The 61,229-nt window shown below is 38.7% G+C and overlaps 4 protein-coding genes across 5 annotated transcripts; 1 reads left to right on the top strand and 3 right to left on the bottom strand.

Annotated features, from left to right (window-relative positions):
* The first annotated feature begins 2,688 nt into the window (after positions 1–2,688).
* Positions 2,689–10,795, top strand: slc25a37 (solute carrier family 25 member 37). Its single transcript, XM_044368712.1, has 4 exons — positions 2,689–3,003; positions 6,577–6,805; positions 7,137–7,193; positions 7,687–10,795. Exons 1-4 carry the CDS (start codon positions 2,845–2,847, stop codon positions 8,214–8,216), a joined length of 975 nt encoding a protein of 324 aa, XP_044224647.1. The 5' UTR covers positions 2,689–2,844; the 3' UTR covers positions 8,217–10,795.
* Positions 10,796–19,139: 8,344 nt separating this feature from the next.
* nkx3-1 (NK3 homeobox 1) lies at positions 19,140–19,998 on the bottom strand. Its single transcript, XM_044338123.1, has 2 exons — positions 19,806–19,998; positions 19,140–19,540 (listed from the first exon to the last, which is right to left on the bottom strand). The coding sequence occupies exons 1-2, from the start codon at positions 19,996–19,998 to the stop codon at positions 19,140–19,142; spliced, it is 594 nt and encodes a 197-aa protein (XP_044194058.1).
* A 6,467-nt stretch (positions 19,999–26,465) lies between these two features.
* On the bottom strand, positions 26,466–28,078 carry nkx2.7 (NK2 transcription factor related 7). The gene is made up of 2 exons (XM_044338042.1): positions 27,818–28,078; positions 26,466–27,009 (listed from the first exon to the last, which is right to left on the bottom strand). Exons 1-2 carry the CDS (start codon positions 28,056–28,058, stop codon positions 26,474–26,476), a joined length of 777 nt encoding a protein of 258 aa, XP_044193977.1. The 5' UTR covers positions 28,059–28,078; the 3' UTR covers positions 26,466–26,473.
* Positions 28,079–41,273: 13,195 nt separating this feature from the next.
* Positions 41,274–47,097, bottom strand: stc1 (stanniocalcin 1). Of its 2 annotated transcripts, none has more exons than XM_044336755.1 (4): positions 46,795–47,097; positions 44,834–44,976; positions 44,485–44,696; positions 41,274–43,782 (listed from the first exon to the last, which is right to left on the bottom strand). In XM_044336755.1, the coding sequence occupies exons 1-4, from the start codon at positions 46,973–46,975 to the stop codon at positions 43,482–43,484; spliced, it is 837 nt and encodes a 278-aa protein (XP_044192690.1). In that variant the 5' UTR covers positions 46,976–47,097; the 3' UTR covers positions 41,274–43,481. The 2 variants fall into 2 exon arrangements, with proteins under 2 accessions (XP_044192690.1, XP_044192692.1); XM_044336757.1 differs by having other exon boundaries at positions 44,834–44,973.
* Positions 47,098–61,229: the final 14,132 nt, after the last annotated feature.

Here is a 61,229-nt window from a genome sequence, read left to right as displayed (position 1 = left end):
CTGCCTGTCCTGGTTTTCACGTGTAGATTCACTTGTGTATTTATGACAAATATGCAGTAAATAGTGGTCAGCTGATTATTGATGATTATATAAACCAACGAAAGCACATCAAGTAGAAACAGCAACTCCGAGTGCTCTGTGTGAGGGCGGTGTTTAATACTTGATGTACTCTGCATGTGGGACACAACAGACCATCCTGTGTGGTCTCTCCACTAGGTGGTATTAGTAGCCTTCATTCATTGAATTGATTGTCCATTATAAATCCAGATATTGTTGCGTTTAGGGATTGGAACTTGAATTGGAAGATATATATATATATGTAGATATTATAAACATGCTCACCTCTCCTTTTAATACAAAAAGTTTGATTATAACTGAAATAATTGCTTGTTGTGGCACAACTTAGACTGAATATCATGGTCTATTTCACAGCCAAATGGCAGAATATGATCCTTGGACATAACGTTAAAGGACAGCATTTTAATAATTATACCTTTTACTTTGTCAAATATTGTTTGGTTAAGTGGTGTGTCGTACACTTTGCCTCTGTACCAGTACAATGTTTAGGCAGCTCTGATTTTAGTTTCCTCACTGAACATGTAAATACAAGTTGTAATGACACGGCTCAAACAAGTTGCTCCGTAAGACTTCACGCTTATATGCTGAGTCACTGACATATCACATTGCTACGCTGACACACCTACAGTGACACCGCAGTGTGCTTGAGGTGTAGAGCTTATGTTTCAGCCAATGGTGAGTGACACAGGATAGTTAAAAGTTCAAGTCCCAGTCATTTGCCTATGTAGATAATTAATGCTGTGTTTATTACTTTGATTATGTTATTCTATCAATGTAATAAACGCAGCGGATCAAATATTGTAAGCAGAAGGTAAATAGTAAATAGGAAGAAATAAGTGGATACATTTCTGGGTGAGAGCAGATCAACAGAGAAGCACTGAGTCTGGTGTGTGTTTAGGTTCTCGGTTAATCAGATGATACCCTGAACACAAAATGAAACCCAAATAGATCTCAAGGTGAAATTTAAACATCTGGCCTGCAACAAGAGACAACATGACAGTGCCAAAAACATATTATGAATTATTAAGAATAAGAGATGTGATGGAAAAATGCAGAGACATTTAGTCTAATTAAGATGATCGGTCTCTTGGAGGCTCCTAGAACTAATTTAATTGAATAAGTAATTAATTAGAACCTGTATGGTGGTAGTATCTAATGAACATGTGCACATACTTCATATTCAGGAGCTGAAACTGAAGCATGGATGTGATGCACCTCTTTATCAAGAGACTTCTGTATTGGCTCCAGGCTGTTTCAAATGACTATTCACATGATGTGAAGAAGGGACGATGTTTGCCGACCAGTATATTGAAACAAGGTTTGTGTAAACTAAAAGCTTAAAACGTATGTCTTTATGTTGTTTAAGGGTCTGATACAATTTTTTTTAAAAAACAGATTTTTAATTTAGACAGTAAGACCTTACAGTGCACCGCAATGTGGTTTTGATCTGTGGTTCCTCTGTGGTTTGTTAAAATAATTATCTTGATGAACTTTCTTGCAAATTATTTACAAACCCCAATAAACCAAAAGAGGTGCCAGCAAAAGCCCAAGTCTAAGCACCTGTCACTGGAACATTTTACCACTGCTACCACAGAAGCAGCTGAATGTTTTTCCATTGATTTGAAACTTAGTATGATAAAAGTACAAAACTTAAAGATTATAAGCTAAAGAACCTCGGTTCAGACGGCACTGACTGCTACAAAAAACATGCACATTACAAGTATAACACCATGTCTATAAAAGCTGTGTATAGACAAATAAATAAGTAATAAAACAATTATTTAAAAGTAATCATTCTGTCCTGTGTGTCTTTGTGTGTGTGTGTGTGTGTGTGTGTGTGTGTGTTTGTGTGTGTGTGTGTGTGTGTGTGTGTGTGTGTGTGTGTGTGTGTGTGTGTGTGTGTATGTGCAGTCCTTTTACTTTTCAAGATTCAAGATTTCTTTACTGTCATTTCTCAGTGCTCACATACTGTATATTGAAATGAAATTCTGTTTCTCTCAGACCAAAAACAGAGCATTTGCAGAATAAACGATTTAAACAAACTTCTACAAATATAAGATTACTAAAAATATACTTAACAAATATATTAAGAAAGTTTCAGAAACTCACAGGAATTATATAAATACACACATACTTAAATCTTAAATCAAATAAATCGATTAAACAAATTTAGTATTGCTACTTTTGCTGAAACAGCCTCTGAAATAGGATCTGAATATTCTTTCCACCACTGTGTAAAATCATATTAAACGAGGAGAAACTAAAAAATAGACATATGACCTTTTATGAAAATGAAAAGCTGCATGATCCCTCCCTGTATTCTCTACAGTATCAATGAACAGATGCTGTCAGATAAATGGACCAAACCTACTTATCTATTCAGCCCGGACTGTGCGATTACACTTTTTGTCAAACCCATTCAAAAAGTATGAAAAGATACAGAGACAGGCGGGGATGCACGAAAACTGTAACAGGCGGCAGGACTCTGAAGTGTCAGAAGGAATCCACCACGGAAACTTTTCATTGGCCGCCTGAAATCGAGAGCCCGCCCTATCTCCCAGTATCTGGGATGTGATTGGCTCATATTCGTAAAGAGGTACATACGTCACATGGGCGCTGGGACTCCCAGTAAAGTGTAGTGGTGATGTTGTGGTGATCCACGCTGCCGACACCTCTCTTCAGCGTTATCTCGTGCAAGTACACCGGCCTGGGAGAGCTCACCACGCATGGAGTTTGAGCTCGACCCGTGTGGTGGCAACACTGGAGATGTCGCAGATCAACGGCAAAGACAATGAGCCTTTCAACAGTGACGGCAGTGACTACGAGAGCTTGCCACCTCATGTCTCAGTGATGACCCACATGACAGCAGGAGCCGTTGCTGGCATACTGGAGCACACGGTGATGTACCCGGTGGACTCTGTCAAGGTAACGCACCCAGAGGGCAGCTCGGCACTAAATCACACTTGTTTTTGCCACCAGGGCTCATTCATTAAACTAGCTTACAATTCACTGCTAACTCTGCAGACGACCTGGCTATCGCTTGCTAACAAACGTTAGCTGTAAAATGTTCAAGCTGCCTATCATTAGTTAGCTTCGGTGTTAGCTCATTTAACAGCACGGCAGTCTGCTTCCTTTAGGTACATTGAGCAAACTAGTTAAACAGGCTAGCACACATTAAATCTGAAGTAAAAAACCCGGTTAGCTTAACTAAGCAGTCAGTATTATCACTTTTTTCGTTTTCGTCTTGATATAACTATTAACTTTGCTAACATACTGTAGCTCGTTGAACGAGTGTAACCTTAATTGACTCAAAGTCATTAGCAAGGGTAGTGCAAAGTTATGAGCATTTTAATCATGAGCTCATTTTGCTTTGTGTGTAAAGCAGTTTTTTCCTGAGAGTGTCAGGATGTTTTTCGCTCAGTGGAGCAAAACCACTAATCCTTGCTTTGCCTATTACTGAAGCAGGGTTACGTTGAGTGAAGGTCAAGTACCTGGATTAGTCATAAAATATGTCAAACTGTCTTGAAATGCAAAACTCTACTTATCAACACAACCCTTATTTTAACGCTTCAAAGGCAAATGATAAAGTTAATGACGCTTTATGTTGTTGTTAAACTTCTGTGTAGATACAAAGTAGACTTCTATGTATTGACGAACAACATGATGAAACTGTGACCTTTTTGGGGATCTTAGTTTGGTTGTCTGTTTGCAGGAGAGAAACCACAAATGCAACACATATTATAGAGAACCTCTTTCTTACGTCACAAAAGAAATGTTTTGGGCTGCAACGCTATCCTTGAATCTATCCATTATTATATTAATTCATCGTTTAGTCTGTTCAACATCAGAAAATTGTGGGGAAAAAAGGCCCATCACAATTTCCCAGAGCCCCTGATGACATCTTCAAATTGTTTGTTTGGCTGACCAAAAGTATATAATCCAGAGATACCCCATTAAAATTTACATCCTCTCCACATTTGAGAAGCTTGAATCAGAAAATGTTTCTCATTTTTTTCATTACATAACTTACAATACAATACAATGAACTTAACAAATTAGTTTTCTGTCAATTGACTAAACTAATACAATATATAAATGTTATGTGGTGGTTACTTACAGGGAAGAAAATAATGTATATCATGTAAAATCATTATTGTCTTCTGATTTCAGTTACATTCACATTAATAAGAAAGATGATTAAGTCGGTCGGATCTGACTTTTTGAATGATTGCCAGTCATGGCTTTTTAGCTTTGGGCAAATCTGAACAAGTGAAGGTCAAAACTGGTTTTACGTCTAAGTTTGTAATTAAATCTCAAATGACTGAGATGAGGCTCTGATAAATGACTGACTTGCTTAAATGCAGTGGCAGTCACAGAGGTTCACAGGTGATGATACACTTCTATCATCTGTCATTGCATGAGTTCACTCTAATGAGTAACATCCTAGTTTATTTATTTATTTTTTTAAGTCGCAGTTCTCTAAATGTAAATTCTGGCCTGTGTTAAGCTCGTTAAATCCTGGCATGTGTCTGCAAGGCAAATTGCTAACTGTTAGTTCGATTGTGAACTTTGCCCCCTGCAATCCTCTCTCTTCTGCTCAGCTATTGTTTTCCAACAATGTAGTGTTGTCTTGGTAATTTGGCTTGCTGCACAACCCCTAACAATAATCATGATGTGGCACAGACAACTTTAATTAACATACTGCAATGAAAATGTCAGCACATCCTCTTTTCTACAGCGTGATGCTCTGGACATCTTGAGAAATTAACTCATGGGCCTTTATTACACAAATCATTGTTAACATTTCCTCTTGAGGTTTTTTTTTTAAGTTTTCACAAGCACCATGGACCTGTAGGTGCCCCTTCAGTTTGATCCGTCAGTGTCTGGTTCCCCAGAATCAGTTTTGAAATTCCAGTGAGTTTAAAGTGATGAAAGAAGTCATTGTTCCTGTTTTATAAATGTTATATTACGTTTTCCTTTTCCAGATGGAGTCTTTAGTGCAAAGTAAAAAAAAAAAAGAATTGTACAGTTAGTGAAACATTTAACCACAAGTGTGTGTTTGATGAGGGAATGAATTGGTGTCTCTAATCAGCTTCAGATGAGATGAGCAGAATTTGTTTGTCTCAATGAGGATTGGTGTGTTTGTTTTGTATTTCAAAGTTCATTAGATTGTGGTAACAGTCCTCTGAAGATATAGAAGGAGACACCAGGGGTGAGCCTGTGCTAATAGTAGGAGGGGGATCTTATCGGTATTGTGCACACTTGAAATCAGCCTCATGCAGTGAGGGGTGTGTGTCTGAAACTGCTCTTCCATAGTACTGATTAGTGAACCGCCCAGAACTATCAAAGCTGAAATACTACAAATGATAGGACACAGTCATCTAATCTGCATGCTTGTGCTACAGTCAGTCCTGAGACTACTGGACTTTGTTTTTCACTGTACTTCAACTCTTGTCTCCACAGTTTCTCATAGTCTTATGTTAGGTTGGCAGCTAATATAAATCTTTCACATCATAAAATGTAACCCAACTGGATTAAGTAAGGGCTATACCAATGTACCAAAGACCAAACAAGCAATGTTGGCTTTTTTAAAACAATTTAAGCCTTTCCCCAAACTTAGCCAAATTTTAGTTGCCTAACCTTTATTGTAACTTGACCATTTGTTCATTACAATGATTTATTTTATTGTTGTTTGCATGTTCTGGCCTTTGGTTACTAGAGAAGTGCCGATGTTGTGTCTTAAGTGCACAAGATATCTTTTATCGTCAGGTATTCAGAAAGTTATCACTTAAAAAAACAGTCCCAGTGGAAATGTAGTAGGTTTCTTTGTCCTCAGCATAATTCACCATTCAGGTTATCTATAGAATAAACTAATATCATTGAACAGTTTAATCTACTGAGGACTTGATTGATAAAGTAGGCTCAAATATAAAATCACACTTTTGCCTCTGTCTTCAACAAAACAATGTAGTTTGTGAAGCATAAATTCAGACACAGAAACTCAACCATTCTACCAAGTTTTGTGTGCCCAAAGTTCCCAAATCTGAATCAAACGGAAATGTAATTGATACTTTATTGTTAACGTGAAGGAAGGAAACGCATGGGAACATGCTGAGGAAGATAGACTTGGCCTATCTCCTGGGCCAGCTCCAGATCTCCTCGCAAATAAAAACATGCTTTGTGCTGTCCGGATAACTTGGCATGGTGGAGTAAAACAAAGAGCTGCCTCCCACACCAGCCTTGGGAGAGACACACATCACTCAGACAGGACCTCGCCGCTGCCAAGAGCGCTTACTGTCAGAACAATGTGTCAGCATCACAGGGAACAATACATCAAGAAATCATGATTTGGCCTGCACCAGGTGCCCACTTTAAACCACTCACAGTCACGCATTCATGCTGAACAGTGACTTTAAAAGCTGGATAACTGTTATCAAATCTACCCCAAGTGGAGTAAATTATAAGAAATGACCTTAATATGTGCCTTTATTTTTCCAGACAAGGATGCAGAGTCTGCAGCCGGACCCGAATGCTCAGTACAGAGGTGTGATTGAAGCTCTGAAAAGGATTATCCAGACTGAGGGGTTCTTCAGACCGCTGAGAGGCCTCAACATCACCATGATCGGCGCGGGTCCCGCTCATGCGCTCTACTTTGCCTGCTACGAACGGGTCAAACGCTCCCTAAGTGACGTCATTCAGAGCGGAGGCAACAGCCATTTAGCCAATGGTACGAGTTTCCACGTCTCAACCACAAATCACTTGATTGTCACACTAGGCTAAGAAGTGCAGCCTGGAGGAGTGTAGTTAGGATAAGCCATGTTAATGCCATATCCTGTTTACAATAGCTAGGATAAAGCCAGATCCCAGACATGAATAATCCAAACATGCTATCTGGGATTTCTTGGTACAAATTAGAGTTTTCTTGCATGTAGACACCATGTTATGACTGGTGTATAAAAAAAAAAGTTAATTCACACAACCTCAGTCAAGATAAGGCTGATTCTGGTAACAAATTCAATTGATTACACAGTTAACAAAATCTTTTTGTTTTTTTACAGGTATGGCAGGTAGTGTGGCCACTGTTCTCCATGATGCAGTCATGAACCCAGCTGAAGGTAAGAAAAACAAATGACAAAATCAGATTTTATTTATTTTTTATTATTTTATTTTATTTTTTGGCCAAAGAAGCCCTTTGTCTTTAATTTTCTGAGATGGTTCTTCCTACATTTACTCATAGCTACCATTATATTAATTATGCTCTTGTACTGTACTGACCAGTGGTGTGATAATTAATTAATTTTGTTATAAGAATTAGAAAAACTTCAGCATTACTCAAAAATTGGTTTTTTTTGCCTTCTTTTGTTTAATTTATATTAAACTGTATTTTTGTTATATTTCTGTTATTATTCTATTTACAAATACTTCTACTGTTTTATTATTATTTCTATTAATTCACTTTATACTGGAAATAATAAAACATATAAAACATAAGTTTATAAAAATATATACATTGTTGGGGGCATGTTGAGTCATTTTCTTTACATGCAGTGTATAAAATGTATGTAATAAAACATACTAACGCTGTTCCTGTTTTCTTGCATGGTTCAGTGGTGAAGCAGAGGATGCAAATGTATAACTCGCCATATCGGGGGCTTTTGGACTGCGTTCGGACAGTGACGCGCACCGAGGGCATCGGGGCCTTCTACCGCAGCTACAGCACACAGCTGACCATGAACATCCCCTTCCAGGCCGTTCACTTCATCACCTACGAGCTGATGCAGGAACAGTTAAACCCCCACAGACTTTATCACCCCGGCACCCACATAGTGTCAGGAGCAGCAGCAGGAGCAGTTTCCGCAGCCATCACCACTCCACTTGACGTTTGTAAAACTCTGCTTAACACGCAGGAGAACGTTGCACTCAACTCCATGAACATCAGTGGCCATTTATCAGGAATGGCGAATGCCTTCAGGACAGTGTACCGGCTCGGCGGCTTTGGAGCCTTCTTCAAAGGGATCCAAGCTCGGGTTATATACCAGATGCCCTCCACCGCCATTGCCTGGTCAGTGTACGAGTTTTTCAAGTACTTCCTGACAAAGCAGCAGATGGAACAAGAGCAAAGACCCGGCTCCCTGTAATGGAAACCTCACCTGATGAAAGAAGGCTCCAACTTGAGGCAGCGTAGGCTCACTGTGTGCTGTTTGAGGAAATAACATCTGTCATTATCTCAAAGGGAAGTCACCGTGGTGGAGGTGCGACAGAGAATGGCACTCCTTATTGTTCACTTAGGTCAATCTATGTGGGTTTTCAAGTTAGGATGATGTTGCACAACCAGGATATGCGACAGAGATGGCTATTCTTAAAGGACAGATAACATGTAGAATAGCTGAACAGTAGTCTTTTTCCTCCTCCACCCCACAAACACATCAACCACAACTATCCAGTATCTTTTCTACATGTGGTGACCTTATAATTAAGTTGTCTTGAATGATGTTTATAGTTCTTAATATTGGAACTTTTTATTTATTTGGTTAGCTTTCTGAGGCTTGTATTTTATGGATGCGGAAGAAACACAATGCTGTTTGCTTGTTTTATTTCACTGTGTATTTATAAAGAACTATTTCGACACATTCCTTACTTTCACTCCACGGCGAAAGGAACAGTTGCGCCTTCCAAGTGCCTCATAAATATTAAAGGCTGCTTCACCTTTGTCTCTTTTGCACTGTGACTTTCGACAGAGCAAATCCTTATTATCATATTTTTGTTTGGTCCAAGCTGTATCCAAAAAGCTTCTTAAGATTCTGTGATGGGATTAAATATGATAGTTGGTCTTCATGTTATAACTGGTCAAATTTGTCAAATCTATGCACACAAAAGTGGTGATTTGCAAAATTTTCAGTTAGTATCCCTGTCACCAATTGCTCAAATGCCAGTCTGCAGCAATTCTGTCTTTTTTCTTCTTTTTTTTTGTTACTGCTTTAAGTGCAAAACACCCTTGTTTTCTTGAGAGAACTGCAGTCTCTCTCAGTATTAAGGTTTTTAGGCCGTAACGGTCCAGTCATTTGCCTTGTTGAAGTGCAGCACTACCACGCTGTCGAATCACGCACAATAATTGTCTCATTTAAAGAACCTTACCTGTCGCAGAAAGAAGGCAGCTTGTTTATATGTGTTCACACAAACATGAATACATATTTTGTGGGTGACTCTTTCTGAGAAACTCCATCACACAGATTTGAGTGTTTCTCCAGTAAGGCTGTTATTTTGGATGGTGGCCTTGTCTCAACCTTTACATACATTTGTACTGGTGTGATGTTTCGCTTTTGAGTGACGTATTTTAACTACAGTATGTGTGTCATATTGACCTTGAACCTAAAGGTTGTAGATTGTATATAAAATATTTTCAGAGTGTAAGATTTGCTGATACAGCGCAGACTTTTCGTGATCCATCATATTGTTAGTTTTGTTTGGAAACCGTCTTTGTTACCATGAGACCGTGAGTATAAAACCTAATCAAATCAGCTGGTGAGCAGGCAAAGCTATTTCTTTTTTTCCGCTCATCCTGTTGTACTTACACATTTCCTGTGTGCTCACTGCTCTCTTTAGCGTCTTGACTATTTTCCACTCGGTAGTCAAGACATTCCTTCAGATATTGATGTAATCCAGCAGGCAGCCAGATTTATTTGTTTTTAATTACAGAGTTTTTCTTCCTCTGGCAAAGTTCAGAGAGTTCGTCAGACTCCAGCGGTCTCACAAACCCTTTAGAAGCAGATTCATTATTCTTGTACAGTAGGGTAATTGTTAATATACCAAAGACATGCATTGTATTATTCTATGCATCTTACTTTGAACCTGTAATGATGTGTGTGCCTGCCTGCTGTGAATTGTCATTTTTTCCCCTTACAGTTTCCATTCAGTATAGCCTTACATTCTCTCTATTCTCATTTAGGTCTAGAAGCTTATTTTCTATGTTTGGACTGTGTTGAAAGTCTTTCTGCCTCAGCATTGTTTAAAAGGTGAAACATCCTGCAAAAACGTCTCATCGACTACTAAAATACTTGAGCAAAGGCAGTAAAAGTGGAAGTTTTATGTTGTAAGTTTTCACTATATTTGGAAACGTTAAAGATTGCATTTTGATCTAATTTTTATTGTTCAATCTGTCTTTTTAGACTATATAAAATATTTATATAAGCTATAGTTGCACATGCAATGTAGATTTCACATGAATGGATGAAAAGTTTTGTCTGCTTGAATATAATCGTGGCAACTTTAATCAGCATGGATTCACACAAATTAGTTAATCATGTTGTAAAAAAGTAAAATGAAGCCAGTAAGACTTGATTTTTTTTTTTTTTTTTTGCAGTATACTTGCCTATAACCCTCCTTTTGAGGTGTCAATTCATAATTCTCAAACCATGTTGTGTCCAAGTACTTTTTTATCATGTTGTAGTAGTGTTATGATTGTGCTCATTTTCTAGTACATGCTTACATTTTAAAGGAGATAGCAGAGCTGATATACTATGTGGGGAATTTCCCAAATGTAAATATTTTAATGCTATGTACGCACAAATGATTGAAATGGGAGTTGGGATGATTTTCGCTGAGTGCCATCTCCAGACGAGGAGTGCTTGGCAGTCGCACCATGCAAATATGAAATAATTGTGATGATGCTGCTACAGTAATGTAACACTGGAGCTGAAATAAACATGCAAGTGAGAAAGGCTGTGTTTTTGTTTCTGAACTAAATCAATATTTGCTGTCCTCAGTCAGAGCCTTTTAAGAATTTGGGGAAAATGCTTGTTTGGGTTGACTCTGAACCAACAAGAATATCATTTGGTTCAAAGAATACATTTTCTATGGTAGATCAGTAACAGTTGCAGCAGGATCATAAAAAAAACACCACCACTGCTAAAGTGGCTGAAAAGAAATGAAGGATTGGTTGATGAAACAAGCTCAAGGAAAATATTCATACTGTATACTTTCATTATGATTGCTGAAAGTAAAAGTTTCACTCTAGTCCTGCACACTGTGGATGAGGCTGTCATCATCACTTCAGTGATCAAATACATTATATATACAGTAATTAGTGTGTATATATATATATATATATATATATATATATATATATATATATATATATATATATATATATATATATATGTAGTCTGTGGGAAGGTAAGTTTTTTTTTTAATGCTGTGAGCACTGCAACCAATTCCACTCACCTCCATTGTGTTGATGTGGAAGCAGAAATCAGCACCAATAACACCAGTAGTGGTATTATGAGAAAATATGTTTATTCATTTAGGTGAACTGACCCTTTAAGGTATATATTTTGCTGTAGTTATAGTGCCACTAGAGGGCAGTATAGCACCATTTAAAGACTCATCATGGACAAAGAGAAAGTCCTCAAAGGCAGGGATGAGTTGGACATACTGATACATGATAATGTCAGTGTTTGAAGTGCTACTGGCAAGTCTTGAACTCGGATTTAAAATGATTTTGGAGGTAATCACTTTGCCACGACTAATAGTTCAGTGGAGACAATCATAAGAATAGAATAGAATAGAATAAAATGCCTTTATTGTCATTGCACATCGTCGTACAATGAAATTTGCTGTGCAGCTCCTGAAAATGGTTCACACATTCATCCATACATACACACCCCGTCCATGCAGGCAAGTAGCAACAAAGCAGACAAAAGCAAATTAAAAAGAATATATAAAATGATGAAAATAAATATGAGATACTTATCTTAAGTTGTATTGCACTAAAAATATTTTCTGCACATCAGACTTTGAAGTCAGTGTGTTGATTTTGTAGTGTATTCCTATTTTTCAAATTGTGCTTCTAGTGTAGCAGGTCCTCCATTAACATTGCTTCTCCATTAACATCTCATTTTTTGTGATTTAATGCGGAAAATCACTGAATTAATGAATTTCTTTTACCTGGACTTATCTCAAGTGTCCCTTGTATACTGCATCTGTATCCAAGACAAATAACAGAAAGCACAAACTGCCCCTTAAAAGTTATCAAAGAGCTGAATCAACTCTCACTATCGGTACTTGAATGCAGCAGGAATTCTTGTAACTTTCCCCAAAAAGATGGAAAAAACTGCTGTTATTACATTCCCAATTCTTCTTTGATTCTACATGGACATAACGTTTCAACCACAAATGTGGTCTTCTTCACATAAGGATGAGGGTGTGAACACATCTGCATATGATGACAAGTCACACATCATTATCTGTAATATGGAAAACTGAATATCACATCAACACTGTGTTAAAAGCAGGATTAGATGCATAAACATTTACACAATAAAGAAGTTAAATAAAGACTATTCGTAAAATTGCTGTGCAAAATTTGTGGATTTATGCTTGTGAGCTAACATACAAAAACAACATCTAAGGGAAAGAAAAGTAATACAAAAAGTGTGCACTGGCCTCACTGATGTCATATTGTTCCCAGTAATTCGTGTGGTAATTATAGAATGTAATTAATTATATTGTTTACATGCAGGTAAATACAATATGTCCAGTGATGTGTAATGACAGAGACCAAGACTGATCTGATGTTTTTATCAAGATGCAGACAGTGCATAGCGTTATTCAGAACCAACATGACTCAGGACACGTACACTTGTGCTGTAACGTTGTTGTCCCCGCACGTGTTTAGATTTCGCCCTTGTCCATGAGCGAGTTGTTTATCTGAAGAGTATGAACGCCCCCCTCAGCCCATGTCCTCTGTCCTTGTCATGCTTTTGTCTAATCACCCTAATCTGCAGTAAACTGTCTCACTACTTTATGTCTTTATCCCAAAGATAAGAGCACTGGAAAATCACAACTGGCTCTTCTATCTCTGTCTGCAGCTCTCCCAATTTCTTTACCTTTCTTTCAACCTCTCTCTCTCTTTCTCTCTCTCTCTCTCTCTCTCTCTCTCTCTCTCTCTCTCACACACACACACACACACACACACACACACACACACACACACACACATAGGTTTACTTAAGTCACTTTTGGGGTATTTGCATAGACTTACATTAATTTCCTGGAGACTTACTCTAACTCTAACCATAACCACTACTTGCCTAACCCTAACCCTTACCCTAACCTTAACCACTGACCCAAAAAAGTGTTTTACCAGTTGGGGACACAGCTTTTGTCCCCAATTGCACAAGTTGTCCCCAATCAACTGGTCTGGTGTGTGTCCCTGAAAATGACTTAAGTCATACCCACACACTCACACACAGTTGTGTTTCCATCACTTCAGAGGACATTACAGGGGTGCAACGGATCACAAAATTCATGGTTTGGATTGTATCATGGATTTGAGTCACGGATCGGATCATCACAAAACTTTGTATTCCATATATTCTGTAAAACACTTACAGCATGGAACTTTTGCCCATGGTCTTAAATGAAAACAACATTCAAAATATTCCAAGCTCAATTGTTAAATTGCAATATGAAGCATGATACCTTCTTCCTTTAAACATGGTAGTGAATGAAACAACAGCCTGTGTCCACATCATAAAAACTTCATGACTTACAAACATGAACACGCGTCTTGTCCTGCAGCTTAGTTTGTTGAACGAGTCACCAAATAAACATTCACCTGTGAAAAGTGCATCGCTAACGTCAGTTAGCAGCTACGTAGCTAATTAGCTGCTCAGCTGCAGCACATTGAACAGCATGTAAACATACCTGCAGATGTCACTACGGACAGTTAGTTGCTGGTTTGGTCGTTGCTCTTCAAAATCCATGTTAGCAACGCGCTGTCTGTCCATGACTTGTTTATTTTAAATGAGATATTAAATTTTGCAATTAATCTGCAGTTCACATGCGTGCCAAACCTTGGAGGGTGATCCGTATGGATCACGGATCAACTATGATCCGTTGCACCCATAATTGACAAACCCTAACCCAAACCTAACCCCTAACCCTTCATTTCCTGAAGACTTATCCTAACCTTAACCATAACCACCACGTCTCTAACCCTAACCCTAACCTTAACATAACCCTAAACTAACCTTAACTTTAAACCAAGTCTTCACCCTAAAATTAACGACTTACATTAAGGGGACATGCTTCTTGTTACCATAAGGGAGGCGAGTCCCCACAACATAAGGAATACCTGGTCCACACAACCACACCCACACACACACTGTTCGCAGCCACACAATCAATGCTAACCATCGGATGAGTTGGATGCAGCAGTGTATCTGCTGAGGGGTTGCTCTGTGGATCTGCTCTACTGGTACCGTAACATGAGGGATCTAGTTACACTATCCGAGGAAGTTTATGAGTGTTCCAATGTGAAAAGATCAGGGCTGTTTTAAACTCCTTATCAACTCCAACAAATTTGTCAGACAGTCACGGCATATTGGAGCACCGACAAAGGCCGTCTTTGTGGTCGGGTTTGGTTTTTCTCCTCATCGGTTTAGAGGATCTGCTTGTTTTTCAAAGCCTCATTGGCCACCTTGAAGAGCACCACGACGGCTCCACGACAACACTGTTCAATCAGATTCCTGAAAGTACAGAAAATTAAGATAAACTCTTGAGAACAGAGACTTAACACTGAGCATTTCTTTGAATTTACTTTATTTTCATATCCCAGAAAATCTTCATGTAGCCATGTACTTAAGGGCAAACTCCATGATTCAAATACCCTACACAAGAGGAGATAAAGTAATGATGTTGTAAACTCATCCTCACTGCTTTTCATCATTAACTTGCCAAATCCAGTTAATCCAGGTGGTTCAGGGAGAGATTTAGAGACATTCCCTGAGACTGAAGAGCAGACACAGACAAGAGGATGTTGTTTTTAGTCCTCTGTTTGTGAATCAATGTACCGTGTCTCTTTGAGCCCTGAGGAAGTGCAGGTATTACAATGGCAAGTGTAATAATAATAGCTCTTCTAACCTTCAGCTTCACTCTTCAACAAGCTCCTTTATCTGATGAACATGTCCATATGCGGCCCGGCAGCTGAGAGACACAGAGAGATACTGTCAGATTTTCAATGCCGTCAAAACAGATGCTATCTGCCCCTCTTCATGTCTAATTACCTGTTTACTCCAAGCGCTTTGAATGAATGGTGCAACCGCTGGCATGGCATTGTTGATAAGAACTCACTTTAGTTTAAGGAAATCATTAAGATTTACATTTCATTTCATATTTTTAGCTTGTACATTTGAAGATATGCTCAAAATTTGTATGCTCAACTTTTTGTGTATTTTACAAAGTATATTTAATATTTAAACTTCCCACTTGTTGCTGCATACATTAGTTTAAAATTGCTCATAAGAACATCTTTTGTAACTAACATGCTGTTTGAAAGAGGTGGTTAAATATGACAGTTACAAAAAAAACCCTTAGAAACATTAAAGTAAGTAATTAGTAATTAAAAGAAAAAGATTATGATAATCTTGGGACACTTGTTTCCCATGTACAAGACACGGTCACTAATGAGGGCAGTGACTTCACAAAGTCAGACAGGTTACTGGCGTGAGAGCTCTCAAGTCTGCCTCCCTATCGATGCCATCAGTCCTCTGCTCACACTTATGTTACTACAAACTTGACCTTCTTAACTATGTAAAGCCCTAAATCCTGCATGCCATCTTATCAGCGCTGTAAAGAGAGACACAGCACTGCTTCAGCCTGACATGCCAACCTGCATATAGCTATACAAACCCTTCGAAGGGCCACAGTGTTTAGCTTTCATTTAAATAGTTGAAAGTTGAGAAAAAGATTTTTGCTCTTTTGCCGTACTAAAGGTTTTGAGGTATAATTTCTAATTTATTCTAGAAAAGTCTAAATGTTTTGACTTCTCATCTATTAGGAGTGAATTATTGTACGTTTTTTGTTGTTAAAAAAGATCCATATCCCACCCTGCTCTTTTGGATTTTAAAGAGGATCCAAATACATGCTGAATTAGTGAAAAAGTCAGTTTGGGTTTTGTTTCTCAAATCTGAAAGTTCTTAGGCCAAAAACATTGGAAGTTGGGTCAGCCACTGAAGCTGTAATGCATGTGTCATAACCACAAGTTTACATGTTTTCATCCTCATTAAGTAGTCATGAATGGAGTCTCCTCTGGTTGAAGGTCTTATAATCGTTTTCCCATGAATGTATGTGTCCACAGTCTTACACGGTGGTAAAAGAACTGACATACAGCTACTCATGTAAGTCTGGAAACATGCACATTTTATCTTCATCTTTCCTCCCTGCTAAATAAACTTAGGTCTAATACTTTGTGTGTCAGTCTTGCAAAGAGAAAAAGTGTCCTAATTGTTTATATTTGGATTCTGGAGGTGGCAATACTTTGACTTTGTGGTAGGGTTTAACACTTGGGGATGCATCCTGCAGTGGAGATACAGCATATCAGTGGTAGTTATCTCAGAAAACCCCTCCATTCAGAATACAAACAGAGCAGATTTTCTGGGTAGCAGGTACATTCTGGGTAGAGAAGATCTTACCTGTAGCGGCAGCGCCCAGATAAATCTGAAGGCCTTTAAATTGAAGTCAGAGCAGTGAGATGTGATGGCTGTGGCGGATCAGCTGTCAGCTGACAAAGCACAGTGTGGCTTACTGTTACGTATCCTGCCAGACCTCATTCATGATTTCATTTCTTTTTATTGTTTGCAAACAGCATGTTTCATTCAACCTCAAAAACCAGACCATGTATGTAGATTGTTAAGAGGTGGTTGTCACTTGTGTGGCTACTAAACTATATCACACACTCTTCAATCAGTATTTAGGTTTTCACATACAGCGAACAGTAGGCTTAATATTTAGAAAAATGTATTTTACTTGAAATATTGAAGAATATTACTCAGGAGATTCACACAATCACGCTCAGAAGGCAATCAGAGCTAATTGAACTTGAAGATTCAGCTTTATAATAAAGGAGACAGTGAACTCACCTGCTGACAAGAGGCCATGTGATAATGAAAGATGACATCTGCATTCAAGACATGGATCATATCAATACACTCAGAGATAATAAACTGCATTCCATGTCCACGTGTGTGATACTTGTGGCAAAGCACAAAGCTGGCGCACACCTGCATGAGGTTAACATATGTTATTAAAGCTAAAGGCCAAATGCTCCTGCTATAGACCCAGATTTACATTATATGTACACGTTCCATAGACAAAAGTAGAAAGCATACTGTTTTTGTTTCATGTAAAACTAAGCTTGACTAAACTTGATTACACTGGAAAGTTGTAAGTTGCAGTGCATTTAAAACTGTCTGCAGAAACACTTTTATTGCAATAGATTTTTCTGTGTTGACATCGACATTTTTTTTTCTAGATCTAGTGTTTCTAATCTCTGAAACTAGTGAATCTTATATTCAGAATTGAGGGGAAAAAAACGTAATTTTATACATATCTTATACATATAAGTCTAGTTTAATTTCACCCCTATTTCACTGTTTGAATTCTAATAACATTAGTGATAACTATAACTGAAGTTATTATTTGCATGGCTAAAGCAATGGGATTTACAAACAATACAATGTTTGGGATGAGGTTTTAGCATGTAACTTACATTATATTCAAAGTTCCAGAGATTGAAGTATACAATCATGTAATTTAAATAATGAAAAATTAACTAAATGTTTCTCTATGTGGGATTCTCTCTCATGTTTTCCACACATTGTGTTTTACAATGGAAGCTATTTAAAGTAGTTATCTCAAGGTCTAAAGAAATATGTCCCAAAGTAAAATATATCTTGTTTACATACATTTATTTTTTTGTATTATTTATAAGTTGAGTGTTTTCTTTACTGAAAGCCAAAACAATAACTACAAGGTTAGATGGCATATCCGCTTCTTATTCTAAACAAACCTCTTACTTTTCTACATTTTGTATGTCCCGGAGTCAAAATCTGTCAACAAACAGGTTTTGTTGACACATTTGTCACTGTCACACACAGGAAAAGATCCACACGATGCGTTCCCGGCTTATGCCATGGTGGCACAAGAGAAACAGACATCTTCTGATTATACTAACACAACACGCATGGTCTGCCTTTGATTTAAAATAAGATGCACTTTAAACTACTTTTTAGAGCTTTTACCGTCAAGACAAATGAAATAGTTGTTCTCATGTGTTCCTACAATACAGCACACTGCTTTTTTATTGTACACTTTACATTTTAAACTAGAATCCCTCAAAATGTCTCAGATGATAAATTGCAGTTTAGTTGTATACAGTCCCTTTGCGTGATGTCACCTAAAGGAATCTGAAGAGCCGTTTATCTCTGTGTAATCAGGGTTGAGGCTCTTTAAAGGAATCAAGTCTCATTCTTCGACCCTCATTTACAATATCATGCTGATCTCAGTCACGCTTATCCTCTCATGTAGTTTTACTGCATTATCAGAGTCAGAGAGTTATCCACACAGTTAGTTTAAATCTTTCCGGTATGATAGTTGGGTTCTTTCTTTTTACCAAACTGTCTGTTTCCCAATATACTGCAACTAATTGTACACAGTTTATACATTCAAATAATATTTTAACTAACTTAACAATCAGAGTTTTCACACTTTCTTTGCATTTTCCTGTAATAAAGCTTCCATAACAAACAGAACCATGTTAAAATACATGTTAAAATTGTCAAGGTTTGCTAAAATTGTGCTTAAACTTTGAGTAAATGGGTCAAGCTCAACTTGTACTATAGCTGAGGTATTCCTAAAAACTGTACATGATGTATTTTCTGCAAATTTTGTAACACAGAACTTCAAAGAAAAGCAAAATGTATGTATGTATGAATTAATCAGCAATGCCACAACTGAGTTCATTTCAAATGGTTCATTGTGCAAACCCATGTCATATCCATTACCACAAGATTTGAATCACTTTGTATGAGATCATTTTTCTTAAAACATGAAAAAATACAAGATGATGTTATGACAAAAACAATCAAATGGTACACTGGAACTGGAAATCAATGTAAAAAAAACATAGAATCAAGTATGATAGTGAACACACGCCTAAATATCAGGGACACTAAAAATAGGTTTTATGATAACAAATCATAGCTCCATATATAATTTTTGTTTCACCATAACGTTGGCCCCCAGGGGCCACCATAGTCCCACAGGTAGGGTCGGTATTGATAGGCTTTATAGAAGGAGGTGATCAGTGATGATCGGACCAAATCATCCCTCAGACTCAGTCCCTCTGCTTTGTACACATCCTTACAGAACTCTGGTGTTTGCTGCTTTCTTTTTGTTTTATACCTCCGGTTCTGAAACCAGATCTTCACCTGGGTCTCGGTCAGTCTTAAAGTGCTTGCCAGGTGAGCCCTCTCTGGGGCTGACAGGTACTTCTGGTGGTTAAATTTCTTCTCCAGTTCAAGCACTTGCAGGTGTGTAAATGCTGCCCGGGAACGCTTCTGTTTCCCTGAGGACGTAAAACCGCTGGACTCTGAGGTGCTGGGACAGGATGTGCCTGACGACTCTGTGAATAAGAAGATGTGATTGGGTCATTGAGAGGGAAAATAAGTTTTTAACAGTCACAGTTTATAAATTTTCCTCTTTAAATCTACATCTTAAATCACACTATTACAACTTCTCATGATGCAAGCCTTTATCACATCTTCAAAAAACTTTTTTTTTTCTGAAAATCAAAGTCAAATACACAGAGTTTAGCTGAGTTTTCTATCAACTGAAAGCCACGCCTTCCATTGAGAGACATACAGTATGTATAGACTGCAGAAGCTCACCTGTCTGCGCTCCAAATGTTGACTCCAGCGGGCTGAGTTGCTCAGACAACTTTTCTGATTCCTCTTCCCACTCTGAAAATCTTTCCATCTTCTGTGAGCAGCACTTCCCATTAAATCTCGCGCTGTCCTTAACAGAGAGGATGTCCTCTATGAGGAAGGAAGTCAGAGGTTTGACTGTATCAGACATTTCCATCCAGTAATCCACAAATCGGACGCCTCTCAGTGCCAGAGGGCTGCAGTGGCCGACGTGGTGCAGCAATGTGTCTCCTCACACACACACACAGTCTGAATTTATACAAGTGCAGGGCGGGTTCACTGACAAGTGGAGGAGGCGGGACCACTAGCTGCGTTACTTTCATTTGTTCACCTTCTTAGGTCTTCATGGAAATTCCTAACATCAAATCTTTTGAAAAATATGTGTAAATAATATACTTTTTAATATTTTTTCCTCGAAATCCTTCTATGCATATAACATATTTTTGTAAAATACACAATTTATATGTTTTTTAATTGTGTATGCCTGTGCAATATGCTTATGGGCCCTTTTTATACAGATTTTACACACTCAGTTACCAGTTTATTAGAAACTAACTAAAACTATACTACTATACAGTGTAAAACTACTTCCCTGCAACATATCCTGCTTTTATTAAACTTACAATGTTCAGTTATTGTGATACTGTTTCAGAGAGCTGTTGATTCATCTTTATGGTTATTTAAGAGGCTGCAGTTTGTGTTGCTGTATTGTTTTATACTGACAGACAAAATATCAGAAACGTTGACTCCAGCGGGCTGAGTTGCTCAGACAACTTTTCTGATTCCTCTTCCCAATATAATGTGATGCAATTCAACAGCACCACAAACTACAAATAAACTTAAAGCTGAGTGCATTTACACCACAATTTCTGTATATTGTAGTTTAAAATCCCATATATTGTGTATGTTGTGTATGATGTATAGTGCATATCTAGGCTGAATAAGATATATACAAAACACGGGGTAGTAAACTAATGTAAAAAGCAATATGTTCACATTGAAAGTATGTTTATTGTACTTTGAACAGCATTCTAATTTTATTTGCATATCTGGCAAAACAACAAGTCCCCCAAGAAACACTAAAAACAAACACATCACACCAGATAGAAATGTTAATGCATTATAAAGTGGATAATCTCACTCATATTGTATATCAACAGCAGTTAGATGGACTCTTGAGCTCCATGCCCCCCTCAGCTCAGTGCAGTTACCCGGTTGTCTGCGCCTGCAAGGGGAGACTGCTGTGTCTGCTGGGAGAGGGGGAGGGTCAGAGTGGGTGGTCATACCTACTGCAGTACTAATGATTTGGACACATTTAGGCCGGCTCCTGAGCGGACACAGTCATTGTTCAGAGGCTGTTTATTTGTTGTTCCCTGTGGTTCAGCCTGACCTTTCTCCAGAGAATGAGACATTTACTAGCAGTGTATATGTCCCTCTGGGAGTTCATGCTTCATTTGGAAATGCGTGAATGTGGGGATGATAAACACGATCGTCTCCATGCCCCCTGCCCCTGCTGACTCCTCCAGCTTCTCTGCATCAACCACACACCAAGCAGTCACCAACACCTTAAAAACATATTGATCAGTGGATGCTTTATCATGGCTCTAATTCAATTAAAGTATCTGTCCAGTTAAAGTGCTGTCTACTTTGTGTGAAAGGTGCAATATAAGTTTAAACACTTATTTCCTAAACTTCCTATCAACTGGGGCAGCTAAGATGTACTTCCAGTGAATGGTTCCCTCCCACATCACCTATTGTCTGATAATATGGTCAAAAACACACCCTACAGCCTTAAAACCACTGTAATTATTATACAAACATGCACTGAAGACTTTAGACACGAAGCCATTCACCATTTCAACATTGCCATATTCTGAAGAAGTATGATCTTCTCTGCTGGGAAAACCTGATCAAATATAAAAATGTCCTCCTAATTTATAAGATTATACATGGTTTAGTTCCTCCTTAGCTCCTCTGTCTGGTTTCATCAACTTCAAATCTACCACAAACAGAGCTACTAGAGGTGCAGATAGGGGTTACTGCACAATGCCACTCAAAAAAACTGCATTTAGCCAGGCTGTCTTTTCCTTCAGTGCATCACATCAGTGGAATTCAGTACCACAATCAGTTAGAGAGTCTCCATCCTACTATTCATTTAAGTATAATGTTAAGAAATGGTTTATTGAGAACCAACAATGTCAATACTGAAGTTGTTTTTATCCACCTTTAAAATAACTGTATTCCTCTTGTACCTGTATCATCTGTACTGTATATGTGTTGTATAATTACTATATTAGCTGTATTGTATATTCTTTTTAGCATAATGTAGTATGTTTTTAACTATTGTATATACTGTATTATTTTTTATTATTCTAGGATGCCTGACGACATCAGGCAAAGAGACTTCTGATGAAAACTAGCCTTTTGGCCAACCCGAGTACATTTACGTTTGTGGAATGTTGATTAATGTCCATTGTCCCTTTTCAAAAAAAATAAACTGAAATTGAAATAATTTAATGCATGTGAAGCGTTATAAAAGCAATCAGTTTTTAACATACTGAGGCTCTTCTCAAGCATTAGCTGTTGTCTTGTCAACATAGTATTAAGATGACCTGTATGATATGTTTCACCTTGAATTCTTTGTCTGTGTCCGTCTGTCTGCCAAAGTATGTTGAACTGTAAGCACAGAAAGCCTTTATCCCTCAGTCTAGACACAGTTTTACACTGTTGGAGACGCAAACCCTCATGCTTACTCTTGGATCACACAGTACTGGATGGAATACATTGTGAAAGTAATGATTACACTGAAAGAAAAACACATTTTAGAAACTTTTTGATTATGCCAAAAAAAAAGACATTTCTTTGATCACTTCAATATCTCTTCAAAAATACATCTCACACTCATGGGCTGTCATTAAACACTGCTGGTTCTGCATCAAAAATACTGACTGAATTAGAAAACACACACACACACACACACACTGTCCAGTGACAAGAGCATGACAAAACCAGCAGTGAGAGTGGGAGTGTGGAGGGTGGTACTATCATACTTTAAAAATGTCTTTTTATTGAGGCTCTACACCAAAGGATGGTGTCATCCTCTACCTTTATTCTGAGACAATCTACATGATTGCTCATAGTTTTGAACAATGACATTTCCACTCTATGTAATGCATCCATTGCAAAGATGTTTAGCCACATAGTTGTACATCAGACATGACATAGTCAAACCTCTGACCTTTTAGCCTGGGAAGACATTTGTCTTCCGCAGTAGGTAATATGTGGTGACGATGTTTTCTTTGAGACACTGCGACTTGTTCTGCCATCAATCTTCTGTTGTTGTCCTGTTATTTTCTTTGTCTGAGATGAGCAGCGAGACCATGTTGTAACTGTACATGTGTTCGACTGTTATCTGCTCAGCATCAGCTTTGGGTTATACTGTATCCTGCACCTGGGTTATTGCACAAAGCCTTCACTCATTCACGCATATGTTAGCAGACTGAAGAGTTCAATTTGAGGTTAGCACACAAACCTCCATTAATACAAGATAATGTAGAAGGTTTGAACAAATTCAACTGGTTAGCAGGAGATGATTAACTTAATTTAATTTAACTACTGCAATAAGCAATTAATTGACTTTATACTTTTGTTTTGTTATATAAGAATAAAATAAGCCTATTTGTGTGTGATCATGTTAATGTGAAGGGCAGGTTTACATTGGTGATGTTGGAGTTTTCCACTAGATGGAGCTTTAAAGCCACAGAGTAACCAACAGAAAAAACCTCACAATGAACTATTATACCAAAGATTAAAGAGAGTGAGATGTTGTTCTAGTTCTTGGATAGTTTGGCTCATAACTACAAAATCAACCTTTTCTTGAGCTGATTTATCATCATCTCATCATCTCAGCACCAATCATAAACACCAGATTATCAGATTGGTATTAAAAAGATGTTTTTACATACTGAAGCCAAAGATGAGACATCTGCCTCTCTGAAACTGACGTTATGCTGTCAACAGTATGACTTGAGGGCTTTTTTTGAGTAAGCCATTCACTGATGGCCAGAATCACGTCATGCTTTATTTAAACTGACCCTCATGAAATGTGAATCACAACATTGTGTTCTGTAATCAAGCATCTTTATTTAGGGATTCTGGCTTTCATTCATACGTCTCTCCGTCACGTCTCTCTGTCTCTCTCTCTCTCTCTCTCTCTCTCTCTCTCTCTCTCTCTCTCACACACACACACACACACACACACACACACACACACATACAACAGCATTTTACCAAATACTCTAATTTTATCAAAAGCTGGTCTGTACAATAAAACACAACGACTGCACATTAGTTGCATTTTTCCATTACAGTAAGAAAATGTACAGATGTGGACACATTTTCGTAAAAGTCCAGTGAAAGTTTAATAGAAGTATTTTTCAAACTTGTTTTCTTTTTACTGTATTACCTATTTTCAGGACTTTTCTCTATTGATTGTAGTTTGTAAAAATATATATAATTAATCAATCAGTTAATTATCATTCAACATTTAGGGAGATAACCAGTTGAATTAACTTGCAACTTTTTTTGTTCGTTTGTTTGGTTGGTTGATGTAAATGTAAATTCAGGTAGATTTAAATGAATTGTATAATTATGTAAGATAATTAAATTTTAGTCGTTATTTCTTATCAATCACATTTCAATGGCTTTTGCAGAACTCTCTCTCTCTCTTTCTCTCTCTCTCTCTCTCTGACACACACACACACACACACACACACACACACACACACACACACACACACACACACACACACACACACACACACACACACACGCACACACACACACACACACAGGTTTTATCTGATCTCTTGAAGTGTCTCTGGTCTCCTCTCTGTCTACAGCTTCATCCTTATCTGAGCAGAGATGCTCCTCCAGCTCCTCTCTCCTTCTCCCAGAGGGGCTTCTCCTCTTCAGGGCCCCCAGCCTGTGTGTCTACGTGCATTAAGGGTGACACACTGACACACACTTACTTTTTTCTCAATTTCTATTATTTGAAGACAGAGCACGTGGACTAATTTTGAAGTATCCATAATGGAAAAAAAAAACAAACTTATACAGCATTGCTACAACTCTGTGGGAAATTTTCTTTTAACCATTAGTTTTGATGTAATGTTATAAATCCCACCACATCGCATTGTAGAATTAATACTATATTTGTATAAGCTGTCATATAATAATATAGTAATATATACAATTTTACTGTACTACGTTTAATAACCAGTCAACAGCATGGGATAAATTAAAAATGAGAAACACTTGTGGACTGCCAGTGAATTCTGTCCTATCTGTGTCTCGTCGGTGAGTGACAGGTCAGACTGGAACTGTTTCCCCCGTTTGATTGAAAGTTTTAAAATGTTAAAGAGCCACTCTGTCTGCGGGTTTGTTTACCAAGCAAAGCTCCGGGACAGGACAAGCTCTCCAGCCTTATCAGCGGATTTGTGAACGGGACAATGATGAGCCCAGTTTGATAGAGCAGCCCTGTCAGCTCAGATGTCACTTCATCCATTAGCTGTTTGATGGCTCTCTTTGATAAACAGCTCCACAACCAATTAACCACAGAGTTTCTAATGATCAGGTATGCTGTTTACAATTGGATCCTGAGAGGAAAATTACACATTTATAACTGGAAGTAATGAGTCGAGATAACTTGAGATAACTAGAATAACATTTTTTATTATAAAAGATAATTGACTTTTTAAAGCTTTGATGTCGGTCTTCTCAGGAAGAGGAAAAGTAGGGACCAACATCAAAATATTTGATCTTTCAAACATTTGATCGTAGACTGACTTATGTGACAAGCCCTTAAAAAATACATACAAAACAATATTTTTTATGTCACGAAAAGAACATTTCCAGAATAATTAATCTCCTCTTGTGGAAGCAATTTCAGCTGCATATAAAAGTAGTTTGTAGGAGATTAGTTGACATATATCAACCTGGTGTCACCAATCTGCGTACAAATAATATGACTTTAAACTTTCAAATTGCGCACAGGTGATACGCAAATTTAACGCCGCGTTTCTAAAGGTCCGCGTGTCATTTAACGCCGTTGGTCAGGTTTAGGTACAAATACCTGATTATCTATCCATCCACCCAACCCGCCTCCTCTTAATAAGCCAAAATCACCTCATAAAATGAGAGAAAGTCGCAATATATGACGTCACTTCTCTGGGAAGGATTGGTGTATCACCTGCACGCATAATTGGACTTTGGCATCTGCACCGCACGCAATTTGAAAGCGTAAAGTTATTTGTACGCTGATTGAAGACACCAGGCTGCATATTTAACTTGTAAAAACAGACTTTATATCATGACCTTTTTGCAGATTTGTAGACATTTTATATGTTTACTTCTTAATGTGTTACTATTTAACGAGATATAATCGAAAAGATAAAAAGAAAAATGATTCCACCCTCCAAGACAGCGTCTGTAACCAATCAGCCAAAATTTATTGTGCCTCTGACTTACAAAACACAAGAATATTTCCAACACAAAATATACAATACGAATTACACATTGAAATATTTGATTATCTTCTATCTTCTATAGGGAGCCCTCTTTTATTCCTTTTATCACCAGCCTCTTACACCCTGTAATGAAGCCTGGAAGTGTCCGTGGCTGAGGGGCCCCTCAGTGCTACCTGTTACATCAACCAGCTGGTTATTAGACATCTGTGCACTGTGATAACTGCATCCATACACACTGCTGTTTCCATATCCAAACACGGGGTTATAATGTCCAAGAGTCACATTGTAAGGTGCTGAGTGGGAACCTGCGCCGCACAGCTTTCCGTCCCGGACCAGCACCGGCACCGCCACCCTCCTCGGTGCAGGTGGATAACCCGCCAGCTCCAGAGACTTGTCCTGTCTTTGGCGCTTGCATTTGTACCTCCTGTTCTGAAACCAGATTTTGACCTGCGTGGAGGTGAGTTTGAGGATGTGCGCCAGCTGTTCTCTCTCCGGGGCGGACAGATAGCGCTGCTGCCTGAAGCGCCTCTCCAGCTCTGATACCTGGGATTGGGAGAAGAGGACCCGGGGCTTCCTGCGCAGCCTGGGACCGCGTTTTGAGTTTTTGTCACAGTCAAGAGAACTGTCAAGACCGCTCATCTCTGTGAAAAAAGTTTTAAAAATTAGGTTAAGTTTATTGAGATGAAGTGTAGGATACAAAATTTCAAAATTTGTTCAACGGCTGCAAAAAAATAAAATAGAATTAAATCAATTCAAATCAAATAAAAATCATAAAAAAAAACCCAAACCAAAACAAAAAAAACACACACACACACAAATTGTAGCCATATGTTTTAAAATAATTTAGTGTTAAAAAAACTGCTGATGCAGTGGGATGATATAATTTGTAAAAATGCAAGCATTTACTAAGTAACATCTGTAATGTTAAATGTTTAAAAATGGTCAGACCATAAAGACACTGAAGGAAAAATATTTTTCGGTAAGACATGAGAGTTTAGTAATTTGATTATTTTTTTTTTTTAAAAAAAAAAGACACCGTATTTCAACCAAATTAGTTATTTTACACCAGTTAACCTTTAATCTTGTAATTGATGTAAACTCAGTGAAAACGTCATAGAAAGGCACACTGTTCACTCTTTTTCCTTTAAATTTTGTGCGCCTGATTACCTATAATACCCATATTGTCTGTAATAACTGATCACAGTGACCAATCACTTTTCTATTGATAGTGGTTTATTAATAAAGAAATTCTTGTTAATGGTATTTGTTTGGGTTTTTAAATAAAGACATTTAAAGGTAAATGAAAATGTTTCAGGTCGTGGTGAGCCGTGTTTCTTCCCTGCTGTCAGGGATAAAGGCCCCAATCTGTCAGGCGGCCTAAACCCATATAACCATACACAGCGTGTATAAACTGGGACTGATATGATTTTGATGTATGTATTTTCTCACCGTGATCATTTATCTCCTCTTCTGCTGCTGAGTTGTGAGTATCGAGCTTCTCCTGCATCCCAGAGAGCTCTGCCTGGCAATCGTACAAGTCTCTGGTCCGGGACGCACCGTGCATGTGTGGATGATGCATCGAAACAACTTGCTCAGTCATCAAGAATTCACTTCCAAAGTCATGGTGGTGCTCCAGCTTTAAAATATCCTTGACTGAAAAAGGCGTCGTGCTCGATGAGCTGGGATGCATCCCCACTTTCTTATTGGCTGTAAATTATTTTGATCCGTTTTTACGCACTGCTCTGGAGCTGCTGCTGGACGGTTCCCTCAGCACACTGATGAGTGAGGGTCTGGGAAGATTAAAATCATTCAAGGGTCCAGCTAAAGAGCAAGAAGGAGATATGTGTCACCCCTCTCTAAAACACTGGCCAACACCCAGCCTGCGCACACACCTCTCCTTTTCTTCTCACTTTACACAGAACAACTCACATCACATCCACCCTTCACTTTGCATGAGGAGGTGCAATGTGATTGACATTTTAATGCAGTATTGGACACATAAACTACTGGTGCAATACACGTTTGAACTAATTTCTATACAAGAGGTAAAATAGTTTTTTCTTCAGCTATTGATCCCTTGAGTGGTAAGTACTGCAAAAACAAATAGCGTTGGCCTTTACTTCGTCTTAAAATTATGCTGCTCAAAACACTTTCTTCATTAATTTTAAATCGTTTTATCTAGAAAATGTCACAGTGGCAAATGACTTCTTGAAACAAACGTATTTGCATCGTTGGAAACAAGCGAAACTCTCAGACTTTAAAGAAGGTTTCTACAAGAGATTAATTAGCCTGTTTAAAAAGGAGTAATGTACCCAAACCAGCTTCTGCTGAGCCAAGCAAAGCCACTTAATCAGTAAGCAGGTCCTCGGGGGGTTGAGTGATCTTAGGTGATGTTGAACAGCCTTACCATCAACATTGTTTTCCAGCCACATTATTAGTGTTCTCAGGCCACAACAAACAGTAACATTACACCTGATGTTGTGGAAGTGGAGAGGCCGCGGCGCCAGCCTGGGATGCATGACTGAGACCGAGACGCGCGTCCACACAGACAGGAACAAGGACAGACACGGGCTGTCCCACTGCAGGACACAGCAAGAACTATGGGGGGCACTTAAGTCTAGTCGAGTTTTTTTTAAGGCAATGATTGAAATTGTTGATTGATCCTTTATTTGTGACAGCTGGAGTAATAACAGATGTCAAAATCCAATGGTAACACCATAATAATGCAGAACTATAATGCAGTCATCAAGTCTTGTTTCTCACTAGTAAGAAAAGATGAAGTCACTATGAGTTTATGTGATTAGTTAAAATGGATCAATTAATGAGTGTTAAGTCACAGTTACATACATTAGTGTGTATGTGTATTGTTCAGTGAATGATTTGTATTCAACCACCAAAACTCAGAAAAAAACTCACAATAGGTCAAAGCCGCAGCAACACATGTAGTATATAGAACGACTTTATTGTTAGATCAATGTGTTTGAGTTTGTGGCCTTCATCAGTGTCATTGTTCTGTGTGTACCTGCCCAGGAGCTGCAGATGGAAATTAACTAATAACTAAATCTGTCATAAATCATCTGTGCATGGTTCTTGTTTAATAAAGAATAATAATAACAATAATAATCCGGGTTTAAACTCACAGCCTCAGAATTGCTCTGCAGGTTACTTATATGTATCACCCACTGACTGATTGCACCACTGGATCCTGTTGAGTTTCCATGTGCCAAAACTGAACAATCGATATGATGTTCTTGAAAAAATAGGCAGATGATCTTTGCCAGTTAGATCTGTTGTCAGGTTAAATGTGGGGCTATGCTGGTAGATTACTGAGGTCATCGAAATCAGAAATATATATATATTTGTGAAGATTTTACCAAGCTGACAGAATGAACAAAACAGAGGTGTCAGAAATATGACCGGAGAGTCAGGAATCCACATCCACGCAGTCCTGAGATCAGGCCTCATCAGGCAACAAGTGAAAACACCTGTGTAAGTGAACCATGTTGTTCTGTCATTAGATTAGTTTAACTAGTTTAGTTTAATTATCAACTCCAATGTCCTCAGAAGCTGCAGTTTAAACAGCTCCTGTGGTTTTATTTTTAAACCCAGTTGCTGTGTCCTGTAGAAATCATCTAAATGCCACTAGAGGTCCCTGTTTCTGAGATTTAACTTTGAGTTTTTCTCCTTTATATACACACACAAAAAAGCACTATGCACACAATTCTGAAAACTTGAGGCTCATGTATCAACAAGACTCCAGACTGCTAAACTCTAAACACAATCCGATTGCTGTCACTCAAATAGAAATTCTAAATCACATTTTGGTCTCTGCACAAATTGCAAAAACATTGGCCTTCAAAATGCCACACCGTAATAACCAATTGGTCTCACACAATTCTCACCTGTTCAAACTGAATTGGCAAAACATTTCAATCATGTGTCAGAGCATAAAAGACGCCTCAGATAACCTCAGATATTCATACCTGAATATGTAACATGGCCTCATGAAGCCAAAACATATTTAAACTATTGGGAAAACTGTAAACCTGCTGCAGAAATGCAACATGACATATGTTGAGTTTGTCGGTGATATTATAGTCAGGTGAGATACGTGGATCATTCACTCACCTGAGGCTATACATTACAGAAAAATAATCATAGATGTATTGTAAGGCCAACTTCTCACAGCAATTTTCATGTAAGCTAATGTAATTTACAGATGATCGATGCTGCAGTAGATTGTAAGGAGACAAGAGTTATTATTGTAAGGAAAATATATTCTGTAATATGATTTACATTCATGATAATCAAGTGCTAATAGACCTTAAATGATGTTGTATTTTGTTCCAGTTATTTCTAAATTCTTTCCACTGCAGTTAAGCAACCGATATGGTGGGTAAGTGGACCTACAGCATTTACGTCACATTCCTCTGAACCTCTATAAGGGAACATCATCATACTGTACATGTGGTTCAGCTCCAGTTAAGCTGATTGGTACGGTATGTTATAGCAATAATAGTGAATAAGAATGTTAGCTTCTGTTTTTGCATCTCAACTGTAACATTAACCTGAATGCTTTTCTGTCTCAGCAGCTCCCTCCTGTTTCTATTTTTGTTTCCTCAAATAAAATTCACTTTATCTGCCGGTCATGTCTCTGGCCCTCAGTGAATGAGTCTGTGTGCATTGTTTGTTGTATTATATTTCCTGGGGTGCAATTTAAAAGGTGACATTCACAGTCTCAATCTAGGACATCCTGCAATAATCACTGCAACCAGGGCCAGACAAACCTACATAGAGGGGTCTGGGCCAAAAATGAGCTCTAGGCCCCCACTTAGTTTGTGGTATCTGATTAATACCAGGAGTCCCTGTCAATGACGGGACTTCAAAGGTGATAATAGTGCTGGTGTTAACTTATTATGCTTTAATCATGACTGCAGTATTTTAATTCATTAATATGGTCACAGAATCATCACCATACAGTGAACTTATTAATGAAACTCGTAGTGACTTCATTAGTTATGCATTACTTAAGCCTGTGTTTTGTAAGCTATTATAGTTACCAATTCAATAAAGTAATTTTCAGCAATATAGAGGTTAAAAAAATGTGACAAAAGTGATGCTTGGGGGAAATTATTTATGTCTTTCAAACACCTATGACCACCTGCAGTGTAAATTTGTGATTTATATAAAATTGTTTTTTTATCAGTGCTCAAATGTGCCAGTGGCCCAAAGCTGATAGGTCCAGGTTAGTAAATATGGGCATTAATTGTCACAGTTCAACTGTTTTTTAAAATTTACACAATTAAATACCCATTAAGATAACAATATAGATATTTAATGGATATTCTTTTTTCCCATGTATGGTCTATCATTCTTGAAATTCATGTTTTTCATTCAAATAAGTGATCAAATAAATAATCTGGTGCCTTTTAGAAAAGACATCTTGAGTTTGGGACTGTACTGAAATAGAAAAAAAAGTGACTCATGCATTGAGTAATCAGCTTTGTTCAATTAGTGGTTGGTTTAATATGGGAGCACTTTCAGGAGTGCTCTGGTAGTCTGGTAGCATGCCACATAACCACATCTCTCTTGTTTCCTGTCTGCCACTTCACTGTTGACTGTCCAATAAAGGTAAAAATGCCCCCACACCACATGCTTTCATTAATATTCTTTTCTTTTATATTCAACATCTGTATCCACTGAAGAGCTACTTTCCCTGGGCCTGTTCTGTTGGTAAGATGAACTTGAATAATGGTTTTAAAATCATTTTTAAACTTATTGAGGTGGTTGAATTCTTAACAACGATATTCTTTGAAAGAAGCTCACCTTTTACTGACAAACCAAGAAACCTGAACTTCAAAAGCAGAAGGACAAAACTGAGAAGTCAACTGTGAATTGTTTGACACCTTGGGGATTTCAGGGTGTCCAGTTTGATGGGTAAATTACTTAATCACCGCAGCAGTATTCTCTGAAGGCTCGGAGCAATCCTCTCTCTGAGTTTCTGGGACTCCTGTTCGTTCACTACTATTGATTCCACCATTTGTCCCCTCAGTGTAACATAAGAAGCTGGCTAAGTACAGTTTACCACAAAATACCCCTAATTCATCATACAGATAAATAGGAGGCTGATAGCGGCTGAAAGAGGAGATAGAGTCAGGTGAAACTGAACCTTGCCTTCCTGTGACCAATATGCCACTAAACATGCTCATCAAAATGTTGTCTGACATTGACATTTCCATTCAGGAGCGAGCAAGACTTTACTTAGAGTGTAGAGTCATTCAGTAGTCATGGGATATGGGAGAAAAATCTCAGTTAGGTTTTAACCTTAAACCCATGCTAGCAAGTATCCATGTTGAAGTATCCATGATCAGGACAGCATAAATGACCGGCTAGAGGGGATGCTGTTCTGTTGCTGCCCTCTGACCTCCTGGGAAATCAAAAAGCAAAAACAGAAAAACTAAAATAAAGGACAAGCTGTTCAGCTGCTTTTGGAAAAGCAGAAATACAGAATAACCTACAGCTTAGCTATTATGACACAAGCAAGAGGATACTAACATTTACATTTGACCTCCTCTGGTAAGACGTGTGTGTGAACTTTTCTCATAAGTAAAACATTGGTATTACTGAATTTGAGTGGGATTGCTTATATTAAAAGGATTACATTCTGCATCCCATATTGCTCTTACATAGAAACCATATGAAAGTCTTCAACTGTCAAAACTAGTCTGATCAAGTCTGACCAAATAAATTATGCATCTCTATGAAAGTCTTACTCAGAGAAGCCATCATATGACCTTTGTACTTTCAGTACAGTTGTTAATTATACTTAATATTAAGATATTAATAAAATTCAAATTCAATTTTAAGCACCTCTCACTTTACCCAAGGACACTTTGCATACAGCAAAAACAACAACAACAAAAACAAACACTAGTAAACACCAACTAATAATACTAGTTATACAACAATAGGATATTATCTTTATTTAAATTAACAAGCAAATTTAATGTTTTTTGGTTAGTCCTTATTTAAAACACTCATCTAGTCTTTAAATTTGCTATCATCCTAATCTCATCAGACACCACGGTCTGCCTTTCAACCTGCCTGGAGCGGCACATTAACAGGGTGTTGACCTTTATAGGCACATATTAGAACACACACTCTTAACACACACACACACACACACACACACACACACACACACACACACACACACACACACACACACACACACACACACACACACACACACACACACACAGACATAACATCTTACAAAATGATCCATATTACAGCTCAAATAGGAATTAAGGTCAATGTTTGAACAAAATAAGTAGTTGTACTTTGGCTTTGATAACCCTGATAATATTTCAAACACCACAGGCTTTAGTCACCTGCATTAGCTGTCAAAACTATTCTAATCTTTTAATCTAGTTCACTCAGAGGCATGTTTACTTGTGGTAACACATCCTTTGTTGCAGTCACATGTCATCAAAATTAAAGGCAAATTATACCTGTGTTTCAGATTACAGCGACATGTGACCTAAACCATTACTGCCTTACTTATTCAGGTTCACTTCCTGCTAGTGATACTGTGAGGTTTGCAGTTAGACATGTAATTAGTCTTAAATGACTCAAGCATTACATTTTAACAACTGAACATATCTGCTATCTATTTTGAAAGTGCTTTGTACCTTCGTACTTTCTGTATGTATACTGTATTGATGTCCATTACAGCAAATTTGAGTGGTTGTTTAAAAAAACTCTAAATATGCATTTCTGACGTGAACTTACAGATGGATTCTGACGGAGTACAGACAGCAATCAAAATAACCTGATGTACAATATGTATGTATATGTGTATATATGATATCTTGTATCTATATGTTCCTCACGTTAGACATAAACAAGTGCGGGCTATAAAAAGAAGAAGAAGAAAGAAACTGGCAAACTGTGACAATGAAAATAAAATCTAACTTTGTGCTACATTAGCAGTGAGTATAAAACAGGGACAGACTTAAACAAATCCAAACTGTTCTTTAAACATTGCATGAACCACAATTAACTAAAAAAGTTTATTTAACTGATGTTACTTAACTGTTAGTTACCTTAGATGTTTTCATAGAGCATCATGTGAGGAAGATACAGCCCCATGAAAAACAGTTGTTTACATCATCATCAAAGATCCTTCATAAATCACTTTGATTGTTATCAGTTGACAGTTGAAAGTTGACAAAAATTTTTTTACAGAATCGGTTTTGGTTTTATTCACTGGTGGACACGTACGATGCAGTAGGCCAGTGTTCAGTGAGGACTGGTGTAACCTGTTTTCAGCCACTAGGTGTCTCCACCACACTGTGTTAATTCCAAAGTCTCTAATGAAGTAAAAGGATGAATTTATCCACACTTGATGATCAATAAGAGAAAGAATATCATTTGTTTCTTGTTAATCATTGTCCGTCAAGTTTTTACTGAATTTACATTTACTGTTCAGTTCAATCAGGACATCCTGATGCAACTGCAAATTTGCAACACATCTCTGTCTGTATGACCCTGGGAGCCTTTTTTCAAGACTGACACAAAACAAAAGTGACACATTTTTAAAAAATCTCATCATGTCAATTTACCTTGAGACTTGACCTGATCTTGAAAATCTCAAAGATTCAACATGTGAGTTTTTCATCCATGGCCCAGTCCTGTGTAGTCATCTGCTACTGTTCTTCCATGTCTCTCAAGAAAGGCTACTATGTCTGAGTGCAACTGTCCTTATGAGGGAAACCATCACCTCCATATCTCTGCTGAAATGAAAACAGCACTGTGTGGAACATGGCTTCATCATAGTGAAACCTGCTTATTTACAGTGTTCAAGCAGTTGGAGAGCTGTTAAAATAGTCAGGTGCTGCAATAGAAAGCAACATTTGAGAACATTCAAGAGCATTTCAGCTTCACTGCTGAAGTGATTGGATATGATGCTCAGTTGTCTAAGCTAAGGTACATGTTAGATGTGCAAAGACAATAGTGTTGTGCAAATTGAAAAAAAAGATAATATATAAAATGAATTGAACCTATCACTTAATATTTATCAATCTACTAATATTTTCTATCCAACTGTGCAGCCAGAGTAAATGTTTTGTTTAATGTATTCAGGATAACCAGAACCATAAAATGCATTGCATCTGATTCTAAGACAAATCTGGGGATGCGTTGGCAGAAATGGAAAATGCTCTGTTTCATCTCTTTCCCCTGCCACTCCAATGCTTTCTTCAGTAAAATTTGATCTAATTTTCTTTCCCGTCCTTGGGTATTTCCCCACAGAAATGAAGGGATAGTGATTGCTGGTAAGATTGGAGTGGATCTAATCTTCCACTGCTCTCAGTCATACTCCATTTCACTGCACATCTAATTTGTCACACTGCTGATGAATATGCCATAAGTTTCATGGGAAAGAGAAGGACATAATGAATATAAAACACACTGGGAGAGGGGAGAGGCAATTGCCGTACCGCACTAACCACAGTGCATTGTTCATTTGTCCCATCAAATTGCTGACACTATGCATGCACTGTGGAGACATTGCTTTCCTCCCTCACAATTTGATCAAGAGGTTAAAACAATGACAAATAATGGTGGGTTTGTTGCCTGCCTGCAGCTTTTAGGCAGAAGCTCTGTATTCATTTAAGATCATTGTACCACAGGGTCATTCTGTTTGTCCAAGGAGGGCACGCGTCGCCCCTCGCCACTGTGCCCTTCCACCCACCCCGCTGTGAAAAACTCTTTTAGACATATGCTTGTAAGAAACGCATGCATTCATTGCTAATATTTGGGTGACAGTGTGAGCATTGCAAGCAGATGCACAGAGGGTTTATTCTGCATCATTTCGAAACAGAAGGCACCACGTTTTATCTGATGGCTCAAATGGAGCACTGTTTCATTAGCAGCTTTAAAAAGCAGCAAGATGGAATTAAAAACACACAAACAGATGGTATGAATCGCATCTGCATAATGATATTCTAATTTTGTCATTATTCATTATTACTCTGGTTGTGATTGTCAGGGCGGCGATACACTAGGCAGCAGTCCAAGCAACAGGCAACAAAGTGAATAGGCAGGGTCAAAAATCTGTTCAAATGTTTCCTGGCAACAAGACGTTTCTGTGTGTTGAAAGCAGCAATTCCATCCGAATTGCTTTTAAAAGTTGCCCACTACATAACTGCAGCTATGTGAGACTCAGCAAGAGGCAGATTCCTAAACTGACAATATGGAAACATTCAGCACTGTCTTGTTCTGTCCATCATGCTTGTCTTAAAGCCCATTGATGAGTCGAGAGTGAATGTCTCTTTAAAGAGGGAGGATGATAGAATCTGTGTGCAGAGCTGCTGCATCACCTATCCATGAGACTGGAGAGCGGCTGATGAGAAAGCCCTTCAGGACTCTTCTCTAAATAGGCATGAAATTATATCTCCCTCTGACTGAGATTAGCGTCCATGGAGCCTCTTGCGTTCTGCCCCCTCTTTTCCTCAGGCACTCCAACCAAACAGGCACTTTGCAGTTTCAGCTCGTTTGTGCTCAAGTTTAAGAAAGTTCATTTTCATCAGGAGGTGCTCGCTGTGTCCTTGATCTTCCTCTGTAGGTTCCTGCTGGATTTGTCACACGCACAAAGCACTCAGAGGATGTGGTAAACCATGGCGATGTCATGTGCGATGTCTATTGTGTTTAATAAATTGTCTACTTTATCATTCACTGGAGAGTGTTGGATACTCTGTTAGTTTCAGGACATACAATACACTGTGCAGAACTTATTGATGCAGAGTATCAAAGAGAGCTGAGAGAAAGTGATGTACAAAAACAATTTGTAGGTAAATGTGGAGTATAGATTTGAATTTGAACTCGATCACTCTAAAGTAAAATCACAGCCTTACAGGGCCTAAGAAGCTACTCTAATGTCACCAAATCATGCACGTTCTCCCTCTTTAAGGATAAAGACACCAAATGGGACAGAAGGTATGAGTGCTGCTACGTTGGATCACCACCTACTGAACAAGATGAATTGTTCTGATGCATTTTCTGTTAGATGTGGGGCTGAATTGGAGCTGGAATGGATGTTTTGGACCTTAGCTTTGGAAACTGATTCTTTGAAACATACTGTAATGTGAACAGAAATGGAGCAAAGCCTGCAAGCTTGTTCAGGCAGTGTGCCACACCGCTCACCTGAAAGCTACGCTGTCACTGGCTGCCACTGGTGTTATTCATACAGCATTTCATAAACCCCACCGTCACCCCAGCAGCCACCCTTCAGTGCTGTGCTCAGTATTTCCATGTGGGAAGTGATGAGGTCAGAGCCTAGACACCAAATACACTGTACGATTTCGACATTTACATAATGATTCATTCTATGTGACTTGGCTTGAACTTGAATTATAGCTGGTACTTGAATATCTCAGGTCAAAGGTTGAAGATCACTGTTTCTGGTCTCAATTGAAGACAGATGACACACTTGGAAAATCCAAATTGGTAGGTGGATTGTGCTTGGATTATCTGCTTAGTGACATTTTTAAATATAATTTCTACTTTCTTTTTTTTCTAAAAGGTTAAAGAGTTGAAGCTGAAACTGACATTGATGCAGCTCTTAGTGAAGCTGCTGCCAAGTGTTTGGGATGATGGCAACCCGAAGACTGAGCCTGTTTCCATTTTTCATGCTGCTAAGGAAATTAGAAATGCTAATAGCCCCCCGATATTATTGTGGTGTCATGGGTGACACATTTATTGTAGATTTTGTGGTCTGGTGGAAGGGGTGGTGATGAAGGGAATCAGCAAACCAGAAAATTCTGCAGATGTGTTTTAGAAAACAAACTCTCCATCTTGGTCACACAACAGCTCATTTGACACGTTCACAAACAACTGCAATGGCAGTTTGCTCATTCTATCTATTATTCTATCTTTTGTGGCTTTTAGGAAGACTATGAGCATGTTCCCAAGCATCTTTTAGGAGAGGTTGTATTTAGACTACCATAGCTGCAAATTGTAACTGTAAGCATATCTAACCAGAAAGAGAAACTCAGTTTTCATCAGCTTCCATCCATTGAACATCACGTTTTTTGATTCGCTGATAGATAAACCAAAATCATTAAGTCAGAGGAATGTTTTAGGGCAACTGATGGAGAAGAATGCAAAGGCATTAAAAGGACTTTTTAAATCGGTAGATGTTGATGCATATCTGTGAATGATGATGATTCCAAATGAGTGAAACAAGGGCAGAGAAAAATATTTCATACCATATGCCAGATATGATAAATATTTTATTTCTGATCAGCAAAAGACACACAATTGATGCATTTGTATCTTTCATGACTTTTCAGTACAGAGGAAAAAACCCAAACATATACACAGTATGGGTATATATGTATATGGGTATATTTTAAAGTGCAAGTGATTCACAAGGGTCAATCATGCGTTACATAGCATCTGTATCAGGAACTTCAGTAATCTCCTTAAATCCTCAAATAACTTTTGGATCTGATAGTAAAATAACTGTCATTTATATATGAATACAAAATAAACTATACTAGTCACTGAAGCCTTTTTGATTTTGTGTAAGCACAACAACATGTATCAATCTAGTTCAAGTCTTGAGAGGAAAAGAGTACCATGAAGTGCCAGAAGTGAGGGAGTCTTTAGTCTCTAGTATTGACAGGAGAAAACAGTTTCACAAAACTCACCATGGGTCAATTTAACAATACTCCAGTACCACCTTAAGCACCCTATACTTGAATTGAAATCTGAAACAGAAAGAAATAGAAAGCCTACATATTCTCACTCTTGTTTTTTTCCTAATAGCCTTCACATAACGTGGGCGTGTCCGCGTCGAAACAGACATTCAGTATACAGGTACATTCTCTGAAATTACCATTACATTTGACTTGGTGAGGAAACAGTCAATTTGCCCTTGCCAAACATATTTGACACAAGGAATGTTCATAGAAAATAAATATATGAAGACATGGATAGACATTTAAATGTTTAGATGCAAAAGTGGACTGATGCTGAGCTCACTGTGTGTTGACAGATCAGAGCGGCCACAGTAGAGGGGCATCTGGACAGCATCATACAGGGAAGTAACAGTTTTAGCAGCGGCTGTTGGGTTTTGGATTTACCCATGGACAACAAAGATACAGATATATGTATCAATAGTACATGAAGCGGTCCTGACCCTTCAGGATGCTAAATATTCAAACTGATTTCCATTCACTGGGTAAATAAAACATGTCTCAATTGCACATGTGCTGAATGTTTCAATGCCCTTTATAGTGGTTAAGATGCAAAGTGCATATTTAACATAAAATAGTAATCTAGGATATACGACAGTGTGACTATAGCTCTTAACATTCCAAGTGATTCCTTCACAACTGCTGTCCCTTCGCATCAAATCACACAAAAATAAATGGTCATATTCACAGAACAAAAGAAACACCGGTTTACAAAAACCACAGAAACAGAAAGTAATGCAGAGGAGCAATGCCGTCACACTGTGAGTGCAGTGTGAGAGCATACATGCTGCTGCTTTATTCACACAGCATCAGCTGGCACTGAATGAAATAAAGGTCAATTTCTGTGTTGCTGTGAATCCTTTGTGTGTGAGATTATTGCATAGTTTGGAATTCTTAACATAGCTTTTAAATCGACACTGAAAAATAAAACATCTCTTTTTTTCTGGTCTGTATTTCTTATCAATCCAGGACAATATATCAATTCACTGTTTAAAAACAGAATTGGGTTCAATTCCTTTTACGTTTTCTTAATTCAAACTACAGGTGGAAATGGAAATCAGGCAATAATTTTAGCTGATAACACCTTTTCATTTTGTTATAAAACCATTTTTGTGGTGAAAAAACTGCAAGGTACTTTTAAATAAAATTGAATCAAAGTGAACTAAACCCAATCCTGGTTCCAAGTGAATCTCTATATTGCACAAACATTTGCAAGCTAACTTGAGCCATTGATTATCTTACTGAAGCTAATGGCTCCAAACTACCACCTATCTGCCAGGTACAGGTAAAACAAACACCAGCATTAGGACCCATCTCGGTGACTGTGGCTCTACTGGTTCAGAGTGATTGTCCTCATATTTGAAGGCCATGAAACATGCAGTCTTAAAAGTTCTGTTATTGTCAAAAATGTTCAGATTTCATATGTTATTACTGTAAGGAGAACTGCTTAATGGATGAAATCTACTTGGACTTTTTGTTACAATCGTGCATATTTAATCACTAATGTAGATAAATTAACATGAGCTACCTACAGTACTTACTGAGGCAGCCTCAGGCCTGAGTATCATTTCAACTGAACTCAACACAACCAAAAGCAAAGTAACTGGAATCACTGAAGTTACATCAAGAGTGTGTGAACTAACTTACTAACAGTGGTCTTTACACACACTGGTAGCTTTCTCACTCTGACTGATCCTAGTTAGTAGCGCAGTCAGCAAAAATGCTTAAGCCAAATAAATAAACGATAGGTTCACATTTTTTCAAGTCTGTCTTAAAACAATATTGAGATGCCCAAATGAACATTGAAACAAGTTTTTCTTGCTGTAATCGTTCCTCCTAGTCATACTAACCATTAGAAGATCCCTTCATAATGCGCTTAACAATGTAAGTGATTGGGGCCAAAATCCACAGTCTTCAGTCTGTGCCAAAATGTATTTAAAAGTTTATTTGAAGATAATATGAGGCTTCAGCCATCTGAGTTAGTCCAATAAAGTGGATATCTTTCAAAGTTACAGTCTTTTTAGTATAAAATTCCCTCTTTGTGTTTCCTTGGATAGTGAGCTGTGGTGGAAGGATTGAACCAAAAAATGGGAATTTGGCACTAAAAAGACTGTAATTTCGAAAAATATCCACTTGATTTGACTAATTCGGAACATATTAGCCACAGATGAACTTTTAAATACATTTTTGCACAAAACGAGGACTGTGGATTTGGTCCCCATCACATATTAAAAGCATTAGGAGGAGTCATATTAATGCCTTGTCTGAACAGGAGGAATAATTACAGCAAGAAAAATTGTTCATTTAGGCACCTGAATATTGTTTAAAGACAAATTGTGAACCTGTCCTTTAATGTTCCCTTCACTTTCCTCATTATGTGACATAGGGAGTAACTTTCAAGCTCTTTATACTTCTGAGGGCCTTCCATGTAGCAGCACTGGCATCCTGGAAGACATCATTCAAAAAGAAGATTTTGCAACATGTAGTCCTGTGAGGCATGTCATTCTTTCTCTTGTACCTTCCCTAGCTCTTTCCCCACTGTATAATATTAGAACCAATATATTAAAAAACAATAAGATAAAATAAATTATTACAGAAAAAAATGCACTAGCTGTGATTTGAATGTATATACTTGTAGCCCTCTTAAGGAAAATCAATTGTATCTCATGCATGGAGAAGCACCTGAAAGTAGTGCAGAACCATCAAAAATCTTCTCTATGGAGGTACATGATGCTGGTGTTTGCTTTACTGTGATTATACCTGCTCAATCATTGAAAATGTGCACAAACTCCCCGCATGGAACAAGCGCATCTAGCAGCTCAACCTTTAAAAAAACAAAACAAAACAGAAATTGTGTCAAAGTTAAGCTATCTTGTTTAGTTGTGGTCCCTTGTAACACCCATAAAGGAGATCCCCTGACCTGAATGACCAACCTTGTTCCCCTATGGCCAGCACAGAGTCATGACATGGGTCCCATTCAGTCACCAGAGTGTCAGCTCACTTTTTTTTTTTTTTTTTGTTTTTTTGTTTTTTTGGCATAGAGCTCATGTTCAAATCGGAGCCATGACTGAACTGCTATTTAAATCTGTAAACTAATTAAAACTACAATAATGCATTAAAATTAAAAAAAAAAACATTAAATAATATAGTAGGAAAATAAATATCATTCCAACAAGGCTTTGTTTTTTTTAAATAGTCACTCTCAATCTTGACACTGGAAGCCAGTGTGTATGTCACATTATTCACCTCAGAGAATGATGCTCATCAGTCCAAGAAGATGGCTGCTCTCAGTCTCATCGGTGAACGTGCTAATCAGCTACTGCACATACACCACTGCTTCACACTCAGTTAAGAAAATGGATACAGATTCCACTAAACACGGTCCCACATATACTGTAGAGCTCCACAGTCTTATGCATTACAAGTGTCTGGATACAAGGTATGCAAAATGGACTTTTTACTGATAGATAGACTTGGCCATGTCCTGGACAATCCTCATGTGCAGGATGATAATTTGAAACACATTTCAGTTGATGACCATGGCTACATCTGCCATCAGAAAAGAAAAAAACAATTATAAGTGCTATAGCTATACACTATTTTGGTATTTCATGAATAGCATTCAGGGCAGTTTGAAGTTTTTTGGTCAGTTTAAGGTAACCTCTCAAAGGTTATCATAAAACCTCTACAGACCTCCCTCCTTTGAGCACTCTATTTTAGAGGGCTAGGTATGGCTGTCTCGGATAACTTAGTATACAGTACATTTAAGTGTTATGTTAGTGTCAGAATATAGATATGAAACTCATTTCCACATCTCATGCTCACAATTTGACTGGTCTCATCACTGAAATATTAGATACGTCTATCAATAATTTTCCATTCCTATCAATGAACGAATACTGATCCGACAACTAATCTCTATTAATGAAAAAATGTTGGGATTGTGGTTTTGTCTTTTTAAAGTACGGACTTGTGCTCTAGAGGCGTGAACCACTATGGCTGTTTTTTGTTTTTGTTTGACTTCTTTAGGATTCATCTCTGTTGGAGGAGGTGAAGAGGAGCGAACAGGACCATGTTGCACAGATGCAACAGCCACATGTTCAATACTAACTGCGAGTGGACACATTTTGAAAAGAGTCGATGGAAGGGGGGTTCTCTCAAGCCTAAAGTGTAGGATATACAATATAACAACAATCAAACTCTGATATCAACTCTATGGGCGTTCCGGCATTCCCTAGAGGTGCATGTTTCTGTAACTTCCAGTCTAGTGGAGGAATGGATTTTGTCACCCCTAGGGAATAGAGGAGCTTTCATGATTTTTGTGTGGAGTGTCTGAATCTGAGTGGAAGTTAGGAGCTGTCACTGGCAGAGCGCTTTTTGCCAAAATGACTGGCAGAGTCTCTGTTTCGCAGATTAGGCTGGATCTTGTACATATGGGGACCCATGGACCAGCGCCAACTCCCACGGCCCTCCACTCCAGTTGGGATGGCGGCAGCTGCAGCCACAGCAGTGGATGGGCAGGGCTTGTTCTGCAGCAGCTGAATAAGCATGGTCATCTCTGGGCCCAGCCGCGACACCATGCTGGTCCTAACGCGGTCCACCGTGTCCTCATCACAGTCCATCAGGCTCTGTAGCAGCTTCCCATAGAACCTAAAACAACAAAAAAGCATCACAGAATGTCTTTTTAATTTGTAATAGCCAAAAACATGGCAATAATAAATTCCTGCTGTACTCTCTAATAGTTCAAATTCTCATATTGCATTTCCCTGTGTAGTATCTGCACACGTGCTGTGTAGTATGATGTCATCCATATGGGAGTGACCATTCCTACTCCAGTCACTACTAAGCCTTGTGCTCCACCCTCCTTCCCCTTTGTATCCACTCCCAAACTGAAATCCTACATGTATTACAACAACAATAAGAACAAAACATGCAAACTTGATATTCCTGTCTAATTCTCTTTCACTATTTGAAAGAATATATAAAGCAGATGGCAACCAGAACACATGGAAATAAATACAAATTGAGCCATCTGTTACTCTACATAAATCAGGGTCAAAGGGGCATCTGCTGAGCAACATACCAGTCATGTATATTTGCAACACCAACAGCACTTCATGTCATTTTTGGATGATCCAAACACATGTCTAAGACTCTAATTCAGCAGCTATATTTAAGAGCCTTACTGACCAGAGATCTGTTGAACATCTCAAGGTTTAAACTCTGTAATGACTGATATTTTTTTTCAGAATGCTAGTCAACAAGCTATTCACAATATGTAATACTGTAACAATAACCTTTATCAATTTATTTTTAAAGTATTAAAGCATAAAGGGTAGAGGACGTGCTCACCTATTGGGGAAGTGACTTGGTAGCTGTGCCACTTCACCAATAGCATCTGGATTAGATCGGGCAACAGTGCAGATATCCAGCTTGCTGTAACACTCCTCTTGGACTTCAGTTATCATTCTTTGGAAGGTGGAGCAGCGGCGGATGGTGGAGAATGCCTTCGAGGTGATGCCATTGGCAATGCACTTAAGGCTCTCCTTCACAAATGCTTTACCCTGTAAAAAAAAAACACAGCAGTGCTTCACACATTCTTGCGCTGACAGTTACACCCATATAATCCTGCGCAGTCCATGTGCATGAAGAAAATGCAGAGAAAAATGGCATATGTGGTGAAAAGAGTTAAAGTGTATACCTGAGTGTCAAATTTAGCAGCACTGTATAGGAAGGACTTGCAGATGTCATGCATGCCATCTGTGTCACAAGTTGAGTTTTCCAGGCAGGCGAAGGCTCCGCAGCCAACTTGGAGGGCACTGTTGAGACAGCGTGCCACATCTGCTGTGGGCACAGAGAATGAACCATCAGCGGGGGAGCCAACAGTGGGTTCACTGGGAATCACTGCACACTCACTGAGCTCATTACACAAGGGTTGCCAGGGTTTCAGCTAAAAAATGCAGCGAACAAAGGAGAATTTTCATACTTTGGTGATTCACAAAAGACGTACAGCCACTCGGGGCAAATAGTGACTTGACTAGAGATTGGACACCTTACAACTCTGAGAGTCTCAGACACTATTTGGCATTACTTTGCTTTTCTCTTGGCATGGACCTATATTCCACTGTTAGGTTCTTTTCAGCAGAGCTTGGAAGAACAGCACCAGAAATACCAAAGAGTTTCCTGAAAATTGTTGGCGTGCCTGTCGACACACATAAACATACACGTGTACTGCTGGCACACTCACACACGCACACATGCGCGCGCACACACACACACACACAAATGCACGCTGCCACCAGACTCTGTCTTCAATTATTTTACACAAGTCGCAACGTCAAGCTGAATTTGAGGACTCTGCCTCCAAACCACTTTAATATTCTTGACTATTAACTAAGCACATGTCACAGTTCAGTTGAGAATGCAGACCTGATCCCATGCACATCTACATAATGAAATACACATTCAGAAAATGCTGCCATATTCATTTTAGGAGCATCACATGAGCATCACACGCATATCTTGTTAAACCTATGAAACAGCTACCGTGCAACAGCCAAATATTGATCTTGGCCATAAGGAAAGGAGCTCTAAGTCCATGCAACCGACTTGAAATTTTACACCAAGACAGAGCTATACACATAATCTGAAGATCAGTGTATCCATATAGTTGGCTTTCCTTATTCTTCATCCAAGAATCCACTGAGATGGCAAGCAGCCTGATTCAAATCCTTTGTAATAAGCATTAAATAACCATTAAGAAATGTCACCAAGAAGACTAAGCCTACTTGGCAGACTTTGAATCTGGGGCCCCATGTTGACCTGCAGATAAAGTCTGCCTGCCATCGGGGACCAGAGATTGTTCTCAAAATACAGCGAGTGAGCTGCAAATGATGAAGCAATTCCTGCAGAAGGGATTCAGCATCCCAGTTACCCGCTGCCTTTTAGCACTGGAGCGTACCTTTGTGTTAAAAAGGGGAAAAGTCAACATTTGAATGAAGCCATGCAGATTTATGCTTTGCAGTTACATTTCTTGATGGATATTATAAGTGGTTTTGACTCGGGCCTTGCACAGTGGATCATTTGATGGATAGGGGATGTAATGTCAACTAATAAGGTTACATGAATTTGTCCAAAAGGCACAGCCTCAGTGACAAAACAGTGCAGTAGCTTTTCCTGAGGCATACTGAGAAAAAAAAGGTGTAGCCTACTTCTTTTTCTGACTTGAAGGCTTACACAGGAACTGGAGCTTTATATGTTTTATGCACTGAATACCCCCTGAGTAAGTCAACTATAATACTGAATAGTGGGACCTATGCAGCAGCCAAACCATGAGAAAGAGACTATCAGCATGACACAGCCTGCACTCTCAGGTGTCAGCAGCAAGCACCGTGCTCATCTGTTGCCGGCAGGACACCGGCAAAAACCACAGCGTTAATCCCGCAGCCTTCTCCGTGAATCAACGCGCTCGTTTGGACAGAAAAGGCTGCATAGGCCAAAAAAATATAGATATTATGAGAAAAAAAATGTCCACATAGTAAGCGAGCAAGGTATGGCTGTGCATTGTGGAGATCGTGTGTGTGTAAAAAAAAAAAAAAAAAAAAAAAAAAAAAGCAAGCAGTGCACTCTGAGATATGCAGATGGAAGCAGCGTGTTACTTACAAGGGCTATTGGCAGTAAAGCGTGCTCTCCTGGGCGAATAAGACTCGTTTTGATCCAGTTCATATGCAGATGCGTTCAGCACCATCAGGAGAAAAAGTCCGGTCCTCAAAGGCATCGTCCTCTCAACACAGATGATACAACTAAATGTAAAGAGACGCCTCCTGGTTTGTGCGTAATTCATAAAGAATAGCGCTCCAAAAAGCTTCTGCAGCGCCGAAACAGAATAAATGTAGGCTATGACAAGACAGGCTGCCAGCAATGTCTCTACATTGGACTCCTCACTATCCTTTGGACTTGCATGACAGATAGCACCGATGTGAAGTCTGCACGGGTTTATATAGGAGCGCTGAACATTCCGGTCTCCCTTGGACCAATCAGATTCAAGACGGTGGTCTTGGTCTTTCCACTCTAATTGATAAAATCATTTAACAGCTGCCAACACTGTAAATCATGGAGCTCAACATCAAGGTTTGAGACATGATTTATTGCAATGACCCTAACTAGCAAACAATATCATTTTTTCCCCCTATTTCAGTATTTTTCCTTTTCAACACCTCCTCTATTTATTTATAATGTGTGTTTTAGGCTTAACATTAGAGGGTATTAGGTGATCATCAAGTGATTCCTGACTTAATGTTTTTAAGGTTTATGTGTGTTTCCCTCAAATTGTTGGGGGGCCCTGATGCAAAATTTTGTTGTTGACTCCCACTGGCAGCTTGAATATTTCCCCAGACACCCAGAAACCAACCATGCTGGAATAGAAATACCTGGTTTCAAGATTTCTGTCGATTATTTTGTGAAATTTTGATTAAACACAGCTTTATTTAGGAATATTCTCCGCGTGGGCCCAATATAGACTAAAATGATAAGGTCTTTAAACTGGATTTTGACACAGAATCCCTCTACTGTACATGACCAGGGCCACAAGGTTATGTAATGGATCCATGTATTATCTTATGCTGAATAAATAAATAGAATTTACCATGAACAGCTGTTGTATTTTTTTCTGGTTTTGAATATCCACTTTATCAAAATGCCACCACAATTCCATGTTTTCTCATATGCAGGCTGACTTGTAACGATGCTTGCACAAATAGGCAAAATCAACAAATGTAAAAGCCCCAACCTGTGTTTTAGTCAAATGTGGTGCGTACTTTGCCAGACTTAAACAGCTTTGTATAAATATCAAGCCAGAATATTCAAATGATATATCTTTTTTATCACTCTGGCATTTTCCTGAACCGTGCTTAATGATGACACCACTGTTGCTTTAACTTAGGAAATCGACTTAACATGGAGATAAACTACCTTCAATGTTGACATAAAATGCGGATAATGATTGCTGTTGACCTAATTCCTCATTCTCTTCTTCCCAAGACTGTAAAATGTTGGCTCCAAGTCCACCAACTTGCAGCTGCACGTGCCGGCACACAGAGGATGATGTGTGGGACTCTAAGCTATCATTTATCACGGAGGCCTCACGCCTCTTCACCCAGTGCAGCGCTCGACCATCACAGACAGAATCAGAAATGAGAAAAGGATGCTAAATTGTCACCATAATAAGACTGTGGAGAAGAAACTGTTTTACTGTGACATGAAAATCCTTTGCTTTATTTGTTAGCAGACACACATGCTCCTGAAATCGTTTCATGTCTTGTCTTCTTCTTGTCAGATAGTTCAGCAGGTGTCCATGTGTGCCAAGTATAAATGAACCCATTGCCACACCACAATGACTTTTCTTTTCCTGTGGTATTTCAGCAAGCAGAGAGCGCCTCTTCATATCTCTCTGCTGTGCTCTAGTTGTCTTTGGCAATCATTGTGCTATGACCCTAATTTCTTCCAGAGCATTGTCAGGAGTTGGGCATGATGTCAAGCTGTTGGCACCTTATATCTGCTGGGGAATTCAAATATGGGCCCCTGCCAGCTGCACCGCTAGCCTCTGAAATGGAAAGATAATATGAATATAACAGCCTAATGAATGAGCTATTATCTACTGCCACAATCAATCACTATCCACATCCTAGTCTTCGGAGGGCATAAGTTTACATGTTATGCACATGATTTTTGAGAATTGAGAGCGTTTAAACTCTGTTTGAATATTGATCACTGCTTCAAAAGAGAGCAGATATAGGCATGAAGCTGAACTGTTCAACGTCAGTCTTTACTTTTCAAATATCTTTCATTTACAGTAAAAGGAGTTTCCAGAGTGTCGACTGATTCTCCTTTCTGTAAGTTAAGTGTGGAAAACAACATGTCAGAGGCCAGCCTACTCGCTTATTGGTTATGTTTATATGATATTCACGCTTTCCATGAATATGATGCTGCTCTCACATTTACTGCTTCCCTGTGTTTTTCACTCAAGTGGTGGGTGTTCAGTGTGCCTCAGCTGAAACCGAAGATGTGAATTGAGAGTTTATTCATGAGTTTGAAAGTTGGTCTCGTCCTTGTTAGCACATCACTGCAGACTCTTTCCTTTTTGGAGCGGAGCCATACCACAAACACATTTGAGAAGACGACTTCTGCGTCCTCTCAGGGAAGGATAATGAATTCCTTTGTCAGATAAAAGACGGTGATTCACCTTGTTTTAGAAGTAGAACAGACAACATTGGCATGGAGGTGAAAATAGAGGGCAGAGTTCACTGAAAGGACAAATCTGCTTCAGAGAACGAACATACAGTAAGACGGCCTGCTGCAACGTGGGCGTTTTGCATTCATTTACATTGAGGTGGATGAACTGATTTTCTGATTAGAGGTCACTTTGCATCTAGGTTGAATTTTGCCCTGGGCTTATTGCTGTTTGCCTGACAGCAACTTCCTCCATAATTATAAGATTATGAGTCTGCTCATTATTAGCCAGAGATGTGAAATTAATGTAATAAATGGGAGTTTGATCTTTTATCAAGCACAAGCATTTTAATCACAAATATTGCTAATGTCTGTGCACAAGTTTTTTAACGAATTTATGTAACGAATTATGTAAAAGCACTTGTAAGATGTCACCCCAGTGCTAGTCTACCTGTGTCCACAAGAGGGACTTTTTGACAGATGTTACTGGCTCACATGAGCTATTACAGTAAAACAGCACACTGGTGAGATTTGAGAAGTGTATGAAAAGGGTGCAAGACATCCTGTAGGGTTATTTACAACTAAGTAGCCCACATATACACTCAGTCAATAGTGATGTATTGATGTGTAGATTTATATTTTGTTGTGTAATATTTGGTCAGGCGATTATGTATTTTGCCTTCTAGCAGCAGATGCTTGCGGTGTTCACATGAGAATAACACTTCATTTTTGAGGAAATATTATGTCAGTGCTATTGACAGGAAGAGAGCAGCTCTGTGCAGTGATGACAGCTCCACATTACACACAAGAACTAAACAGTACCATCAGCCGTCAGAAAACTGAAAGACCCTTAGGGGTAAAACAGAGACAGTGTCACTTTTAAATGTATTTTTTTTACATCATGGAGATAAATACCAATCTATAAGGCTCACTGGATGCCAGTTAAATGCCAGTGCTTCCCTAAATTGAATTATCTAGTGCAAATGTTGCTGAAACCACTGTTATAATGTGTATTGTTAAAGACAAATCTATTGAAATACCAGAAGTGGAGCAACCAAACTGAGATTTGGTTTCTGTGGGCACGCTGAACAGCTAAACCCATTTACTATTGTAAGTGGCATTCACTACTTGGAAAGGCTGAAATTAGCAGACCCCACTGTGTATAGAGCCCTCATTTTGTTTGGGCCCTGTGGAGGACACAATTCATAGAAAAAGTTTGATTTTGACCGGCAAAATACTCACCAGAATGATAATTCCCCAGTAAAGGAAGGTGCAATGTTTCACTTTGTTTTCTTCAGTGTTGATTTAATTTCTTCCTTGGTAGTATCTGAATGGTGTTTTCCCTCAAACAGATGTCTGCATGACTTGAACATAGCGCAAAAACTCAGGGGATCTGCATTCCTGAATGTGTATCCAATACGAGAGGCATAGCAGAGCTATACATCTGGAAGCTGGAATGAAAACACGTTGCAGCTCTGCAGCATGAAACATTAAGACCAAAACAATGAATAAAAAAAGTTCATCATTGCAAACGTTTTCATGCTTTCAAGGTGCTGGTGAGAGATGTAGATAGGTAGACTTATGTAAATCTCTGCTCTGCAAAGGGAGTAAGAATCAAAAAGATGTAGGAACAAGTTTCATAGACAAAATTTACTTTCTAAAACTGCTACCAGTAGAAATTGCAACTCGCTGGTAGTTTTTATATGAGTTGTAGGGACGACTTGCAACAAAGTTCAGCTCAGCCAGTCAAAGACTCTAAAGAAGCACACAGTCACCTCACCTCTCCTCACATTAAGGATGTGTGCTCACTTGGTGATGGACTTGTTTAGGTTTGCAACTGCAGCTGAAGGGGCAAAAAGGGTTTGATTTGCAGGCAACAATTTTATTCAGAGTCAAGAGAGGAAATAACTTTATAATAACCTGATAACAAAAAAACTAATTCAAAAAAGTTTCATAAAATTAACCAGTTAATGTCATGATGTTCTTGTTTTTCTGCTGTCATCAATGCTATCACAAAGATTTTTTGAATGATGTGTTTACACAGGCTTCAGGTTACATCCGGGAAAACTATTTTATGATACTTACCAGACTCCTTAATTTAGTTACACTGATTGTGGGTCCTGCTGAGTTTCCTTTACCACAGTTCTGCCATCCACAGCTTTCATCATGTCTTCTCTCAACATCAGTAAGGTGTAGTATGGTGTGGTCAGGTGTCCTTCAGCAAAAATCAGAATCTCAGCTCCCAGCTCTGTTGGTGCTGCTCTGTAGCTGACCCTTTCTTCTCCTTTACCCCCCTGTAAGGCAACTGAAATGACTGATTTCTCCTCAGGTAATTAAAAGGATGTTGTTAACCTACATCAGCAGCCCAAAGACATTTTACAAGGATAAAAAATGTGCGGTTTTGTATTGTGTCTGCTTGTCGTGTGTGTTACTCCAGTTTTCTGTTGCAAGCAGTGAAATCTGATTGGAAACATTTTTAATGGGAATGCTTTTGAAGTAAGATTGTGGAAAAAAGTATTGTCCACTCGCGTGAGCTATGCTGTTGGAGATACATTTGAAATGCATTAATTTATCAGACCCACACTATTTCCCAAAGGGCACAGCTGCTCAGAGCTCTGTGAATCACTAACTGTACAATATCATTCCCAGAGCTTCATCTCTCCTAATCATGCAGTGGCGCTAACTGAAACTTGAGCTAAATATTCATGTAATTTGACTCTTTTAACACAGTTCACAACAGTTCACGAGAGTCTTTACATTCACTGTTTTAAATCCCTGCCATCTGGAAGGTTTTTTGTATGGGTAATATTCTCTGGTGCACAGGTGTGTTTCGCTACAACTGATTCCAGCACCAGCAACAGTAATTTTAGAAGTAAAAAAAGGATGACTGACACTTTTACATATTCAAACTCTGTCAACAGGTTATTGAAGGAAACTTACATCAGAGAACTTGAAGGTGTCTGGCAAGTGGCCTCTGGAATGTGCACTTTCAAAATCCAATAAAATATGAACGGCACATTTCAAGATTTGCAGCTTTTTTAGTGATTTATTCTTTGTGTCGGAACTTTTAAATCCAATGTCATGGCTTTTCAGCTGAACATCTAATGCTAGAAAAGTCTAATGTTTAAGGTGTCTGTTGCTGCCAAAATTATCTGCTTAAGAAAAGCAGAAGTGCAGAAAAAGCCGAGTGCCAGAATTACATGGTGGATTTGTTTTGTTTTGTTTTTATGCAGTGTTATAAAGGTATCTAAGCAATGTACAATGTGAGGTTTTCATTAATTTTTCCAGTTATACGACAAGCTGATTGAACAAGGCAATAAAAGTTCTGCAATACCTCAATAAATGTTGTTGAATGTTTTATTTTTCTTCTTGTTGATTTTAAATAATTAGTGTAATCCATCTTTACATTCCTCCACCACAGCACACACTTGCGTGATGCACACACATAACATATTCACACCAAGAAAAAAAAACACTGTGTCTGTACCTTAGTCCATATGTATGCAGCATGCAGTAGTACCTAGGCTATGTTCCCTTCACCCAGCCATCTGGTTTCAGTTCAGACCCATCTGGATCTGTCTCCAGCCCAGGCATCTCAGGAATACATTTTGGAGGGGTGCCCACATCCGTTCACACAGACAAGTGTTTTCAATTACTCAATTTTAAATGTCTCTAAAACCCAAGTGATTGAGCTTTTTTTTTTAAGGCGGCAGTGGTGGTAAACACTACTTGAAAAGAGCTGCTTCAAAGGGAGACCGGTATGTAAGACAGAGTGACACCTTGATGACTGGCAGGATCATGTCACCGCTGGACTCCGCTAGCTGAAGCCAAGCCACAGCCTCCAGACTCCTGGATCACAACACATACTTGTTTGCTGATTTCAGTGCCCTGGGTGAGCTACAGCAAATGTCCTCTCGGCCGACGTGAAGCAACCAGAGAGCCGAGAAGTGATGAGAACCATGCAAAAAGCTCATCTCATATTTTAACTGACAGGACTGCTCCACCAGCTCCCACACCAAAAGGAACGAGTTAGCTTTATGTGTAGTTGAGGTTTGTGTCATTAAAAACAGAGGAGATTTTGGGTTTAAAGCAATTTATCACATTTATACAGGCCTTGGGCTCACATTAAATGACATTGATGCATTTCTGATATATGTCACATCAGTTATGCATTTCTTAATTGCAATTTATGGCCGCTGACACAATTTATGGCCACTGACAAAGAAGTTTCTCATTTCTGTACAAGTTTGTGTGTGTGTGTGTGTGTGTGTGTGTGTGTTACATTCCCACACATGAATCCATCCTGATGAATTCTGCTGTGTCAGAATGACGCTTGTACCTGAGTCTATTTTAAATTGTGACCAACAGCACATTTTAATGACTTCTATGACTAAACCAGTGGAGACCTTCCTCAGGATGCCCATGGGCATGTACTCATACAGCTACAGTATTTCACATGGCTCTGTGATAAGGTCTATAGTGTAGCACTTATACATTGTCACAGGCAGTGGCAGTTAATCCAAAGGAAATACTGCCCCTTTTTTCAATTTGCATGCTAATACCATTCCTGATTTAATCTGATATGAGCTGCACAGTGGTAGCCCTCATATAAGTTCCCCATAAGGCATCCAGTCCCCATCACATCTATCTTGCATTAGTGCTGCAGCAGCTCTCAGCGTCCTATTCTTTGTCAAGTGTTGTAAGGCCTCCTTCAGACCGACAATAGCACTGCTTCACAAATACAGACTCCTCGTTCATTTCAATGAAATTGCTGCGTTGTCATAGAGAGGGGCCTTAAAAAAAAAGAGAAAATGAAAAAAAAAATACAGAGTAGTCCAGGGGAAAAAAAGTTGTTCCTGGTTCAACTTTTGCTGCAGCACAGTGCAATGTCATCCAGCAACGCACTTTGTTGGCCGATCACATACGAACAAATGACAGCCCTTTCAACGCCTGGATGCACATGAAAGTCTAAACCCTGTTGGATCATCAATAGATGCAATAAGCAACTGTTTTGAAATAAATCTGGTTCCCGTTTGAATAAAACTAAGAGTTCACAGCCATGCTAACAGCTCTGTGAGGTTGTATTTAGGCATGTTCACCATATGTTAGCATGTTAAAGTTTGCTAATTACAGTAGCACTTCACACAAGGTACAGTTGACGCTGATGAGGGTCTCATAAGTTCTGCAGATCTTTGGTCATAAAGTAAGGTGGGCTATTGGAAATAAAAAAATTGACAGTAGATGAGAAGTTAAGGGATCACCACAGCTATTAATAATTCATCCTGAAGGCGACATGAATGTGTGTACCAAATTTCATGGCAATCTATCCAATACTTGTCAAGACGTTTCACTCTAATCCACAAACCAGCTGGTGGTGCTAGAAGAGAAGTCAGGATTCATCCTCTGGGGCCCACAAATGTCTGTACAAAATGTAATGGCAATCCATTCAATAGTTGTTGAGATATTTCAGTTTGGACCAAAGCAGTGGATTGACTGCCATCCTTACAGTCACGTCGCTAGCATGAAATAGAAGATACAAGAATGTGTACGTAGGTCATTTAACAACACTTACTGCTGTTCTGACAGTATTTACAGAATCCCAAATGACTCCCCTAACCATCTGGGTGAAAAAATAATCCAATACAAACAGAGATGGTAGCCATAAATGTCATAAATTAAAATCATCAGATATATTTGTCTGTATTGTTTTACTTTCCATTATGTGATATTTCATTCAAAATGGCAAGTTTATATTTGTTGTTGTGTCATACAAAACAAGCATAAATGTCATTTTTGACATGAACAGGAAATAGAGGGAAGTGGGTTAAAATCCTTTATATAGTGCAGCAGACAGAATATTTTTTTTATCCACATTGTTGAAGAGTCTTTGAGGATTCTGGAAACACATTCAGAACAGCGGTAAGTGTTGTTAAACGACCTTCAGGGTTTGTCATAGTTTATTTCTCACAAAAACAGATGCTTAACTCTTTGACCCAGCTGTAATGAAAATACATGAGAGACACAAACTAAGAGTAGGTCGGTCTGAATGCAGCCTAACTTTGAACTGTTTAACTGCATATCTGTATGACCCTTTTCTGAATACAACATACAGTGTGATGAAGATTTTAGACACTTCTGCTTGCAGTTTGTCCTCTGTGGGTAAACTGATTTTCACTGAGAACCAACTGTTTAAAGAAAACAAAAGATAAAACACAGTTAATGCATTAAGTTTTCTAGCTCTTGTTGTCCTCTACTGTTTCGGGTTGTGTGTGTTTGCGTGTGTGTGTGTGTGTGTCTGCGTATGTGTGTGTGTGGCTGAAAAAATAAATAAAGTCTTAAATATCAACACATACACACCAACAAGCCATAATCCTCACTATTACACTAATTCCCATGTTGTTAAATGTGTTTTTTTCTAATGACCAGAACTGAGCAGAGCCTGAAATCTGGAGGATCTTTGTGGTTTTGATTTATGATGCTGGAGTGTTTCTCAATGGTCTTGCGGTATTCATCACATCTATGTGTAATACCTAATCAGGGTTATGTACATAGCACTCCATCAAGAGCCCTTCAACATTGCTCAGAGAATGTTGACTTGGTAATTGAATTTGAGCATAGCTTATGATGGGAACATAAGCCAGATGCCAGGATGTTTATGGCGTTGTTGCTTTGCGGGCAGCAGTGTACACAACTTCTTTCTCTCGCCGCAGCCAGATTTTCCATGCCCAGTGCATCCTTATGGTTAACAAAATCTCGCGTAATTTATAGTAATGAAATTGGTGTTTGCAGTGATGTGATATGCATCACGTACATAAATTACTGCGCTGTGTCAGATGCTGGCAAAGAAAACACGACTGATTATTGTTCTCGCTCAAATTGTTATCTTCTACTGACAAATGAAAAGAAAAACCTGAACAAATGAGTGAAGAAAAATGATGAATGCAGATGTTTCCATGCAAGGCAGAGGGTCATTGAATGATTTGCATGCTCTAGGCTTCATCAAAACACCAAATGATGGAATATCTTTTGGCAGAATGGTGTTCATCCCTCCAGTGGAGTTACAGGGAATTGTACAATCTCTGCCAAGGAGAACTGAAGCTGCTCTGGAGGTTCCTGGTGACCCAACACCTCGCTAATTTGTCACCCACCCACCTCACGATTTACATTCAGTTCCAATGTTCAGTGCCAATGCAGGAAGTAATGTGTCCTTTATGTAACAAGGTGGAAAGTAAGGGTGTGGAGGCTGGGATGATGGAGTTTCCACCATGGACTTTCCTGTGACAGACCTGTAATTTATGATGGCCTTCTCATGAACCGAAACCTTAAATGCAGTTGCAATGCACAGGTATCAGAGAAATATAGAATTTTAAAAATGTTGGCTTTAGACATAAATAAAACATTGTCATTGAATACATGCTGAGGTTTTGTAATATCTGGATTCTTGTCAATAATGTTGGTTATGGTTTAACCATACAAAATTTGATTAACAAAGTGTGGAAATCGGGAAGTAACTCCTGCATTAGCAACTGGTATTAAAGGGAGAATTATCCACTGAAGGGGATAAATAAATATCTTGTTAAAAATGTGTTACATAAAGAGGGACACAGAGTCTTTAAAAAGCTTTTACAAGATCTTTATTTATAGGAGCCGCAACTGATTTAACTGCACTAACTAACACCCAAAAGCTTTGTGGTTCTCCTTTGTGTTTATCCTCAAGTCAGTTCATGTAAAATTGTATGCCCTGTGTAGGTTTCTTTTAATACAAACTAATACAAAATAATGAAAACAGCCTGTTGTGTCAAATACTATGATGTTATGAAGTGTATTTGATGAAAATGCACATAACAGCACTCACACTGTAGGTATTCTCCCGCCAACCACCGTGACAACCACAAATCAAACCAACATTACTGCAGTCTAATTACAGACATTATGTATAACTAGACTGTAACAAGTGAGAGGCTCTGGTGATCGATAAAACAATCAAAATCAAAATGTTTTACAAATTTTCCAGCCACAGATGAACTGGACACAAAACACACGGGAAACCTTTGGCTCCAAACACAGCATTGATCAATCACGCGCCCACAACTCTTCAGGTTGAGGCCGGACATTGGCCTTGGCGCCCCGTTGTGTGTTATTATCTGTTGCCTTTAACAATTCTTTGACACTGCTCTGTTCACGATCTGTGTCTGAGTTGTTGTGTGGGTTTCACTTTCCCAATGCTCAATTAAGATTGATTACATAACTTGTTTTGGATTATGCCTAAGTGCTTATGAAAAGAAAATGTCATAGTAACAATGCTGGTGATGACAAAAGGAAAATTATTCACTCATTGGCAACATAAGTCCAATTTCTTCACTGCCACAATGATCTATCTCTGTACAGCACAGCCTTGACCTGCCTTTGCAAAACTGAGCTCGAAGAGAAAGAAAAAAGAAAAAAAAAAAAAAAAGAAGCATCTTACCAAGCCGCAGCCCACTAGTTTCATGGCAGACACCCTAACCACACAACCACTGCGATGGATAATGGAGAAAGCAATAGGATTTGTAGTAAATGCGCTGTGCATCCTCACTGAAACACAGCCTCCATGTCTTCCAGAGCCTCGGCAGCTTGGCCGATCACTGTGAGTGAACGCAGATGGGAGAGATGCCCAGCAGTGGAAAACGGGGGGATAAACTAGCTTAATGAAAGCATCATGGCACAGTGAAAAGCCAGTCTAAGCCATCAGTGAGAATGCCCCGGGGGTAGGAAGATGGGCTGGTGTGCGTGCTGGGGGCTGGAAGCGTGCCTAGATCCAGGAGCTCTGTTGGCCCTCTGTGGGCTCATGGCAGTCCACTCCCTCACTACACAGCCCCTCCTGGGAGCAGCCAGAAAGCTGATATGTCATGTTACAGGTTGGGCCTCGAGGTACATATCAGGAAAATTAGATGCTTAGTTGAGAATGGCAGCGGCCCAAGCTTGTCTTTTACAGATGGAGTTGCATCTGCATTTGGCGCTGACGGTGTTAGAAGGAGAAAAAGCTCTGAGGACTCAGGTTTTAATCTTTGTTAGGGAATTGACACACTACTCGCGTCTTTCTAAAGTTACAGGACGGATGTTTGCCATCAGCTGTTAAGCAAAGAAGTTCATCTAACAGATTTATTTCCCAGCTGTACAAGGTTGTGCTGCAACAGTTGTTGTTTCCAGGCATACTGCAATTCATGCTTGAGTTGAATTGCGTGTTTTAATGTCACCTTTGGTAACAGTTGGGTGCCTTATGTAAGCTCCAAATTCTGATTTGTGGAGTTTGTATTTGTTAAAGTTTCACAAATTGATATTTATTAACAATGGGACGAAACACTAATGTGTAAGGGGTGTAGTAATGTCCCCACCCGACACTAAAGTTGAACTCTGCTCTACAGAGAATTGTGGTGTCTTTCAACACATTGTTTTGGTTTAACAGTCACCAGCTTTACTGTTTTAGTTCACTCCCCTCTCATCAGTGTTGTTTACAGCTACAGCATGCAGCTCTTTTCAGTGAAAAGGTTTTTATACCAACTATAAGCAACTCTACGCTACTTGTCCAGCACCAACATATAGACAGTTAGCTGAATGAATGCTAATGTTGCTCCATGTCACCTGGATATAGGCAACTATTTGCTAACAAGTTTGCCATATCAAATAAGGTATTAATATGTTATGAAAAAGATATTATTACTTCTTTAATGTGTTTTCATCTTCCTTGTTTGTGTCTTTTAGATGTTGTGCCTTATGTAAAGCTGTTGCTGTTGAGTTTGAAAGTCGCTGTAAACTTGCTTTGCTTTTATTTAAACTCCACTAAATAAAAAAGCATAAATTCAAGTGTTTTAATGCATATCAGATACAACTCCGACATAATGCAGTTTATTGCATAGATCATTTTGTAAATATCCTTGTATTTCACTCTCATTATACTTGGGAGGGGCGTGTGTGCACAATGATGTTTATTGTTTGTATAAATGTAATTGACCTTTAAGAATTTATGTAATTTCAAATTTTATATGTGACAGAAACTGTACCGTCTGCTCAGCCATCATCCAGCCAGCCCACCACTTTCTCCTCAGTCTACTCATCATCTTTTTCAGAGGAGTTATATAATTTTCATTCACAGTCCTAGATAAAGATCTTATTCAGTGGAAAAGTAAAAGAATTAAACGTCTATTAGTTCCGGTCAACAGCCTTTTATTTCAGTATGCTTAGTTTAAAGTTGTTTTTTTTTTTTTCTCCTCTCATTGACTTTCATTCCTGTGACTATAAATAAAGTCTGGCCATTTTTTTCCCTCTCCACAAGGTGAAAGCAACCTTCATGATGTATCTTCTCCAAGGTTCTGCTGTACAATGCTTCCTATTCATTGCTAGCTGCTGCCTGTCTTTGAAACATGTCTATCTTCTCAACTTACCTCAGTATCCATCGATATGCACAAGAAAGCACAAGACTGTATGGTTTAACCTGAATTTAGACACCATAGAATATGGGTCCAGTATTGTAAATGCAGCCTCATTAAATATATACATGTCTTGTAATCTAACTTTTCACTGATCATGTGTTCGTATGAATGGACAAATTCTTATTCTGAATTTGTGGTTCAGGGGAGGGAGAGTAGTGCATTGTCTTGGAGGCAAAGAGTGAATGAAATGTTTAACAAAACATCTGTTTTGTTAGAGTCACATGGGCAGAAAATATTAAGACCATTTCTTTATATATGGGGAAACTTGACTATTAATCCAGAAAGGTGCAGGCTGAATCCCTGCAAGAGCCAACTTTGTGTCCATCAACGGCCACATGTGCTGTCAAAATGTCTTTTGGAGCCAGACAGTGCTTTGTTCACTCTTAGTAAATCACTCTGTATAAGCTAAGTCAGCTAGAAGTCTAAAATGTAGTAGTTGCTGTCTTGTGGACAGTGTGGGGAGTTTCTCAGTGTCTACTCAGTGTCAACTCTACTGACAGAAAAGCCATTTACAACTTCCAAATATATCCTCCTGTATCTCCCTGCAACTGGCAAAGACGGTGAAGTTGGCATGCATTTTCCATCGATCCATCAAGAACTGAATAAAACTGTGAGAGCTGGGGAAGTGCAAACAAGGCACGGCTGGGTCACAGCCTCTCTTCTTTGTCTCTGTTAGCAGGAGGGCGGATATTACCACACAAAAAGAAGATAAGGCAAATAAATTAAAAGGTGACACAAAGAGAAAGGAAAGACAAGCTTAGTTATTTTTTCTCTTATCACTCATCTCAACCAAAACAGTTATTCTTAACCAGAATAAGCATGGTGATAAAAGTTATTTTAGCACATATCACTGCAAGGTTTAGGGTCAGTTTAGAGCTGGACTTAAAGCAGTATACACAACAATGACGTACGAAGTTAATATAGTGAACATGTTAGCAGAAAGTTGCCTATTCCACAACCAACAGACACAGAGAAACAACCGCGAAATTGGGTGATATTTCTCTGTGAATTCATCACTATGAGTGACACTTCACTTTACACAGAGTCTACAGCAATGTTAGCGGCTCTATGAGGCTGTACATGGTGCAGCAGTGCTTTTAGCTAAATGTTAATTATAATATGCCCATATGCTCAAAATGACAATGCTAGGGGTCAGTTTATGGTGGATCAGAACTGGTTGGTATGTCGTATTGTTGGACTATGTCAGAAATCCAAAATGTTTACAGTTCCAAATGATCAAACTCAAAAGCAGAGTGAAAAGCCGGCCCTCATAGAGAGGGAGGTGACATGATATCATTTAAATACCGGGATAAAGGCGCATATTTTCGAACAATCACTCCTGGAAGGCATCCATTGTGTTGCACACTGCTGGTCACATTAAAAGTGACTACGATGGTTATG

This window comes from Thunnus albacares, chromosome 2 (assembly GCF_914725855.1).
Source record: "Thunnus albacares chromosome 2, fThuAlb1.1, whole genome shotgun sequence".
In the NCBI taxonomy this organism is placed as follows: Eukaryota; Metazoa; Chordata; class Actinopteri; order Scombriformes; family Scombridae; genus Thunnus; species Thunnus albacares.
Note: the sequence above shows the minus strand (reverse complement) of the source record. Positions and strands in the feature narration are given on the sequence as shown.

Coding starts and splice junctions, on each gene's coding strand:
- slc25a37 (XM_044368712.1), top strand. CDS start 2,845: ATGTCGCAGATCAACGGCAAAGACAATGAGCCTTTCAACAGTGACGGC. Junction 3,004..6,576: donor ACCCGGTGGACTCTGTCAAG/GTAACGCACCCA, acceptor TTATTTTTCCAG/ACAAGGATGCAGAGTCTGCA. Junction 6,806..7,136: donor CAACAGCCATTTAGCCAATG/GTACGAGTTTCC, acceptor GTTTTTTTACAG/GTATGGCAGGTAGTGTGGCC.
- nkx3-1 (XM_044338123.1), bottom strand. CDS start 19,998: ATGGAAATGTCTGATACAGTCAAACCTCTGACTTCCTTCCTCATAGAG. Junction 19,541..19,805: donor AACATTTGGAGCGCAGACAG/GTGAGCTTCTGC, acceptor TCTTATTCACAG/AGTCGTCAGGCACATCCTGT.
- nkx2.7 (XM_044338042.1), bottom strand. CDS start 28,058: ATGCATCCCAGCTCATCGAGCACGACGCCTTTTTCAGTCAAGGATATT. Junction 27,010..27,817: donor AGAGGAGATAAATGATCACG/GTGAGAAAATAC, acceptor CTTTTTTCACAG/AGATGAGCGGTCTTGACAGT.
- stc1 (XM_044336755.1), bottom strand. CDS start 46,975: ATGAATTACGCACAAACCAGGAGGCGTCTCTTTACATTTAGTTGTATC. Junction 44,977..46,794: donor CTTTACTGCCAATAGCCCTT/GTAAGTAACACG, acceptor CTGTGCCCACAG/CAGATGTGGCACGCTGTCTC. Junction 43,783..44,484: donor CCAAGTCACTTCCCCAATAG/GTGAGCACGTCC, acceptor TTGTTGTTTTAG/GTTCTATGGGAAGCTGCTAC.